This window comes from Megalobrama amblycephala, linkage group LG12, assembly GCF_018812025.1.
Source record: "Megalobrama amblycephala isolate DHTTF-2021 linkage group LG12, ASM1881202v1, whole genome shotgun sequence".
NCBI classification, from domain to species: Eukaryota; Metazoa; Chordata; class Actinopteri; order Cypriniformes; family Xenocyprididae; genus Megalobrama; species Megalobrama amblycephala.
In genome coordinates this window covers 24,216,926-24,281,054 of record NC_063055.1, presented here as the reverse complement: position 1 = coordinate 24,281,054, position 64,129 = coordinate 24,216,926, and the positions used below count along the sequence as shown (strand labels likewise).

Genomic DNA, 64,129 nt, shown 5'->3' with positions numbered 1-64,129 from the left:
TAAATATTAAATTATGTAATTTATGTAAATTATAAAGGACATGATATAATATAATATAATATAATATAATATAATATAATACCTCTTTTTGGTTCAATTTTCACATTGCATTTATTATGAAGTTATGATTAACAGCTTCTTAGCTCTTTTAGCCAACTTAGGTTCTTCCCTGCTGGCAACGCTTGATGATTTCTGCCCAGTCCTGTGCAGTTAGAGCCAAGCTGGTCTGCTGACAGGGCAAAAAGTTGCAATGTAATTACGTGGCCCTGGCGTCAGTGACATCCATCACTTTCACTGCAGCCAAGTAATGCACTGCTGACTAACCAATGGCATTTTCATGCTTTCGCTAAACATAAATCAAATCCCAACAGATAGGACTGACATTTTCCAGTCGGCTATCCTTCACTCCAATTGCTGTCAAGTTGGATATTTTATTTAGCTATAATTTCAAGTAAGCTCATTGATTCTGTATAATTGTGTTCCATCACGTATCTCCATCCTAGGGGCTTTGATGATCAGCAGTTTATACAGGCCATATCCACATTTTCATAAGCTTCTGGACTTCATAAAATGCAAGGCCACAAGATGTCATAAATGTATTTCTTTAAATATTGTTAGCTGAATTATTAATCAAAAGCAATATCAAATTAAAGCTGCAAGCAGCATTTATCGGGGTTCAAGCATTTAAGGCCTTTAAGCACATATGCGTAAAAAGATATTCCCCCGGTTTCACAGACAAGGCTTAAGCTAGTCCTAGACTAAAATGCATGTTTAAGCTGTTTTAACTGAAAGCAACTTGTACTGACATATCTTAAAATATGTCACTGCCACTGTTTTGTCTTAAGATACACACCAGCAATGTCTTTTTCTAGGGTATGTTTATAAAAACTACTTAAATATCCTAATTGAACTACGGTCTAATCCTGGTTTAGCCTAAGCCCTGTCTGTGAAACTGGGCCATTAAGTTTAATTTAGCAAGCATGTAACCACTTAAATCATTGGAGGAACAGACCATTTTCAGCCAAAACAGGCAATTTACAATTGAAAATATATGTTTTTTAAAGCATTTTAACAGTTATATGCCACCTATGGTCCGATCTCCATAAAAGCTGGCATGCTTCTTTAGAGTCATATGCTGCATATGCTCACTTTATTTTCGTGAAGTTCTGAGTTTTCGTTTAGGATTTATAGGCTTTAGAGTATATTTTGCCACGGCCATTTTGTAAATGACCCTGTTATAGCAACCCAAAAGGTAAAGTTAAACTTTTTTTTGATAATTATTGATCTAGAGAGTCCAGAGAATTGTCCTGCACTGGTTTGGTTCTGATCAGGCGAAAAACCTAGAACTAGTTCACAAAAGTAGTTTTTTTTTTTTTTTACATATTTGCAAATAATTAATGAACAATTTGATTGACAGCATTGGTTTTTGAGGCAAAGTTGTTCAGGATGAGGAGATCTATCAAATGATATGCATATTGTCTGGATCTGTGAAACACCATGTGTTTACTGAGCCATAAAACTCATTAGCGCCAACTAGTGACCGATTTCTTTCAAAATTCTTACAGACCTCTAGGACCATGAGTCGAACATGCCCACCAAGCTTCGTTCCGATTGGCCTCCGTTAACCTTGTATAATAGGTGCTCAAACTTCATGTTTTTTTGAGATACGCTAATGTCCTCATAGACTATCATGCCTCCTTGGACCAAGACACTGCATGCCAAATTTCAAGTCAATTGGACTAACGGTTGCATAGATGTTTTTTTCAAGTTATACCCCCCTAGTGTCCAATCGACACAATTTTTTTATCGTGACCAAAGATTGAGCCCCTATATATGAGTACCGCGTTAGGTGTAAATATCTCATTTCGTTCTTGAGTTATAGCCATTTTAGTAAAAGTGGCTACGCCCTCATCGTTCGTTATGGCGCCCCTTAGCGACCGTGAATCAAAATTTCAATTAATTATTGATATTCAGACTCCGGAGAATCTTTCTGCACTGGTTTGGTTCCGATTGGGTCAAAAACCTAGGACTAGTTCGCAAAAGTAGATTTTTCAAAAATCCCAAAATATATAAACCCAAAAATTTCAAGCAAATCCAAGACATGCATCTTGTCTGCCTTGAGCCAAGGATTGCAATGATATAAGACACTTGAGCCTAGTCCTAACGGTTCAGGAGTTATGAGCCATTTCGTACGTTTGACTGCTATAGCGCCTCCGTCAGGCCGATCGGGGCGAGCCTTGGTGACGTTGTAGGCGGTATGAGTACTACCAGCCCAGTCTCTAAGACATACGGTTTGGTCTGCCCGATCACTTTTAGGGGAGAATGCTGATTCTTGGAAAATTTAACAATTTCAATAGCGCTACGCGCTTGAACCCCTAAATATTTAAACATGGATGAGTGGCAGGTGTTCTAATTCTGTGTAAAACTGCAAAGCTTTGTATGAAGTTCTGTAGGCGCTGATTCAGTGTAGGCCTTCCAATGACCTCACAGCAGCAAAAGCTGAAGGATGAGACCAGATTGAACTTGACACGAGAAATTGAAGAGTCCTTATTTTTAACGACTCCCTTCGTAAGAAATGTACTGTTTGTAGTGAGTAGGGCACATGTGTCCATGATGAGATGTAATTACTCTTGTTACTGCTGGGTCAAAGAAGTTTTCAGGCTTGAGAGGACATGATGTCGAATACGTTTAACCATCTGTGCCTGACTGGCACATTTAAGACTTGTAAATAGGAAATTGTCAGTGAATGACAGTGCATATTATGTCATGGAGTGACTGTAGGCTTAAATGTCTCAAATGAATTGACAAGTGCTTAATTTGTTGTGATTTACCTGCGAGCTGCATTATATTGTCAGGAAGCAAAAATAAACGTTTCTCTCGTCAACCCCTTGCGCTGATGACTCATTTCCAATGAACTTACTTGACTTGTGTTGGTGCTCTGAAACTTGGCTGCAAGACTGACATTACTTTGGCACTGTAAATGGTGATTAATCCTCATGATTCAAATGAGAAGGTGATAATTATGGCCCGTGGACATCTGTAAAATGAACAAGTGCCTTGTGGAGAAGTGAATAAAGGAATGGAAAAAAAACTGAAATGACTTCAACAAGCTGTGCAAACCGGATGTATGGAGGACAATGGAAATTATGTTAAAATATATATTTCAAATGACTCCTCACAGCTCTTACATCATTAAACCCCCATCAAATCTAAATTATAAAAAATATATATTCTAATATTCTTTCAAAAGTTGCATAATTTAATAAATTAAAGAATCTTACTGCATGTACTGAACACTGTGAACCCTAACGCTCAAAATAATTAATTGGTTTGAGTAGGGCAAACTTACACATTAGTTCAATCAAATGAACTTTTATGAGTACTAAGGACATTCTTTTTCTTCTGAGTTCACAAAACTGAAACATTGTAAGTAATTTGAATTGTTTAGTTGTTTTCAGTTTTATGACCTTGTTTCTTTTAATTTAGTCAAACTTAAATTTAACTGAAACTAGGCTGGGATTTCTATTTCCCAGCATGCTTTTCCATGGCACTCGAAAGGAAGAGTAAATGCTAAAATTAAGTGTTATATAATGCTTTTTTTGTGCAATATTAATGTTAAGTGAGAGATTTAGAAGTGTTTAATGTTTTGTTATGCTAATTTAGAAGAGTTTCTGTGGTGTTGATGTTTTTTTTTGGACCATCATGATGACAAGTGGAGCATGAGCTTGGTTTGAGAACAGATATGTTAAATGTTTTGTAATGCCTTACTCATTATGCTAATGCTATCAAAGAATAGTGTAACTTTTTAGCAAGTTAGCATTTATTGAATTAGCCAGTTAAAGCTAGCTAAGGTTACGTTTACACGACAACGATATGCTTAAAACTGAGACATTTTTCCTTTTCAGTTTTCCGCATATAGACGACATCCTTGTCAAAACGATCCCGATTCACACGGGTTGTATTCCGTAGTTCTACATTTTTAGTTGAAAGCTGTGTCGTGTAAACAGCCCCTAAGTTTTCTCTTCTAAAAATATTTAAGTTGAGATTACATGATAATTTTAAGTTAAATATATGAACTAGATTAAGAGTAATTAAAATATATGAGAACAAAATAAAAATCTGCAAGTTCTGCTTACTTAACTTAAAATTTTTGAGTTTTGCCAACTTATCTGGGCTTACAGTGTACTAAAAATTATACAAACCATTATACCTACAAAAATGATGTCAATCAATCAATCAATCAATCAATCAATCAATCAATCAATCAATCAATCAATCAATCAATCAATCAACAAACTAGAGGATTTACTCAGATAGGCCTAGTGATTTGTGCTCCAGTGATTCCCAATAGGGATACTTGAAAATAAACAGATTTCACTTCCTTTTTAGAGAAGAAATAAACACTAAATAAATAAACAAAATATTGCATTTTTTTTTATGAATTTCCGAGGATGGCACTCATAGCTTAATATACGTGCTACTGTTTTCTATTTGTGTAATCTGTTTTCAAACCACATATCAACTGTGATTTTATTAAATTCTAACTTTAATTGTATTAATGATATTGCAATGATAAATGATATCCGGTATAAAATGAGTCAACAATATAAACACATTTCAGGTTTCAATGAAGGGGTGCTTAAGACTTATTGATGGGGCTTTTGGGGGCACGTAAGTCAAAAAAATGTTGGCAAACAATGCTGTTCTAAATTTAACTCAGCTGATGAATAACCACACAAATCCAATGAAAAAAATGTGCTAATGTAGCTGGTGACATCAAGAAGGATTTGCTTGAAGTGAAACATCCAGTAAGGTCCCTTCTCCATCATCCGGTCCAGCGTCATACAGAAAGAGATGACGAAGTCCCTGCGGAGGTGAGGGTGGGGGGAAAAGAGGGGCGAGGGGAGATAAAGAGAAAGAGAGATGGAAAAAGAAAGAGAGAGACAGAGCCAGATCTCAGACCTTATTTCAGAAGTTACCAAAGACTCCACACTCTGAAACAGAAGGAGAAGAACAGCAGAGAAGTCAAATCATCTCCTCAGGGCCATACAAAATCCTCTGGGAGCTCCGCAGGACAGAATAAAGATCAATAGGGAGAATTAGAAAGACTCAAAAAAGAAAGGTCGCGCTCTTAGTGTTTTGTGGTGTGTGTTTGTCCCGCTGCTGCTGCTATGAGCAGGGTGTTGATTCTGTCCGTGCTCCTGCTGTCCCTGAGCTGGTGCAGATGTGCCGTCATCACAGGGGTAAGTCTGACAAATAATCTCACTCCATTTACTCTTATTCATTTTTATTTCATTTAATTGTATTAGGCATTTTAGTTAATCATTCATTTCTGCAATTATACATAATAATGAATATTGGTTTTGATAATTGATTTCAATAATAGTTAAAAAAAAAAGTGACAGGTTTGCATTTCGCCAAAATGGATTGGTAACACTTTACAATGTTTCATTTGGTATGAACTATAATTTAACAATACTTCTACAGTGTTTATTAATATTAGTTAATGTTTATCTCAACATTTACTAATACATTTTTAAGATCAAAAATGCACTGAAGATTTTAATTAACCTAACTATTATTAAAGGGATAATTCACCCAAAAATGAAAATTCTGTCATCATTTACTCACCCTTGAATTGTTTCAAACTTGTATGAATTTCTCTCTTCTGCTGAACACAAAAGAAGATATTATAAAGAATATCAGTGGAGCAAACAGTTGATGAACCCCATTGACTTCCATAGTATGGAAGAAAAAAAAGTCAGTGGAAATCAATGGGGCCCATCAACTGTTTGGTTACCGACATTCTTTATAATATATTGAGGGAGCATAAATGATGACAGAATTCTCATTTTTGGGTGAACTATCCCTTTAACAAAGATTAAATGCTTTAAAAATATATTGCTAATTGTTAGTTCATGTTAGTTAATGCATCAACTAATGTTAACAAATTATACCTCATTGTAAAGTGTTACCAATGGATAATGTTTATTTATGATTTAACTTCATTGTGTTTGTTCAGGCTAATTGTTTAAAAAGCATATACTTGTTTGTCAGACATTGTGTCAGATTAAATGTATTGTATTAGAAAAAATGTTTTTGTTCAATTTGTTCATTACTGGATTTTAGATATGTTTTCCACATTTTCCTTCATAGTCATTTTTGCATTTGCTTCTCCTTTTTTTCATATTTGATCAGTTTCCATCCTTTTCCCATCCTTTACCCCATCAGTAACATCCTCCGTTATCATCCATTCATAATAAACTCATATTTAACCCTATCACCAAGCATTTTCTTTTCATGTTGAATAATAAATATGGAAAGATTCACTTTAAAAAAAAAAATGTGGGTGGGTGAAAACAGACTTACCAAGAAAGTGGCTTCCTCTATGCTGGTCAACCACAAGTTCTGAACATTCTAGGGATATTTGTAGAAAAAAACGTTCAGTGAGAAAGCCATTATTTCATTGTATTTATATGTCAAATATTTAACAACGTCAATCACACTCTTGGCATTGGAGAATTCAGCTCAACAAGTCTGAATTATCACCCATGAGCAAATACACTATAATTTGTACAAAATTTTAATCATACAAGTAAACAACAAGGCCAAAGCAAGATCTTATATGTATTGGGAATCAAGGACATCGGCTATGTGACTGATTCTGTGTTGTGTTTGTGTATCAGGCGTGTGACAGGGATGTGCAGTGTGGTGTGGGTCTGTGCTGTGCTGTGAGTCTGTGGCTCCGAGGCCTGCGTATGTGCACACCGCAGGGGCTGGAAGGAGACGAATGCCACCCATACAGCCATAAGGTATACAGATACACAAATACACTCACACACAGACTGTACATAGCCATGAGAAACCCCTCCGGAATATGAAAGCAGTGATTTTACTGGCTGACCCGAGGGAACCCAAGGTTAACAGTTATAAGAAGTGAAAGAGAAATAGAAAGAAAGAGCAAAAAAGAGAGATAGATTAGTCAGAATGGACAGGTCAAACAACTCTAAAGCGAAAAGAAACACATTCGGATTCAAGAATGCAATCTCTTTTTAATCAGCTGATCTGATTTTGAAGTAAACATGCTGCCAGAGATGACTGAGAAAGGCTTTAAAGGAATCTGCTGATAAGTGTAACAGATATCGATCGAATGTCTCACAGATCAGGGCTGTTTATCACTCTGTCGGACAGTCTCAGACTGATACAGAAGCTTTGCCTTTCAGCTGAGGCTACGAGGTGAAGAAAAGCGGATTTGGGTGGTGTTTGTGACTCAATGATGACTAATAAAACTGACAAGATCCTTAAACAGAAACCTAAGCCTTTAGAGTTTTGTAATATAATCTTGATGGGCTAACCTAACGTCTGCAAACTTTAATTAGAATGGTTATGTCTTTACACCAGTCATGGTTTAAAAAAATAAAATCCACAAAATTCTGTCTTTTTAAAAAAAAAAAATATTAATTTGAATGTAGCAATTTGTGTTTTTTTTTTAAATCATTGTATTGCTGATCAATAATAATAAATTATATGAAATAATAATACATTTAAAGGTGCCCTAGATTCAAAAATTGAATTTACCTCAGCATAGTTAAATAACAAGAGTTCAGTACATGGAAAAGACATACAGTGAGTCTCAAACTCCATTGTTTCCTCCTTCTTATATAAATCTCATTTGTTTAAAAGACCTCCGACGAACAGGCAAATCTCAACATAACACCGACTGTTACGTAACAGTCGGGGTGTACGCCCCCAATATTTGCATATGCCAGCCCATATTCAATGCATTACACAAGGGCAAAACGTCTGGATCAGTGCACAGCTGAATCATCAGACTAGGTAAGCAAGCAAGGACAACAGCGAAAAATGGCAGATGGAGCGATAATAACTGACATGATCATTAATATCATGATATTTTTAGTGATATTTGTAAATTGCCTTTCTAAATGTTTCGTTAGCATGTTGCTAATGTACTGTTAAATGTGGTTAAAGTCACCATCGTTTCTTACTGTATTCACGGAGACAAGAGCCGTCGCTATTTTCATTTTTAAACACCTGCAGTCTGTATAATTCATAAACACAACTTCAATAGTGTGTAATGTTAGCTTTAGCCACGGAGCACTATCAAACTCATTCAGAATCAAATGTAAACATCCAAATAAATACTATACTTATGCGATTAGACATGTTGCATGACGAACACTTTGTAAAGATCCATTTTGAGGGTTATTTTAGCTGTGTGAACTTTGTTTATGGTGTTTAAGGCAAGCGCGAGTTCTTGGGGCGTGGAGCACGAGATTTAAAGGGGCTGCGTACCCTGAATCGGTGCATTTATAATGATAGGCAGTTTAAAAAAATAATTAAAAAAAAAACAAAACTATGGGTATTTTGAGCTGAAACCTCACAGACACATTCAAGGGACACCTTAGACTTATATTACATCTTTTGAAAACATGTTCTTCGGCACCTTTAATGATTAATAAAATTATCTGTGTTTTGACTACCCTGCAGGTTCCTTTCCCTGGAAAGAGACAACATCACACTTGCCCCTGCCTGCCACATCTGGTCTGCACCAGGTACAGCGACAATAGATATCGCTGCACCAGCGACTTCAAAAACATAGACTTTTAACACTGGAAAGAGTGTGAGGAAATAGAGGAATGGAGAAGGGGAATACTTGAAAGCAGGATAGCACAAGAAGAAGAATAACAAGTGCCATAGCACCTTTCTGCTCATTTTTATTTTTCCCTCTCATGCACTTTGCACTACAAAAACATAGTTATCCAGCTTCCCCACAAATGCAGACATATTCACAGTGGCACAAGGTCTATGTCAGAATCACTGGTTTACCTTGGCATCCACCACACTTGATAGTTTCATCACCAGACCTTTATGTTGAGTACATGCAAACATAGACTTTTTGTAAGGAATGTGCAAAGAGGGAGTCATATTTCAGGATGAATTTATCTTCAGTATGCTGTAAATTTGTTGATGGCTTAGCTATTGTAAATAAATTATAATCAGTCTGAATTGTCTTTTTTCACTGTGTGAATGTGGGTTTGAATGTGTACCTTTTGTTGCCTTCCCCTTTAATGTTTGTGTTAACAAAGTATATAATAGAGTAACTGTTTAAATTAAACAGTTAAAACAGTTTTGAACATATAATCAAATCACTCCTGACTTTCTCTGAAATTCACATCTAATGCTTAAAGGTGCCCTAGAATTAAAAATTTTAATTTATCTTGGCATAGTTGAATAACAAGAGTTCAGTACATGGAAATGACATACAGTGAGTCTCAAACTCCATTTTTTCATCCTTCTTATATAAATCTCATTTGTTTAAAAGACCTCTGAATAACAGGTGAATCTCAACATAACACCAACTGTTACGCAACAGTCGGGATTATTAATATGTATGACCCCAATATTTGCATATGCCAGCTCATGTTAAAGCATTAGACAAGGGCAGGACGTCTGGATGAGCACAGCTGAATCATCAGACTAGGTAAGCAAGCAAAGACAATAGCAAAAAATGGCAGATGGAGCAATAATAACTGACATGATCCATGATTACATGATATTTTTAGTGATATTTGTAAAATGTCTTTCTAAATGTTTTGTTAGGATGTTGCTAATGTACTGTTAAATGTGGTTAAAGTTACCATCGTTTATTACTGTATTCGTGGAGACAAGAGAGCCGTCGCTATTTTCATTTTTAAACACTTGCAGTCTGTATAATGCATAAACACAACTTCATTCTTTATAAATCTCTCCAACAGTGTAGCATTAGCCGTTAGCCACGGAGCACTATCAAACTCATTCAGAATCAAATGTAAACATCCAAATAAATACTATACTCACATGATCCGATCCGTGCACGCAGCATGCATGACGTACATTTTGTAAAGATCCATTTGAGGGTTATATTAGCTGTGTGAATTTTGTAAATGCACTGTAATATAGTTGAGAGCTCGGGGGGGAGGGAGCGCACGATTTAAAGGGGCCGCAGCCTGAATCGGTGCATAGTTAATGATGCCCCAAAATAGGCAGTTAAAAAAATTAATTTAAAAAAATCTATGGGGTATTTTGAGCTGAAACTTCACAGACACATTCAGGGGACACCTTAGACTTATATTACATCTTTTGAAAAGACGTTCTACAGCACCTTTAAGGTGAGACTTAATAGTATCATATAAAAGATTATAAGTAAACAACAGTTTTTCATCCCTATAACAGGGAATGTTCACAGAACTTTGGCTAAAGTTCTCTCAAAGTTATGAACAAACGTTCTTCCAGTAACGTTAATAGAATGTTCTTTCAAAGTTATCTGGTTTTTAATAATGTTAGCACAAAAAGCACATCATTCATGGAACATTTTTTTTTCTCTGAATCTATTTAGTTTGTGAAATGTTTTTAATAGCTTCAGAACATTCAGAGAACATTCAAAAGTAACCTTTTTATAATTATAAAATGTTCCCTAACATTTGTATAACTAAGAAAACAGGTTTTTAAAAACATTTAAAAATCTGTGGACGATTTGAACGTTCAGGGAACATTCAGAAATAACACTTTCATTTCATTACTTATTGGGAATGTTAGCAAAACATTCTTAGAATAATATTTTAGTTATGTGGCATCTGATGCTTAAAGTCCGTTCTTCGTGATCCCATGTTTCAAACTTTAGTTAGTGTGTAATGTTGTTGTTGTTAGAGTATAAATAAAATCTGTAAAATTTTAAAGCTCAAAGTTCAATGCCAAGCGAGATATTTTATTTAACAGAAGTCGCCTACATCGAACGGCCAGTTTGGACTACATCCCTCTACTTCCTTCTTTAATGACGTCACTAAAACAGTTTTTTGACTAACCTCCGCCCACAGGAATACACAAGAGTTGCGTTTGTCGCCATGTCGTCGAAACGCTGTTATTTTCATCCCGCAGTCCAATCACCGGGTCTGATTCCGGCTCAAATTGATAGGGTAAAATTAAAGACATGTTTACAATAACACTGAGCGCGTGCATCTCCACGTTATGGTAAGAGGCGTGACCTTTCCGGGCAAGGTGCGCTAAACTGCTGTCGAATCACAACACAGGAACCGCTGGCACAATCAGAACTCGTTACGTATTTCTGAAGGAGGGACTTCATAGAACAAGGAAGTCATCAGCCCGTTTTTATGACAGTGGAAACAGCGGTATACAGATAAGTAAATTATGTGAAAAATACTGTTTTTTTACACGCGAAACATGAACACATGTTATATTGCACACTATAAACACAATCAAAGCTTCAAAAAACCACGAAAAACGGGACATTTAATAAAAAGGTTTTTCTATATGAACACTTTATTTGTCTAGTAAAGACAGCAAAACACTTGTAGAAATCGCATAAAATGCCATAAAATTCCAAATAAAATGTTCCAAATTTCAATTCAAAAATACAAAATACAACAAAAAAATTATTAAAAATAAAACAAATGATCATTATTAACATGTTAGGGTGTCAACACTCACTGAAAAATAACTGATTTAATTTTCCAAGATACTAAAATGGTAATAAAATATGACAAGATCTAGAAGTTAAACTGCGTCAGAAAAAAATCATCTTATGTCAGATAACACTTAAGCAAAACATGGTCAGGTCAAAGTGTGAATAATTTTTGGTTCCAAATTCTTTATCAATTTTACTGGTAGTCCACTGAAGAATTTTTGGGTATAATGTCACAGTTTACTTTATTTTGCTATCCTCATTTACATAAATGAACTATAGTGTCCTGCACCCACTAGTAAAAATATATCAAAAATGTCTGAATAATGTTTGGTTTGACTATATATATATATATATATATATATATATATATATATATATACACAGCACAGTACACAGCAGTCGTCTTCTATTTAGAGATGTATGAATCAGATGACTATTTGACCCTTCTTCTTCCTTTAGTTTAATTTTAAATTTCATTTTTTTAACAGTCCACATCTGTTCTGCATTATTGATGCACTCTGAGTTTCAGTTCATAAAATGTGAAGAAAAAAAAGATCTAAGATGATGAACTCTTCCTATGAACTCTGCAGTGAATGCAGAGGAATTCTCTTAACTTCTGGGACCTTCTGGCATGGATATAGGTCAACAAATTGGCTATGACAAACTATATGAAGACAAAGCAACACTGATAAAATATATCAATGTTGAATTTATCGGCATGGTTTGTGGAAAGTGGTTGTCCTGATTCATTTGAATGGCCTCGATTAAACCAGGGCCCTTGAAACAACTCAAGAAATCCTTTTCCGTACTAACATGCGAGGTCACAACATCACCACAGATGTATATGTTGCCTTGCTTTGCAATATTGTACTTATCCTTTTGACAGAAGTGACCTCTTGGACTGGATTTCAAGTACTGGATTGCAAAAAACTGGTTTTCACTGATTTCGACATCTAACTAGTTTCATAGTTGAAAGGTTCTCTATTAATGAAAAATAAAATGATTGCAGTTAAAATTATTGCATCACATATTGTTGTCCTGTGTGTTTTTGTCAAGTCAAACACCCAAAAATGTTTTCAGTTTATCATCATATCAAACAGCATTGCAATAATAATATATTTTCTCATAAAAAACAAAACAAAAACAAAAACAACAACCAAAAAAATCTAAGCAATGAAAATATCATAGAAAACAAACATCACAAATGTTTACACTGGTGCTCTCAAAATAGTGGAATATTCTACACTTTCCTCTGTTGTGAATATACATCTTGAAGAAGTATCAGTGTTTTCTGGACTGTGTATCTGCAAATTGGCATAAAGTTCAGATGGATCCTGGTGGGGCGTGAAGTCCACCATAGAGTAGATGATGCCGTTCTGCTCCTGTTGAGATGTGGAGCAGACAGGGTCTGATGATCAACCATCCATCCATTCAGGTTGATTGGGACACTTTTTGCCATTGAGATGACTAGGAAAAGGTGTCCCAATTAACCTGAATTCACATATCAAGCTGTTCTTTTTTACTGATGATGATTACAGATCAGCATACTGAGATATTATGAATAAGGAATGAAACAAGTTGTGGATGAACTCAAGGATCACCAAATGTCTATTTTACCTTATTAATTGCACATTGATGAAGTTATTATAGAAGTGTGAATACTTTAAAAATAAATCTGCAATTTTTAAATCTGCAATTTAAAAATAATCTGAATCTCTAGAATTAAATCTGCTGTATGTTAAGCTGCTTTGAAATATATTTGCTATATGGGACTAAATAAAAATAATTAGTCAATTGAGAAGATATGTACAAACTCCTTACCAGGGTGGTGTTAGCAGAATCACAAGTTCCACTTTTTTCTGTGAGTGAAAGAAAATGTTATAAATTGAACCAAATTTCAACCAATAATTGAAAATAATCATCATCCCTCCACCTACCTGTGGATTTTTTCTTCTTGGTCTTTAGACGACACACAAGCAGTGTCATTGAGATGACAGCAAACACCAGAACAGTTAAAACAGCAGCGAGAGTGTAGGATGTTCTCCAGTCATCACTGCTTAATGTGTAGTGATACACAGATTAATGACTATTAAGAGTTGGAATTGTAAGAAGACACTGTATTGCCCAAGACAATTTTCCCTTAACAGGGATAAATAAAGTATAAAGTAAGTAAGAAGTTCATGTTTGTGACAAAACTGACCTGAGTTTCTGTGCGTCGTTCTCAGAAACAATGGCTGTAGATGGAGAAGACGACCACCAGACTGCTGGCTTGTTGGTTGATTTTGCAGAGAGAGGAGTTGTGTTTACTCCATTGAGATCTTTTATGTCTATTTGTGGAAAATACAAATATTTTTTAAATAGTTTTTTTTTTTTTTTTCAAACTCTTAAGTAATCATTATAGAAATAAAACTTCCAAATGAGTATGACCAACACAGCATATATAAGACCGATCACTTGTGATTACAAAAATAATTATTAACCCTTAGTCAATGTGTGCAAAAAACATGTTTTCTCAATCCTTAATAAATGAATGCAATTTAGAAATGGTTCTTAAGTCTTACCAGAAACTGTAACTTCAACATCTTCAAAGGTGGAAGGGAATATTCTGACACCACATCTGTATTTGCCAGCATCCCTTACAGTCAGGTCTGTAATTCTTACTTCAAATTCTCCAATGTAGTTTCTGATGTATATTCTTCCTTCATACAGAGGATCAACTTGTCCTCTACTATTCACAAAGCAATTCCACTGAAAAAACTTACAGCAAACTTTTTCAAAACTATTATAATACGAATTAAAGGAATATTTTAAAATAATTTGCCCTGATAAATAAATCACATGCAGTCCTTCAGTTGGATTCGTTCCTGAAAAACATTTTTTGTACATTAATGTTAATATATTCATGATATATAATGATAATTGAACACTTGAAATGTTGTATTTTATTTGTAGTGGTATTATGAAAATTACTGTATTATTGAAATAATAAAAATGCATTTAAGTACTAAAAAGGAATTAAGGTAAATCTATAAACATTTTTAAATTTAGCTAAAATAAAATAAAATTTGCTATTAAATTTAAATTACATATAATCCTAATGATACTTTAAGTTTAATAGCAGATTTAGCTCCATAATCTTTTCAAAAGAACAGAGAAAAAACAAGAACCATTCTCACCGTTCTTCAAGAGCACAAGAAGAAAGAAAATCAGCTTCATTTTCTTCTCTAATAGTTCAAATGTTCTCTAAAGCTGGACTATCTGTGGAGAACTTTATTATTCTGTCAAACTGAGGAACAAACCATCTAAATATAAGACCATGACGAACAACTGACAGGAAAAGGAAGTGTGACCTTGTTTCTTGGTCAAAATGATGTTCTTCAAATGTGTTAATCAAGACAGTCACTCAGTAATGAAGCCAGATATTTCTTTACCACCACAAACAGTTAATTTAATATTTTGATTTCAATACAAGTGACATGTTTTCAAACACATCAGAAAATAATTTTCGACGGCTCTCTCAGCATATGAGAAACCGCATAATGCTTTAGCATTACATGTTATCTTAACAACCATATCTGCACAAAACTATCAATTTTATATCATCTAAGTTAATATATGTTGTTCTACCCATCATTAGGAGTATCGTTGTTAGATGTGTATACTATTACTGTCAAAAAATAAATGTGATTAATCTCATGATTTCCAACCAGCATTTACACTGAAACAGTAAAGTCAAATTTAGTAATTTTTTTTACTTTTTTTTCTATGACACCCCTTTAGGGTGCCTGAACCCATTTTGATTTGCACCACCTCTGATCTCCAAGTTTCGATTGTTTTCATCCCTCCATCATATTTCTTGCATTAGAGAACATTCTAGAATTGAATACTCTGTTGATTGAACATTTAAATGATCGCAACTTTATTGGGGAAATTGTTAAAGGTCATGGACATAATGTCCCTATCCACCAAGAAATTGACACAGAAATGACTTTATGTTTTGTTTGGCGTTCAACCTTGAGATTCCATAACAAGCTCTTGTGGGATTAATTGTTGAACACCATCCTGAGAATTTATATACAGGCCCAGGGCAATGGAAGACAGAAGAAGAGATGGAGACAGTTCTGTCAATCTGTGATTTCATCATCAGCCCATATGACTGAGAATTTTGAACCTATTTATTTGAACCTATTTTATAGTGATTCTTACAAACTGAAGCAGAAGTTGTACCTCAGTGATTTCATTGTGTCTGCTCTTTAAGTACTCTAGAATCTGTCCATCTGTAGGGTTGTTCTGCAGAACATATGTCACCTCCTGTGAAGCAAAGTCAGTCATATTTATAGGACATGAGTTTTAAGATGTTTAGAAATATCCCTCCTGCTGTCAGCCACGTGGTCATGAGTCAGACGAGAGAGATGCACAAACTACTTACCAGAATGGTGTCGAGAGAACTGCAAGTTCTGTATTTATCTGAGTGTACAAAGAAAAGCATGGACTATGTTCAGCCATTATATTTAAAAATCAGTGGCGTTAATGGTGTCGAGAGAACTGCAAGTTCTGTATTTATCTGAGTGTACAAAGAAAAGCATGGACTATGTTCAGCCATTATATTTAAAAATCAGTGGCGTTAATAATCAAAATTGCTGAATATTTTGGCTCCACCAACCTGTGGATTTTTTCTTCTCAGTCTTGTGAAGGAACACAAGAGTCACTGAGACGGCAGCAAACACCACAAGACTCAAAACAGCACCAAGCATGAAGGATGTTCTCCAGCTGTCAAACATGTTATGTTTGTCATGTTAAGATTCATTCAGAAATGTAAATTTACTCTCCCTCCCTCATGTCATTCCAAATCTGTATGACTTTTTCATTTGTGGGACACAAAAGAAGATATTTTGAAAAATGTCTCAATGTTTGTATTTTGGTCCATAAAGTGAAAGTCAGGAGGGTCCAATGTTGTTTGGACCCCAGCATTCTTCAAAATATCTTCTTTTGTGTTTTGAAGTCATGGAACAAAATGAAGTTGAGAAAATGATTACAGAATTTTCTTTGCATGTGTTGTGGGGGGATGGGAGGGGTGCTTCATAGGCTATATACCCAAATTTACCCAAGTTTCTCTGCATCATTCTCAGAAACAATGGCTGTAGATGGAGAAGACGGCATCCAGACTGCTGGCTTGACGGTTGATTTTGCAGAGAGAAGAGTTGTGTTTACTCCACTGAGATCTATTTGTGGAAAATACAATTATTTTTTACATTGTTATTTTAAAATTAATTAATTTATTTATTTATATTTTTCCACAAACCATTAATACTAATAGAAATACAACTTCCAAATGAGTATGATTAACACATAGCATATAAGACTGATCACTTATGATTACAAAAATAATTATTAACCCTTAGTCAGTGTGTGCAAAAAACAGTTTTTCTCAATCCTTAATAAATGAATGCAGTTTAGAAATGGTTCTTAAGTCTTACCAGAAACTGTAACTTCAACATCTTCAAAGGTGGAAGGGAATATTCTGACACCACATCTGTATATGCCAGCATCCATTACAGTCAGGTTTGTAATTCTTACTTCAAATTCTCCAATGTAGTTTCTGATGTATATTCTTCTTTCATACAGAGGATCAACTTGTCCTCTACTATTCACAAAGCAATTCCATGGAAAAAACTTACAGCAAACTTTTTCAAAACTATTATAATACGAATTAAAGGAATATTTTAAAATAATTTGCCCTGATAAATAAATCACATGGAGTCCTTCAGTAGGATTCATTCCTGAAAAACATTTTTTAATATATTCATGATATATAATGATAATATATTTTATTGCTACTTGAAATGTTGTATTTTACTTGTAGTGGTATTATGAAAATTACTGTATTATTGAAATAATACAGTAATAATAATAAATAATAATAAAATACATTTAAGTACTAAAAAGGAATTAAGGTAAATCTATAAACCTTTTTAAATTTAGCTAAAATAAAATAAAATAAAATTTGCTATTAAATTTAAATTACATATAATCCTAATGATACTTTCAGTTTAATAGCAGATTTAGCTCCATAATCGTTTAAAAAGAACAGAGAAAAAACAAGAACCATTCTCACCGTTCTTCAAGAGCACAAGAAGAAAGAAAATCAGTTTCATTTTCTTCTCTAATAGTTCAAATGTTCTCTAAAGCTGGACTGACTGTGGAGAACTTAATTCTTCTGTCAAACTGAGGAACAAACCATCTAAATATAAGACCATGACGAACAACTGACAGGAATAGGAAGTGTGTCCTTGTTTCTTGGTCAAAATGACGTTCTTCAAATGTGTTAATCAAGACAGTCACTCAGTAATGAAGCCAGATATTTCTTTACCACCACAAACAGTTAATTGAATATTACTCTGAGGCATCATCTCCAGAAGCTTTACCAATGGTGTTCAGGGTTCATTTAAGATTTACCCATATCTACAGTAATTGAATACAATAGAAAATCATGTTGACTCTACCTTTAGCCTGCAAATTCAAAAGAAACTTGGCAAATGCAATGACCGACCACAACATTACACGTTAGTTGATCAACAATATCTCTGCAGTTATATCCAGTTTTACAGCTCATGTCTCAAACAAAAGAAAAACCCAACCTTTTAATAGCCAATTGGATGGACCTTATCTTTGGTACTGGGCAGACAAAATGCAGAATAGAATGCAGTGATTTGACACATCCGAGTTCACTTGAAACTTTTTTTAACCTGACAAAGCTTGGCATTAAGATGTCTTAATAATGTACACAAAGCAAAAATAACGCACCATAAACTATTTCATATTCTATTATATTCTGTTCCCTTGTATCAAGTGCAGCAGCTCTGTACAACCTGTAGAATATGATAGCATGATGATGACACTAAGAAAAACGATACGTTCAGATAAAGAGGTTGTGATTTATTTGGTATGCATTTTAAGTTCCTTTCAGTAGCCATCTCAAAGAAAAACAAATCTTTAAAACTTAAGAAGCTAAAGATGAAACAGCACATTTTACATAAAATGAAAACAAATGATTAACCCTCCTTTATAAGCACTTTAGAAACAGCTAAGAACTGTTTCATAACAATGTTAATGTCAATCCTCCAGTCTACTATTCACACACTGTCTTTGAAGTAGCATCCACCGTATTACATCACAGCAACATGTAGAATTATATACAGGATTCTCTATACAGGCTCCTTTCGGCTTTCGTGTTTCTTTTCTTTACAAGGCAAAACACTGTAGGCACACAAAGATAAATGCTCTAAATATTTACAATGGCATAAGTTGTATAATTTGCAGAGAGGATCTAACTGTACATTCACCCTCTTTCTAATTTAAGTCTGTGGAATAACTCATCAAAGTTTGCGATGTCCACTGCAGGCATCTGTAACTGAGACGAGCCGCAGATGCTCTGTCTGTGTCGGTGCTTGTTAAATAATAGTCAAAGTGTGTGTCTTGTTTTTACTCCTCAGTAAAAGTGATGACGTCATACTGGATGCCCTGCTGTTGCAGCTGCTCCAGCTTGTTCAGGTGTGGCCTCTGTGTAAACCGCCTGAGCCTGAGCCATGGCTGCGTCTGCAACAGCTACAGACACAAACATCACTTATATCACCTCTGATTCTTCTGCACATTACGAGTGATCAAAACGTCTATGTGAAAAAGGTGAAAAGGTCATACCAGTGACAGCGGAATGGGCGGCTGCCTCCAGGTCCTCAGGGGCGACAACCTGCTGCTCGGCAGTGATGGGGACATACTGGATCTGTCCATCCTGAGACAGAGCAATCTGACAAAAAACACAGAAGACTTTTACACATGAACCAGTTTTTCTGTTTTCACTGTTAAAGCCACATACATACACTACTGTTCAAAAGTTTGTGGTCAGTTTCTTTCTTTTTTTTTTAAGAAATTAATGTGCTGTCCTTTTCAACTCTCTATTCAAAGAATCCTAAAAAAAGTATATCACTGTTTATACAAAAATATTAAGCAGCACAACTGTTTTCAACATTGATAATAATCAGAAATGAGCACCAAATCAGCATATTAGAATGATTTCTGAAGGATCATGTGACAATGAAGACTGGAGTAATGATGCTGAAAATTCAGCTTTGCTGTCACAGGAATAAATTACATTTTAAATTGAATTTAAATAAAAAAAGTTATTTTAAATTGTAATTTAAATTTATTAACTGTATTTTTTATCAAATAAATGCAGTCTTGGTGAGCATTAGAGACTTATTTTAAAAACATTGAACAGCAGCATACTTCTGATCAATGCCACTTTATTAAAATAACAGAGATTTCATATGCTGTCATTAAAAACAAAGCTGCACATGGAGGCATTTAGCATTATGAAAGAAAGAAAACAAATAAATAATTTAAAGTCTGAAGACACGAACAGCTCAAAATAGAATCTCTGAGTTATTATATTTGTTATTATATAACTAAGCTGTAATGTAAATGCATGTTTGTATTCTGCTCTGGGCTCAACCTGTTGCTCCTGCAGAAACGTCCCATCATGCTCGTACTGAATGTGAGCGATCCGCCCATCCTCCATCTGCAATTCACAATCAGAAATTTTTTTTTTGGTCATAATGATAAAATATAATGTCTAACAGACCATGAATGAAAGTGAAATTAAAATGCTTTTAAGTCAGCAGATACAGACCAGATGAGCCTGTTCGTAGCTAGAGAACTGTTGTGGACACTTGTGTAAAGAGCTCATACTAGCCTGAATGTGGTTTCCATCAGATACCACCACATATTCCCGTGGGAGAAGGTGCTGAACTCCATCCTGAGAGATGATATACTGGACCTGAGAAAATACAGGGCAGAACCAGGCACCAAAATTTACATTCAACATGAGTACTACTGAAGGTCTTGAAAACGAATTGACAACAGAACACGAATGTGTACTTTATATACAAGTTAGGGGTCGGTAAGATTTTTAAATGTCTTTGAAAGCAATGTCTTATGCTCACTCTATTTGATAAAAAAAATACATTAAAAACAGTAATAATGTGAAATATTATTACAATTTAAAATAACTGTTTTCTATTTTAATATATTTTAAAATGTAAACTTTTTCCTGTGATGGGAAAGCTGAATTTTCAGCATCATTACTCCAGTCTTCAGTGTCACATGATCCTTCAGAAATCATTCTATTCTATATGCTGATTTGATGCTCAAGAAATATTTATTATTATTATCAATGTAGAAAACAGACAAGCTTCTTAATATTTTTATATTTTAATGTTATTATTAAAATATTATATTATTATTATTTTAATATTAATATATATATAAATATAAAAAAATCTTACAAACCCCAAACTTTTGAGCAGTAGTGTAATATGACTTTTGCTGGTTGTCAGAATAAAGCCTTAGAAAATGAGTTGTACCTCAGTGACCTGATTGTCTCCAGTCATTAAGTGCTGTACCGTCTGTCCGTCTACTGTTGTGATCTGCTGAATATATGTCGCCTCCTCCTGAGAAATGTAGAATTTTGTCAAAAACGAGCTAAACGTGAAACTTGAATGTACCTGAAGCCTGATATAAGAGAATAATCAAAACTGTATTACATGCAATTTAAAATGTAATAAGCTATTCTTTGATTGATTGAGAATGAGACAGTGTGTATTAGGGGTGCAACGGTTCAAATTGCTCATAGGACTACTGTCAAATAAAAATAAAGAAAATAAGAACAAACAATCAAACTACAAGCAACATCACAAATAATTACAATAAAGCAAATTGTTTTATTGTAAAGTTTTCTGTAAAAAAAAACAGTGCTTTTCAGTTTTTTCAGGTATCTAACAGTAGTTTTCAAGTACAGACAATGGATAAATTAATCAAATATAAAATAACACTGCATATTATCTTCACTGTATAAATGAAATAAAAATGAATCATTATTGAAGTTACAAAAACTATTCAGTCAAGAGCAGTGAGTGATTTCTTTGTTATTTGTTGTTTGATTTAACATTAAAAACAGGTAGCAGGAATAGTTTTTTTTCTCTTTAAGACATGCACGACCCAGTACATACTGTTACACATGCGCTGTCTTTCTCGACTAATATACGTTCACTTAAGACATAACCGACTATGTTTGCTAGGATACTTGGATACTACTACAAAAATTGACAATTTTGACACAATTTTTGTATGAATTTGTCCGCTGAAGCGCAAGACTTGAAAGAGAACTTGCGAGAGTATTTGCGCGCTGACTGAAATAAGCGTGTGCGCGCTTCGGATGAGCGCACACAAATCTTCTCACAGCGCGTGCGAGTTCTCTTTCGCGTCTTGTTCTTGAAGGTTTAAATCAGCAAGGCTTAAATGAGTTTAGTTTAAACACAGATAGCAACGTGTGCTGTTCAGTTCTCACCTGCGCTCGCGAGCCATCAACACCCGGGTGATGACGGCGTAAATGACTGGACACTCCTAGTTAACAGTTTACAAAGAGTGACTGTTTTGTCCACGCTTTTTGATTATCGTTGTTGTAACGTTTTGCGCATCCATCGACTGAAACATACATTATCTGAACTCTGTCTGTCTGTTTTCCACGTTGCTATTTTAAACAAACCATATTAACCAATAGATGCGTCGTCATTCGAGATGGACCGCGGTGCAAAAGTGCGTACCGAACCGTAAGTGGAGAACCGTACGGTTCGATTTTTTACCGAGAACCGTTGCACCCCTAGTGTGTATGGTGTGGATTGAGCAATTGTGCAATACCTGGTCAGAAAGCGACTGATCCTGAGCCACAATGATGTGTTCCTGACCCAAAGCCTGCTGCAACCTCTCCGGACTGATGACTGTCTGACCCGCCTGCAGATCTGGAGAACATGGTAAAATATTATAGGTAAAATGAAGAACAACAGAAGCTTAAAGTGCCCCTGTAATCTTTTTTCGGATATTACCTTTTGTAACATAGCCGTTTGTGAATGTAAAAGGTCTGCAAAGTTTAAAAGATCAAAGAGCACGATAAATTGAGTTATTGTCTCTCAAACAGCTTGAAATGAGTCGTCAGTAATTCCAGTCTTACTTCCTGCATGAACCTACGTAGATTTGTTACAAATTTGCATAATGCAAGCCTATGAACTTCATTGGCTGCCTGCAAACAATGTCTACTTTGACCCGCCCTCACACACTGTAGTTGTAGCTGAGGCCTGGAAGAGTTTGGTTTGTGTTGTCGACATGTCAAGAAGACGCTGTTTTTTGGGCTGCAAATGTGCAAAAGCAAATCCACTTTGTATGCACTTCGAAAGGATTAGGACTCAGGCTCGAATTGAAAAGGTTTGTTTATAGTTTATTGCCATACCATCTACCATGACTATATTCATGGAGAGAAAAAAGTGAGAGATATAAAAAGCAAAAAAAAAAAAATATATATATATATAAAACATCAAAATAAAAAGTTAAGTAAAGAAAATATTTATAAGATGCTTTTAAGGTTTATCTTTGATAAAAATTCTAAAACTAAAACTGGTTTCACGTCATTAAAAATCTTTTTTATAAGAATCAACTGAAAAGTAAAGAGTCCTAATGGAGTTCAAGATATCATCATATCGTCCATCAAAATATGCATCTGCAATAAAGGAAAAGAGGGGCGTAAAGGAGGATCTTCACCTATTAACAAAAACGTATTGGTTAGTCTGGAGTGGCCTGTTCAACAGCAAGTGTAGATAAAATGGTCCCAGCGATTTTCAAAATGGACAACATTTTCCACCAACCACAGGATTGATTTTGTAAAACGAATTGATAAAGTAAAACTGGCGCCATCATTACTGTTAATAACATTGGGAAAACAATGAAGCCTCTGGTGTGGAAATTCAGATATTTTAATAGGCATTTTGTTTCTGACATGCACGGTAAGCGGTAAACCAATCACAACAGACTGGGCCATCTGACCAATCAGAGCAGAGCAGACTCGCACACTAAGTCTAGAGAGACCGAATCCTTGCTCAAACCATTTCAGACACAGACTCTGAGAAAAGAGGTGACACTGCAACGTATATTATGAGAACATTAAAGTGTTTTTTGACATTGTATGCATATAAACCTATTGTAGAAGACCTCCAAAACAACATTAGGAACCTTTAAAATAGCTTAATAGGGGTACAAGAAATGTCAAATAATCAGAACAGGGCTGTGTGAATCCATTATATCTATATAAACAAAATGCAGTCTCACTATGTCAGCACTTACTCTGTAGTGTGGCTAAAGCTTCTTCATCGCTGTTAACGATGATGGTCTGCTGAGAAGGGACAGAGCGGGTTTTACGGGGCGAGGGTTCCTGAGTGTGAAGCCTTTCCATGTGAAACTTTAGATGGCCGTTACGGTTAAACCTAAAAGAGAAACTCAGAGCACTGAGAGGCTGCAGAGGTCTGTGTGTATACATGTTGTTTACATTGAGTAGGAGAAGCGTTTATGGTTGTAGAACTGTATACCAATAATGCAAACAGTACAAATTCTGTGATAAATCAATTCTATTATCATTTTAACAATGGTTTCTCATTTGTTCCCTCACCTCTGGCCGCAGACCTGACAGGCGTAAGGCTTCTCGTTGGTGTGTGTCATCATGTGGCGTCTCAGGTCTTTCTTGTTTTTTGAAGCAAAACTGCAGCTGGTGCATTTATGAGGCCTCAAATATGCGTGCATGGCCATGTGAGACTAAGATTGTAAAAATAGTAGTATTTAACACAAAAAATGGTTTTGGACAGGTAAGAAAAAAAATTATAGGCACTGAATTAACACTCATACCACATGACCAACACACCTTGACTTCTGGCCAAGAAGGTGCTGTAAAGTCACAGTCTGGACACTTGAATGTTTTGGGGTCTATGTGCGCCCTCTTGTGGTTCTCCATGTCCGAGCGGCCGTGGAAAGCCTCCATGCAGATGCGACAGGAGAAGCGTTTGGTGTTGAACTGTTGAGAAGGGGGTGATGGACACAGAGAAGGGGAACCTGGAGCTTCACTGCTTAGCTGCAGGAAGAGAATTTCATCAATTTAACTTTCCACTGGAAGGAAGGAACATAACATTGGTTATTCCATCTGTGAAGTAGCAAAACCCAGTCTCACCTCTACCTGCTGCAGGACTCCATCAGTCAAGCCTGAGCTCAGGAAAAACTTCTCTTTATTCTCTTTGAGAGGTGTAGAGATGGACAAGGGCTCCGTGCTCACTTCCATGACCTGAGGCTCTGCTGAAGGTTCCTCTAAACTGCTGCCAAACACACGCACATTATCTTAAAGGTGCCCTAGAACTTTTTTTTAAAAGATGTAATATAAGTCTAAGGTGTCCCCTGAATGTGTCTGTGAAGTTTCAGCTCAAAATACCCCATAGATTTTTTTTTTATTCATTTTTTTTAACTGCCTATTTTGGGGCATAATTAGAAATGAGCCAATTCAGGGTGTGTGGCCCTTTAAATCTGGTGCTCCACGCCCCAAGAGCTCGCGCTTGCCTTAAACAACATAAAAAAAGTTCAAACAGCTAATATAACCCTCAAAATGGATCTTTACAAAGTGTTCGTCATGCAGCATGTCTAATCGCGTAAGTACAGTGTTTATTTTGATGTTTACATTGATTCTGAATGAGTTTGAGGCTATGCTCCATGGCTAACGGCTAATGCTACACTGTTGGAGAGATTTATAAAGAATGAAGTTGTGTTTATGCATTATACAGACTGCAGGTGTTTAAAAATGAAAATAGCGACGACTCTTGTCTCCGTGAATACAGTAAGAAACGATGGTAACTTTAACCACATTTAACAGTACATTAGCAACATGCTAACGAAACATTTAGAAAGACAATTTACAAATATCACTAAAAATATCATGTTATCATGAATCATATCAGTTATTATTGCTCCATCTGCCATTTTTTGCTATTGTCCTTGCTTGCTTACCTAGTCTGATGATTCAGCTGTGCACAGATCCAGACGTTACTGGCTGCCCTTGTCTAATGCCTTTCATAATGTTGGGAACATGGGCTGGCATATGCAAATATTGGGGGCGTACACCCCGACTGTTACGTACTCAGACTGTTTTTCTGAGGTCTTTTAAACAAATGAGATTTATATAAGAAGGAGGAAACAATGGAGTTTGAGACTCACTGTATGTCATTTCCATGTACTGAACTCTTGTTATTTAACTATGCAGAGGTAAATTAAATTTTTGAATCTAGGGCACCTTTAAAGGGTTTATACAACACTTATAGGCATTACAGTGGTGGTTTTCGATGCGCGGTAGTACCTGTGTGCCGTCTCGTCGGAGGCCTGCTCAACCACACTGAAATCTGCTCCCTCGTATGCACCGATGCCAATCTGCGTCACTTCCTGCGACGCATCAGTTGTCTCCTCTTGCTCCGCGGCCCCTGTAGCAGCCTCAAACGCCTCCTGAACCAGAGTGTCCCCGTTTTCTGACACATGGAAGGTGACGATCTTTTGAGGCTCACCCCCAGAGCCAGCTCCGGGCCATGCTCCCGTCTCTAAAGTCTTACCGTCGGTTTTCAGCACCGCCACCTGAGAAGAGTGAAGAGACTGATCAAGACAGATTATAGGATCTATATTTAGATACAGATATATAATAAACAAAATGTTAAATTATTTTATAGATTCATGCACATATGATATGTGATATGATTCATCAGTCATATAGTAAAATACTAATTCTAGTTTAACACTGTGATGCATATGACATTAATTCACTTACTGATACCGCTTCATCCAATAAATGGCGTATAAATTAGGCATTTATAACATTATTCTATATTCCAGTAGAAGACAGTACAGTACCTGCAGTTCTCTGGCGTTACTCATGTTTAGCAACAGATCTAGAGCATTCTGGGCTGATAGGTCTGTATTCTGGGCTGTGAAAGAAGGTACAGTTTACATTTAACACCATAAGCTAAATATATAATTTCATGAGGTGAATGATAAAATATGTGTAGATGAATTCATAATTACACACTATATTTTATATGGGTTACAACCACAAATGTAATGTACTGAGAACTTTTTTACTGACCTTGCTCATAAATGATGGTAGTGTTTCCTAGTGCATCTTGGGATACAGATGTGTTCCCTATGGACTCCATGGTTTGGAGAGTAATGGGGTTTACCGTTACCTTTAGGTGTAAAACAAATCTATATGATAAATATATGTATGTATTTGGATAAAACCAAATAAAACCTTTAACAGGAAGTTCGTAAAATATCATATCGTACAAGTTTTAAAACCTTTAAAGAGACATATAATGTAGACATATAGATGAAAATGTGTATGATTCAGTATCTTATTTGATATTACTCTTGACAGAGAGCTGGTTTCTGAGAGACGCATAGAGAGGGTAAAAGGCTATTTAATTTGCGCTCGTTTCATTCATAGAGCTTACACTCACTCACTTCACACACTCATTGTTGAGTTTTACAGACAGACAGATGCTGTGTTTTCCTTCCATACAAAAGCATCAATAATGCATATCCATGTACTCACAATTGTCCCCTGAAATCCCTGGGTTTCTTGCTGTAATTTCAGCTCCTCAATCTCCTCCATGGTGAAAACGGGCGTCTGCCGTCGACGAATTGGCTCCTCTGGGTGGGATCGACTCCACTCATCGAAGGCCTCGGGGTGGCGACACTGCACATGCAGCCGCAGGTTCTTTCTATGTCTTGTTGTGAAGTGGCACATTTCGCAGGAGAAGGGCTTTTCACCTGAGCAGGGGTTAAAGATGGACAGACATGATTGATCAGGAATCCTTCTTACCGTCAACATTTGAAACATTCATAATCTTTACGTGACTCACCAGTGTGTTTAATAGCAATGTGGGACACCAGGAAATCCTCTTTACTCGTGGAGTATTTGCACTCTTCACATTTGAAAGGTTTGTCATTGGTGTGGGACAGCTGGTGATTGAGCAGGTGCTTCTTGTCATTGCAGGTGTACTCACAAAACTCACACTTAAACCTGACAAAGAAGATGAGAAAAATAGCTACCTTTAGAGTATGTTTAATAGAGGAGTTTTTTAAGGAGAAACAGGCACCGAGTCCTGACATTTTACTTACGTGCTGTTGCCACAGTTCTGTATGTGCGTGAGAAGATGCATTTTGAAAGTGTAGCGCTTCTTGAAGGATTTCCCACACTGGAAAGCAAATTTATACTAGTGTTAGCATAGGAAATATCCAGGGCTGTGTTTCCCAAAATTATCAGAAGACAGTGTTTTCTACAATCTGCTTAGGCTTATTCATTGATTCATCAAAACTAGTTTAATTAACAAAATTCACATGACATACCTTGTCACACATGTGAGGTTTCTCCGTGCTGTGTGTCTTCATGTGCTGCGTCAGGCGTTTCTGCATGGGGTACACGCGGCAGCAGATGGGGCATGGAAACTCGGACACTTTGGGAACCTGTGAAGGATTTTCACAAGACTGCTGTCGCATGAAAAGCTACCCTCATCAAACCACTCAGAGCTAACTTAAACTGATACATCATGGCCCGGTTTCACAGACAGCCTTAGATTAAGCCAGGTTTAGGCCTTAGTTCGATTAGGACATTTAAGTAGCTTTTATAAACGCACACTAGAAAAACATTACTGATGTGCATCTTGAGACAAAACAATGGCACTGACATATTTTAAGATACGCCAGTGCAACTTGCTTTCAGTCAAAACAGCTCAAACATGCATTTTAATCTGGGACTAGGCTTAAGCCTTGTCTGTGAAACCAGGCACATGTCAATAAAAGGACAATTTTGCTTAAATGTGATTGTTTGTTGATGTTTTACATATTGATTCTTACCATATCTGTCTTCCGACTCCTAAAAGAGAAGAAACAAGAATATTTATTAATAATCTAATCAGGTTATATCAGGTGTGAGTTTTAAATTAATTCAATGTTTTATTTCCATAATCTGCACAATTTCAAAGGGACAGACACAATGCAGCTTGATAGAATTAGAATTTTAATAGTTAAATTCCTGTATCCCAAATTCCTGACTGTAAATGTGAAAATCTGCTATAATTGAATCTTGCCATTTTATAAAATTTACACTAACATATAGATGACCTCAAGAGTTTGACGAAATAAAATTCATGACGAGTGATTGATAAAAAAGGAGACATTTTTAGTTCTTACTTGCTTTTGTTGTGGACGGCTGAATGCCGGATCACATCTTTCTTGTAAACACTGGAGTAATCACATACCTCACATTTGTAAGGTTTTGTACCTTCATGATTGAACATGTGCTCCTATAGGACATCAGTTTTATAATGAGTAATGCAGAAAAATGACTAAAGATAATATATTTATTTAGACACTGAAGCACATATTATACAAATATTTACATAAAAAAATTTTAAAATGTAAAAATTATAACTAATAATTAAAGGTGCTAAAGAGGATGTTTTGTTTTATACATTTTTGCAATATTACTTGAAACTGTCTTTACTAACTGATAAAAGACTATTTATTAGGTGCACTGAAAGGAATAATATTAATATACATCATCTGTGCACGAGGTAGGGCCTTAAAAACATCAGCCAATCGTTTATGCGATCATCGCGTAAACGATTGGCCCTCTGGCTTGTCAATCACTGCCATGGCGTTCCTTGTGAGAGACGCGCGTGGCTGCGCGCTCCAGTAACTTTCCACACTCTACAGGCGCCGCATGCAATGTTTTTGTCAGGAGACAGGAGTAACAACTGCAGATTATGAGTTACCTGCGGTGAGTCCGACATAATGAATCCAAAAAACACGACACAGCGAATGTCGGTGGTAAACACTCGTGTTCCAATACTCGTGCACGAGTTTTGGGAGGCGTTCCCTCGAAATGAGCTGTGAAGGAGGGGGGTCGTTCTTACGCATGCGCTCATTTCAAAAACTCACTAACAGTCTTTGGTTTCTCAGTCGACGAAAAGATCCTCTTTAGCACCCTTATCTAAAAGTGAACAAAAAATATCATTATGGATTTGTCAGATGAAGGACTCTAGCTCTTACCTTCAGTGAGGACCACCGTTTGCAGCGGTAGCTGCACTGCAGGCACTTGAAGCGCTCAGGGTCGTTTCCCTCATGAGAATCCACATGGAATCTGAGATCCTCTTGTGATAGAAAGCGAGAGCCACAGATCCAGCAATTATGAGGCCTCAGCAGAGGCTTAAGGGATCTGTAGTATTTACTTAAAAAAGATAAATGAGATATTGACTGTCCAGAATATGTGGTTACATTGGATTATAAGTTAAGATAATTTGTGTTAAACAGACAAGTCAAATCAATCAAATGTTGTGTATTATCAAAAAGTAGTGCCGGCATTACATACTTGCGATTCATGTACTTTTTGTACTTCTTCTGAAGGAAACGTTTTGAAGGCCGGCCTCGTTTTTTGGGCAAAAATTCCAGGTCATCAGGGCTTGTGTTTGATGAGGGATCTTTGTTCTCTGAATCTGACTGGCTGACGCCTGGTTCCGCTGCCGTCCCATTGGATAATGAGGAAGTTCCATTCTCCAATCCAGAGGAACTTGCTTCTTCAGGAGCCTGAGGCTCCTCTGCATTGTTTGTTTGAGACACTGCTGGTGACTCTGTTTCATACATAGGTGAAAATAAGCGTTATCACAGACCAAAGGAAAAAGTTATTAAGTAGATTTATGACTTCATGAGTGAAAATTACTAGCTATTTTAATATTTAATTATACTTGGTGACCCAAAAAGCTAAATTAACATTGACCTGACTCAGGAAGGAATTTGCGGGGTGGCCCCACCATCCTGCGTGGACGTTTCCGTGAGGTAGAGGAAGATGATGAAGAGCAGGAAGGAGGAGTGGAGTGACTGGCAGCCAATTTGGGCCTGGCCTCTTCATCAGCTGGCTTATAATCACTGTCACCTTAATGCAATATAAAACTGCATTAAAAAAAAAGAAAATTATGAGATAGAGAATGCAAACTGCACTCCACTAACATTGATCATCAAGAGCGCCCGCATCAATGATGTCATCTTCTTCCTCTTCCGGCGGCTCCTCCTTTTTGACCGCAGCGGCCGCTCGTGCTTTGCTTTCGGCCTTTCGAGGACGCCCCCGTCCACGTTTCTTTTGGCCTTGAACACCTGCATGTGAGATAGCACATCCTTAACAAGAGAACCTAAAGAAAACTGTATGCATAAATCAAGACCTGATGGAAACTTAAAGTCAGCATGAAACTGAATTTTCCTACTCTACCTGTTGGTTTAAAGTGTTTGTCTCTCATGTGGTTGATGAGCGTATCCTTAGAGACACTTTTATATGGGCACATCTTACACCTAAACTGCTGTACGATCACCACCTCCATCATTTCCTCCAGTTCGGCCATGTCTGGGGTTCTGTGCCCGGACTCAACCACCACCCCAGACTCCACCGCTTCAGGCTCTGGGTGGGTGGAATAGGTCCCACTGCTACTTATGTATGGGCCAGGCAAGTTATCGTTGCAGTCCATTTGATCGGTGAGCTGGGACCCCATTGTGTCAGCCAGGGAATGGCGAACAGTGCCCTCGTCGGCATATAGCGAGCCCTGCGGCATGTAGGAGTGCTGGGGCTCTTCTACCACGCTTTCTTCCTGCTCCGAGGCTGAGACGTGCTCCCTATCATCCATGCTGCTGTCGATATAACGTGAATGCTGTGGCTGCTCCGCCCTCTCTGCATCGTACTCCAAAAACCCATCACTGCACTCTACGACATAGCGAGAGGAGCGAAACGAGCGTCTCTGAGGGCTACCGTTCGTTCCGCTGCACTCTGCTGCATAACGCCGAAGAGGTTCTTCCGAGTCAGCCACGTTGTAGCCGGTGACCCCAGAATGATGTGAGGTCTGGTCTGGTTCGGCTCCCGAGCATTCGATGTACCGAGCCTCCCTGGTCTGGTCTGGGTCGTCTCCTCCACTGCATTCTATGTACTGAGAGTGCTGAGGCTGGTCTGGGCGGCTGCAGCTACTGCTGCTGTCGTCGTGCTCACGGTATCCAGAGTGTCCAGGCTGGTCGGGTTCCACGCTGCCCTGCGGGTTTTCTGACAGGTCTGCCTGGTCCAGGCAAGTGGAGGTGGGTCCATCTGCAAGGGCTTCAATGGCAATGCGGTTCGACAGCGCAGAGGAAGACATCCGAGCCACCATAGGAGCTCCTACACACAGTGTACAAAGAAAATGGCTGAATATCTAAAAACTATCCCACTTCTCTTTTATCTTTTCTAACTTCTTTGATTTTTAAAGGGATAGTCCACCCAAATAAGAAAATTCTTTCATCATTTACTCACCCTCATGTCATTCCAAACCAGTATGACTTTCTTTCTTTTGAACTGTTCTGGTTCTATTGATTTGCATTGTATTTTTTGCCCGTACAATGTAAATAACTGAAACTGTTTGGTTACCAAGATTCTTCAAAATATCTTCTTTTGTTCCACAGAAGAAAGTCAGTCATACAGGTTTGGAATGACAGAAGGGCGAGTAAAGAATGTTTGGGTGGACTGTCTCTTTGAGTTCATTTGAAAAAGTTCTTTCCTGCAATGAGTGTGACAGTAATACAAGCACATTTAGGAAAAACAGCACATTAATTAACATTAAAATATAGATTTGTCATACAAATTATGCTAAGAACAAGAACAAAAGGGAATTTTACTACAAGGTTTCTAATGACAGTGCCATATGAATGGATCATTTAGCCAAACATGAAAAATCTGCCATAATCTATTCATGCTCACATTGTTTAAAAGCCATTTGATTTGCATTTTTCTCTGGAACACAGAAAAGTCATTTGGCATAGTGAATTATAATTTAAATAAAAAAAAATAGAATTCCAGAGGTTTGGGAGTGAATTAATAAAATAAATGTATTGATTTTTTTGGTAACTTTAGCTTATTTCTTAGTTTTTTTTTGTGTGTTTTTTTTTTTTAAATCATTCATCAATAATTGAATCACTAATTCATCATTAATTTCAATATTTATGTCATGTCATATGTCACCCTAGTGGGTCCCAGATCCCTAGCTGAGAATCACTGATTTTACCAAGGTTACGGATGCTTTTTTCCATACTGGGGCTATCAACCTCCAAAAAGAATAAAAAGGCACTAGAAAGGTATTGCATGACTACTTTTATGGTATGTTTTTATAGTTCCTACCTACCTTCATTATATGGAAAACAGCAGACTGGACAGCTAAATATCTTTTTTTGTGTTCCACTGAAAAAGAAATTAATTTACTTTCGATTGACATGAGGCCAGTTACGCCGCCCGGTATGGCGCAACCGGGGCCCCACCCTGGAGCCAGGCCCGGGGTTGGGGCTCGCATGCGAACGCCTGCTGGCCGGGTCTTACCCCACGGGGCCCGGCCGGGCTCAGCCCGAAGAAGCGACGTGGGGCCGACCTCCCGTGGGCCCACCACCTGCGGGAGGGACCGTAAGGGGCCGGTGCATTGTGGATTGGGCAGCAGTCGTAGGCGGGGGCCTCGGCGACCCAATCCCCAGACACGGAATCTGGTGCTAGGGACATGGAATGTCACCTCGCTGGGGGGGGAAGGAGCCTGAGCTTGTGCGGGAGTTGAGAGGTACCGACTAGAGATAGTTGGGCTCACCTCCACGCACAGTTTGGACTCTGGAACCCAACTCCTCGAGAGAGGCTGGACTCTCCACTACTCTGGAGTGAGAGGCGGCGGGCTGGTGTGGGCTTGCTCATAGCCCCCCCAGCTTAGCCGCAATGTGTTGGAGTTTACCCCGGTGAACGAGAGGGTCGCTTCCCTGCGCATTCGGGCCGGGGATAGGTCTCTCACTGTCATTTGTGCCTATGGGCCAAATGGCAGTGCAGAGTACCCGGCCTTCTTGGAGTCTCTGGGAGGGGTGCTGGAAAGTGCTCCAATTGGGGACTCCGTCGTTCTATTGGGGGACTTCAACGCTCACGTGGGCAATGACAGTGACACCTGGAGGGGCGTGATTGGGAGGAATGGCCCCCCTGATCTGAACTCGAGTGGTGTTCTGTTATTGGACTTCTGTGCTAGTCATGGTTTGTCCATAACGAACACCATGTTCAAGCATAAGGGTGTCCATCAGTGCACGTGGCACCAGGACACCCTAGGCCGGAGGTCGATGATCGACTTTGTGGTTGTTTCATCGGACCTCCGGCCGTATGTCCTGGACACTCGGGTGAAGAGAGGGGCAGAGCTGTCAACTGATCACCACCTGGTGGTGAGTTGGATCCGATGGTGAGGGAGGAGGCTGGACAGACTGAATATGCATACTTCCTTACTATAGGGTAGGTGTGTTAAAGACAGTATGTGAAAAAAGTATTATGTCCAAATTCTCAGTATTCATAAAGTAGCTGGATGACTTCCTACTTCTGGCAAGTTTCTGAAGTGCGCATCCAATAAACACTTTACTATCCCATGAGAACAAGAGAGAGGATTTGTGAATGGCAGCGAAGCGACGCAACTGATGCTGTAGGTCACGTCCGGATTACATTCATACTAAACACATTCATATTATGTAAATCATACCTTTTTAACAGTTGTGAAGTAATTACTTTTTCGAAAGAAGCACACACTCAATAATATGCGATTTCGGACGCAGCCCTAAACTTTGAACTCTTGGGATCTTTCTCACCATCATCAGGACCTTGGAGTATCAGATACTGTGTGGTCTCTGCACTGCCGTCCTCTGCGCTTGTAACTGCAATACATCCTGTAAAAATTGGCATAGAAACAGTATTTACATACCAAATAAACTTCAAAGATGATAATGTCTACCATATCAACTACCTTGAGTGTAATAAAAATGAAGAGGCAAGGTTTTCTACCATTCATAATGTCAGGCCCAATGGTGGATTCGATGATCTTATCAATAGCTGAGCCAAGATCTGAAGACGTGGAAGCAGTGGAATCAGAAACCATCATTCCTCCTTCAGAAACAGCACTGGAGTGCACCAGGACCTGGACAGACTCCGACACCAGGACCGATTGTGTCACCGTGGAGACACTGGACACACTGGTTGACTGGGCGACAGAAGAGGAGTCTGGGAGATGAACTCTTTGGACATCTGTACTGGAGCTTGTCTCTGGGATAAACACCTACAAAACACACACGAGCCCCGCCAAAAAAATTTAAAATGAAGAATTACACACTAACATGTGGAGCTACACAGATGTGTGGATTGCTTGTCTTACCACAAGTCCCTCTGAGCTCTGTCCTACGTGACAGTCTGATTCTGGGGCCGTGGCAGCAGGAGGAGCGGCTGCATCGCTGCTATCAGCAGACATGGCTTCTGAAGACTCCATGCACATGCCGCTTTCTGATGGCTCCTCCATCCCAGAATGCCCCACATCACTGCTGCTCTCCACCTCCATGTCATCAGAATCCATCTCTGCTCTGTGGGAAAGTGTCTGTCACTAGGTTATGCAGCACCAAATGTGTCCTAAATTATACATGGTAGGGCATGGATGACGTGTGGTCAAGTGCATAATGACAAGTGTAAGGAAGTATAATCATATTTTTTTTTTAAATGTAAAAATTATTTTGATGAATAAAAGTGATTTCGTGGATGTTCAGTATTTTCATTTTTATATGAAAAATATATATTTTTTTAATATTTTACATACACTACTGTTCAAAAGTTTGAGGTCAGTAAGACTTTTGCTTTTCAAAAAATTAACTTTTATTCAGCAAGGAAGGATGCATTAAACTGATCTAAAGTGAGAGTAAAGACATTTATAATGTTACAACAGCTTTCTATTTTAAATACATGCTGTTCTTTTAAACTTTCTATTCATCAAAAAATCCCCTTCAAAAAATGCACAATGGTTTCCATAAAAATATTAAGCAGCTTTATTGCATCATTGATAATAATGTTTCTTGAGCAGCAAATCAGCATATTAGAATGATTTCTGAAGGATCATGTGAAACTAAATGCTGGAGTAATGATGCTGAAAATTCAGCTTTGCCATGATCAATAACATTTTACAACATTACTGTATTTTTGCCCAATAAAATGCATTCTGTGTTTAACTTTACTGTATACATAAATTATATTTTAATTATGTAATATAGATTTTCCAAGTGTTTTCACAGTAATATGTGAGCTAAGCAATCTGTGTGGAAATAAAAAGGTATATAGAAATTACATATATTTTGTTTAATTAATCATGGTGTTCTTTTCATTCACATAAATATCGATTCAGCTGCATATTCTCTGCAGTTTTTGCACAAGAGCCGTGTTGCATTAGAATTTTCTAAATAATTCTTAAATTAAATATTCTATTCTCTTTATATTGGTTTATATTTTATTAATTGTTATTACCTAGTCTGTGTTTTAGGTCTACTGCTGTAGTCTCAAATCCCCCCAAGGGCTGAATACAGTTGTCTTGTGATAGCGCCTTTCTAGGTCACTTAAGTATCTTTAAGAAACACATTACAAGCTTACCAGCAAAACTACAAGCCAACGTGGTCTCCGCATTAAATGTACTTAAAAACCCATGATCTAAACCATTTGATTTCTCCCACACGCCAACTGATACCAAACTCTCCACACCAGAGCACCCATTTGGCTATTTGGGGCATAAAACCTGACATCTCTTGACTCAAACTTCTCAAGGACATCAAGTTCCTGGTCCTTGCTCACGTTATAATGTTGAGCACACTAACAGCTTTATAAAGAAAATGTCACTGCAATCTAGCATAACAACACTTGAGATCCCGTATTGACTATGGCTACTCATGTTCGTTTCATTCACTGTACTAAACGCGAATATGTGCTGCCCTTCCTCCTGCCTGCTCGCGCAACGCCATTTTCTCTCCCGCCGCTCCGAGTTTATTTTTTCCGCTCAGGCGATATGAAGAACCGCTCGGGGACCTCGAGGGCCTGCGTGAGCAGGGAGAGCCAGTCCGCCCGAATGTTTTTCTCTCGGCCATCATGGAAGAAGCTGTATTTGTAAACAATTTACCCCCACTATTTTGAGCTAGGAATTTTTCTTACCGTGAATGGACGTCTGTTTTGCTCTTCAAGCTCGCGAATAAGGCGAAATAAATAAATCTTTGAAAGCGAATAGTTGCTATGCTTTCTAGTCGGGCGCCATCAGCGTCTCCTCGCTTCCTGTCCTCAGAGCTGGCCGGAACTCATTTATCCGTCACGGGGAAAAGACGAGTGGGACAAACGCTTAATCGGTTTTATAATGTATCATGATTCATTTTAAAAGTTATGTTTTATCTAGAGAACACGTATATCGACTATTTTGCTTAATCTTTTAAGTGTTTTGTCAAGTAATGGTGTGAACCGAAGGACTATTGCTCTGAGAGGATGAAACTACTGAATGTCTCGCGGATTAATATGACGCGAGTTGTTTATCTTACGATTTTTATTTTTTATTTTTTTGATTACGCCAAAATAAACATTTCTTTGCTCAGATTGAATGCGAAGGCTCACATTGTATTCATGATTTAATTTGCATTCTGTTGAATCTTTGCTGTGGATATAAATGTGGCATTATACTACAGTGCATGCTATCGTCCTGCGATTAATATGCTTTTTCGATTTTGAATGTAGATTTTAATTCTACAATTAGTCTAACTCTTTCACTTATTTTAGCTTTCCCTCGTTAAGTATCAAAGACGGCACAACATTTTTACAGGAGGAACCCAATATATATTTGAATGCCAAAAGTCCCCCAGAACTGTACCAGAGAATTTTTAGTACTTTCTTCATAAGCAGTTTTACTTTCTTATACATCTTTATGAGTGATTGTATTTTTAACTGATTACTGTTGTAATAAAGTAAACACAAGTATGTGTGGTGGTTGTGTGTGATTGTGTGCATTTATGACACCCAAAAAAGGGTGTCAGATTTTCATGAATTCACCATACAAGAGAATACTGTGAAACACAGTAGTTTCTTTCTCTTAGGGTAATAGACCAAAATAGGCCAAATACTAATGAAAGAGCAGTTGCACATATTGAATGATCTTGTTTACAAATTTATTGAGTAAACATAATGCAGCAAACAAATAAAAATAACATAAATAAGTGGAAAGTGGAACATTAAATTAATAATATTAATATTATCATTTACACCAGGCAAATGATTTCACAATACACCAAAATCTGGGCTTAATAACATCTCAACATTAGCACTAAGGCTAAAAATAAACCTTTGCTTCGAAAAACATCCGAGTGGGGTCAACACAGAGAATGGATGCTTTGTTGACAACAAATGCATTCAGGCTACAATGTTCCTGTGGTGACTCCACTCGTTCATTTACAAACACAAAGTTAATTCCTCGAGTTAGACTGGCATAGCCTCATTGAAGTTTTATAGAACAAGATTATAGTTTCTCCTAATGTGCTGTTAAGAAACTCATCATGACCAAAGCAGTTATATAGTAAGCTGAAATGATAAATTGTAAGACCACGTTAAAGCTGACAGACAATGAGACAAATATGCCTAACATCCCGTTTCATGTGCCTATGATAATTTCAGTGTTAAAACTGTTCTTCTTCTATAACAGTTTGAGTCAAAATCCCCAAAACAGGACTTAAAATTTAATACATTCCGTCTGTGTCTTCCTCACTACATTTTACACAGAAGAGAAATGGTTTCCCTATTAAAAAAAGGGCTCTGTCATCAGGTTAGGATGTTGGATGTCTTCACTGTGCCGAGCGACTACACGTCTTTGCATTTCAGGAGGTCGTACTTCACATAACCGACTCGGTCAACCTGCCTTTTGGCATTCATTCTCCAGTAGAAACTCTCCCGGCAGAAGTGAAAGAATCCTGCAAAATTTTAAAAAATAGAAAGAACAAATTTAATTTGCTTGAACAGATAAATGAGAGTAGTTAATCAGACTTTTAAAAATTAATTTGTACATAATCTCCCTTACCCTTGTAGAGGAACACATCATGGGAATCGATGGGCACGCCACCAAAAACAGTGTCAGTGAATCGAGGGTATCCGCTGTCAATCAGCTGAGCCTTCACATCGAGTCTGTGACAAGAAATAAGACATAAAAGGCAAAACTGTGAAAAACTACAATTATCATTATTATCATTAAATTATAATTTCCCACCGTTAGCTCAATGCTATAAGCTTATCAATTACAGTTACACTCTTGAAGCAAAGTTACTTACCTCCAGAAGTTCTCTCCATTAAACAGAAGCACCTTGCCTTTTCCTCTCTGCACAGATCCCTCCACTCTTTCCAAGTTGGCTGGTAGGCCGAGCTTCTCGATTTTACGTGGTCCAAGCACATCATTTCCAGTATAAACCCAGAACTGTTTATCTGTGCGCATCAAATACAGAGCTATTATATATCTGAACTTCAACATATTCTGCAAATAATGGCAAAATACCTCAATCTGATAAATAAGTACCTGCAAAGAAGTAGATCTTTTTGGTGAGTTGGTCCTCAAAGGCACTGTTAATGATGGCTGGCAGGGCAGGCCACTTCCCAGAGATCAAGAAAGGGCCTTTGCGTTCTCCTTTGCTTGAGATCTTCCAGTAGTGCCTTAGATGTTAAAAAGTGAGAATTTAGAAACATGTATTTGAGAATGTGGCTTAATGAAGTGCTTTAAGTTTCCTAAGTTATGTTTGCAAGTTCATATCAGTATATATGTAGAATAACAGCTCATACCCATTCTTGAAGAAATAAAGCTCTTTCTGGATTTCAGTGATGGTATCAAATTCTTTGATCTGGCAGGCATCCTGTGACGGGACTACATCTGTTGTGGTGGAAACGGTTGTTTTCTCACTTGGGGTGGGTTTAGTTGGCCCAATCGGAGATGAAGTGGTGGTCTTTGGTTTTGGTGGAGTGGGGTCAGGGCCAGTTTTAGGTCCTGAAAAGAAAAAATGAATACAAATATTGAAATAAACCAGAATTCGAGATAAAAATTCTTGAATCTTGAATGAGAACATGCATAGTAAACTAAACAATCAGAGAACGATGGATCATTTAAGTGGATAAATACCATAGAGATACTGAATGCCTTCAATATCATCCTGATTCAAGGAGAAATCCTCTATATATTTGTACATGGGATACATCAGAGCATCTTTGACGTTGGAGTGATCCAGACCAAGTGCATGTCCAAACTCATGAGCAGCCACCAGAAACAGACTGTATCCTATGAGAGAAAAGGCATGTTAGCTAATGTCTCGCTTTCATATTTTTATAGCGTCTAAAGGAGATGAATATCACTTACCCCTATCAGGGCAAAATCCCCATTTTTTATCTTTGTCATAGTTGCCGGTTGTTCCACACCAGAGTTTTCCATCACTACGGCCTTCACTGGTGCAGGAAGTGTATGACTTTCCCAGGAAGATGAAAGGAAACTGGCATGGCTCTCCTTCTGAATTTCCACCAATCACAGCAGTATCTGTGAGGGGAAAATATATCATAAAAGATTAAATATATTAATATTAAATCTATCTTAGATAAATAGATATATGGTGTGCTTGTGAAAAATAATATCTGATTGTGAGCTGCTGAGACTTTGAGAACATATTAGTCTTTCATAATTTCTTTCATATGTATCTTAGTTTTCAGGGTTGAGTCTGAAGATATGTGAGCTGCTCACCTCTGTTAGGACAGAATCCATACTTTTTATCAGTGTCAAAGTTAGCTGTGGTAGCACACCAGCGATACCCATCAGATCGTCCATCGGTGGTGCATGATTTATATGTTACCCCCTGAAACACGAAGGGGAAAACACATGGTGCTGCATTGCTGTTCCCATCAAACGTGAAGAGAACTGTGGGAAAACAGAGACAGAATGTTAGACATGCTCATAAGAATAAAAACTTGTGCTTGTTGAAACACAGTCACATTAATTCCACATAAGGAGTCAGTTTAAATGTCTGTTTTGGAATTAAAGCCCCATAAAATCATTACTGGAACACTTACGCTCACTGGGACAGAAGCCATATTTCTTGTCCTTGTCGTAGTCAGCAGTGGTTGCGCACCAGGGGATACCATCTTCACGTCCCTCGGTGGTGCAGGAGGAGTAGGATGTTCCCTCAAACAGGAAGGGGAAGTGACACAATGCACCCTCTGCATTACCATAGCTGGTTTTAATGGCTGAAGGAGACACATCAATGTCATTGTCTACTCCACAAATTTATATATAAATTAAATATATAGGCATAAACATGACGATCCCCTTGTGAGGGATCCAAGCTTTATTTGTTTTTAAGGACTCAATACTATATGTGAGAAATATTAAGTGTGATATATAGACAATATGTTTCCAATATTAAGTAATCTGCTTTTTTTGCATAGAATCCAAAGCAAATATTTAAAAAATACCCCTGACCTGAGTTTAAAAAGCTATACATTTGAATATATAAGAACTCATTTATACTAGACTATATGAAAAATATTAAGTGTGATATTATAAAGATAATATGTTTCCAAATTTATGTAAATGTTATCCTTGTTTCAGGACACACTCTAACTGTCATTATACACTCAAAACTGTAGAGGGAGCTATTGTTCCACTATGCACCCTATATGAAACCGTATGATGAGCGTATGATGCTACATGAAATAAAACTATTTATAGGGTGAATTCAGGGCAATTGGGACACTTTTTGCCATTGAAATGACTTGGAAAAGTGTCCCAATCAACCTGAATTCACCGTATATCAAAGCTACTGCTATTCATACAATGACTCACCTGGTCCAGATCCAAGTGTCCAGTATTCATCATCATCAAAATGGGCATCTCCTTGTATTCCCTCACCTGGAGGGTAGGCGTGAGCCAGCAGCCCATCTTTTCCATCAAAAGGGTAGGGATCTCCGTGATCTGAAACAAAAACAGCAGCTCGTTCAAACCTCCTCAGAAGTCCAAGTGTTTAATCTTAATACTTTTATCCATTACAAAAGCTCAACTCACCTGCTTTCCCAAAGGAGATCATGATGTCAGCAGTGCCGTCAAAGAGACGCTTGAACGTCAGAGGGGTAACGTCACTCCAGACTTTGAAAGCTCTGGCAAAGGCGTCATCGATCAAAGAGGATTCCATGTCTGGTGAATAGTTCAAAATCCTGCAAATCAAAACAGTGCAATAGATTACATCATGTTCATCACAAGATAAAAGTGTTGTAGTCGAAGGTTTGGTGCAGATAATTTCTCACCTGTATGTAACTTCACTGTGATCCCACTTCAGGTCTCCGTCAAAAGTCTGATAGTTGCGGATGTCTGGGACCCCACAGCGAGGCTGCTTCATGGCATCAATCGTGGACTTGTCAAGCGACCCCGTCTCCTCCAGCCCGAGCTGCCGCTGGAGCTTCTTCAGAGCTTTAGAAGGGGACACGACTGCCTGCAGTCCGCTCTTCTGGAGAACATCTATGTAGCCATAACGCTTCAGGTACTCCTGGAGTCAAATATATGCATAGAAAGGTGTTCATATAGAATAATACAAATGCATTTGTACTTTTTCAAAAGCAGATATCCATATCATAGAAACCATGAACTAAGAAGTCGATATACTCACATCTGCCAGCTGTATGTCTGTCATGTTCTTGATCACATCTCCAGGGAACGTCACATACACAGATTTGAGCGGCACACACCAAGCTCTTAAAGAACAGGTTCCAAGAACCAGAAACGCCACAACTCCAAGTCTCATGTTTAGAGTTTCAAGTCAAAACTTGAAAGAAAAAAAGTAAATTTCGATGAGAAAACACTCTAGAAATTCTAGAAAAAGTCTTCCAGGGAGACGAAGTGCAAGCAGTCTTGTTCTTTCTTCTCCTTCTGTCTTTCTTGTGCCCTGAAGGCAGTATTTATGTGCACCTCAGAGATTAGTCACTGTGCACCCACCCTCCTCCAGTAGGTCACTTTAGCACTCCCACTTACCAAACACTTGCCCACTGAAAGGAGTGATTTTTTTGTCCATTCAAAAAATAAGGGATTTTCCAGCAACCTCACATTGAGCTTGAAGACACAAAAGATGACATCAAACACTGGCTTGTCTTTTATCTACTTTCTTAAAATAAATGGCCATTTACATCACATCTTTTTTTTTTTTTTTTACTAATTTTTTAAAATTTTAAAGTAATCTTTAAAAAAAAAATTTAAGTATCTTTATATAAATATAATAATAAACATAAAAAACATTGTATATATGTTTTGAGAAATAGGCTAAATGAATATGACTTTTTATGCAAAAGAGAAGTGAATAAATAAATAGTATATATATAACAATTGTTATAAGTGTATAAATGTATTAATGGAAAATACTTAAATAATATATATTTTCAGCAATTGGCCATACAACTACAAATGCACTTATGTACAAGAAAAATAAATAAACAAAAAAATAAATAGGATGTATTTTTTAGCATTTAGGTATAATGAATGAATGGATAGATAGTATATCATTTTAGAAACTGGTTATATGAGTATAAGTGTATTTCCACCAAATAAATAAATAAATATCTATTTTTAGCAATTGGATATATGAGTGTAAATGTACTTATATAGAAAAATTATTAATAAACCATTATAATATAAAGATACTAGATACAATAAATATAAATAAATTAAAAGTAATTGTATTGATATATCAGTTTTCCAAAGGGCGTTTTCATAGTTTTTTTTTTTTGTGGACCGTTACCTGTCAATAACAATGGATGGACGTAAAGTCACTCTATGTTAGTAAATTTTAGAAAACCCATAAACTGAAAAGGTGTCACATTTATTGCACAGCATTCATGAAGCTGAATGATCAACCTGATCTCACAGGAAAATGCAACTATGATACAAGGTGCAATTTCGTATGAATTTGTGTATGATGTGAACGAATATCGTGTATGTGTACAATTATCAGAAAAGTTGCCTAATGATGCTTTGCAAATGAGGATGTAAGCGTGTTCTTAAGTAATACAGAATACACAATCCTATGTTAATTTCCTAATTTTGGTCACTGATGTTGTGTTCATGTGCATTTTAGGAACATGCTGTCACGTACAATGTAAAACAACATATTTATCACTTCCTTGTCATATCAGCAAATGCATCAGTAATAAACGCTTCTCTCATGGCTAAGTATCTTGTAAATCAAGGATGTCTCTATTTTGGACATGAAAATTCATTTCCTCTCTCAGTATACGCTTGATAATGAATCAGCAGTTACAGTGGGGGAGGTGACTGTGTGTAGATTTGCTCTTTTAAGGACATTAATAAAATAGCCTGTTTATTTTATAAATAAATTGTTAAGAATAGAATACAGAAGAAGGTAGGGAAAAGTATAATAGCTAGGTATAGGTACATTCAGACTGCAAAGAGCCATAATGGGACAAATCTGAATGATTAGTAATGGCTTTTGACACAGAGACGGACTGATTCCACAGTAAAACTTAATTGTATTAGGACATTCTTGTGTCTGAGACACTTCCAACACAAATGCAACATCCTTGTTAATGATTTCATCAAAAACGAATGACGAAACTTGATTACAAATAAGCATTAATCACTGTTTCAACAACATAATGACACAAATGCTTAATTGCACATAATTGGACAACATAACAAACCAGGAATTAGCAGCATTTTAGAATTCAAATGTAAAAGCTTATTTACATCTGCCATTCATTCACACATCAGTGTCAGTGTTTTCACATGTTGTTTATTTTAGTCAGTTTCAGATTTAGTGGATGCCAAGGGCAAGGAACACTAGTTTGAGTTGTTTGTGTCATGATTTACAACCCTTCAGGACAAGTGCATCCCAGTTGAGGTTTAGTCTTGTCACTGCACTTACATGTTTGCCCCTTAGAATTTCCATCAAAAGGTTTGGAACTGTAATCCGTATGTATATGTATTTTTCTGTTTAACCTGATTTTTAAGTAAATTGCTATAGAGAGCAGGACCATAGGGCAATATATCAAACATGTTGAGAGCATTTTATCAGAAATAGTTTTGATACTTTTATGATGCATTGTAATGTCTGTCCTGTGGGTGGAGTTGTATTGGAAAATGCATTTGATATGTTTAAAGGATAATAAAGATTACAATATAATGAGGTCACTTTTATAACCAGTGTGTGTGTGTGTGTGTGTGTGTCAGGGCATTGACATGTGTACATATGTATTTGGGGTGTGTAACTAACATAATGGTGAGCAAGATATTATTAGGAAATTTGTTAGACATTTGCAAATCCTGAGACAATTTTGCAAGTTGTTTTTTACACATCCTCACATATCTATTCACAATATTAGATCTTTATTACATAATTTATTTCAAATTATTTCTGTATCACATTTACACACACCACTCGTACACACAGTTTATATATATATATATATATATATATATATATATATATATATATATATGTGTGTGTGTGTGTGTGTGTGTGTGTGCATGTTTTTGTGATTTATGAGGACACAAATTTGTATAATGACATAGGATATTACACTGGTATTATGATGTAAGTATGAAATATGAGGACATTTCATGTCCTCATATTTAAAATAGCTTTAAAAACATACTAAATGTTTTATTAAAAATGTAAAAATGCAGAATGTTTTCTGTGATGGGTAGGTTTAGGGGTAGGGGTAGTGTAGGGGGATTGAATATACAGTTTGTACGGTATAAAAACCATTACACCTATGGAATGTCCTCACTAAGATAGAAAAACAAACCTGTGTGTGTATGTGTGTTTGTGTGAAAATATTGTTTGATCATGCTGAGGTAGAGTAAGTCCACACACATGAAGACTTGTTTCATGCAAAAACTGTGCACAATTTTCTCATTAGACAACAAGGGAGTGACCCTTTAAACTTAAAGACAAAACAAGGGAAATATACTGGTGTTTATGTTTTTCAGACATACGACTTTGATGTGGAGAGTGCTGTTGTTCATTTAAAGTTTAGCCATGAAAACCCTTTTGAGGACAAGCCTTCCTACGAGGAGGGTAAATGTCAAACGTACAAAATATTTCAATACGGATTAACATGACAACCACACGCACACACACATATGTTGGATGTTGTGCTATATTTAGAAAGAAACCAAAATGCTGCTGATGTGGTCAGGTTTGGTTTTTGCCCTGTTTTTGTTACAATCCCGTTGGATGATTTCGGACTTCATGTAGTTTTTCTATAATAAAAGTTCTATAATGACATGCTGACACTCTGTTAATTTTTTATGGTAATCAAGTCCTGTAGCTATAACTATTTATAAGCTGGGTTAATTTACCTGACATCAATTTACAATAATTTATGCACAATCACATGGGCGCTACTATTTGCATCTGTCACATTTCCAGGTTTCTCAAAAACTATCCAGATTGCTTATGCGGAAACATCTGTATGTGTTTAAGTATGGCGTCAAGCGAGCAATGAAAAATGGCTCGAAGGCTGTAGAGAATGCCACAGTGTTTTTGCGATTCTTCATCCAAAAAACGCCTATTACACCCCCCAGCATCTTCTGCTTGGAACAAAATATCAACTTGCCTTGTTTGGCAATAGTAAATTTACCGTCTATTTGAGAAAACATTTCTCATGCCCTATGTGACAAGAGGAAACCACAGCAAACAGACATAGGTTTTTTCATCACAATAATGAGGATGTGAGTGTGACATCAGTGCGAATGTGACCACAGAAAAGATCTGAAAAGATCCTGTGTGATAATAGTACCGATCTGTGTACAAGCTCCTCTACGCAACTGTTTGCCTGTAGAGTTGATGCGCTGCAGTCCGCCTCTTCTTAAACTCTCAGGGTGATGCATGAAAATAATTATGTTTTAAATGTCGCAGGCAGAGATTGCTGCCTATAAAACAACCACAGCAGCATAGTCTGCCCTGCCCTGGTCCTCCAGCCAAAGCCTACACAGACACTGAACCCTCACACTTGGCTTCGTCCCACTCCAGCAGGCTGCTTTTTAGGAAAACAATACTCTAATAATATTTTATGATATGTTTGGCCCATGAGATTTGTGTTACGAAATGGCTGAACAACCGAATAAACTGTTCATAAATCATTGAGAGTAATTCCTTATTGTGTTTATCACCACTGACCACTTGTGAAATGGAGGCCATGTATTCTATAAAAAGATGCTGATACTTCAGCTTAATTGAATGGGAATACACCGAACAGCAGAGAAATATGACACTGGACTTTTGTATTATTAAGAAATTGACTAAAATATCATGATTGTACTCCCACAGGAGTAAATTTGTACATCAGCAAAATGATGTTTCCTGGGAATGTCACTCCCAAGTCATTTAGAAACTACCAGCATCGATACAGGTGTTGTTTTTACTAAATCATTGCACAATTTTGCAAAACTTAAAGAAAATGTACAGAAAGCATGTTGAAAAACCTGTTCTTAGTGTTGGGGAAGCTACTTTAGAGTTGGCATGAAATAAAAATTCACCCTATCAATTTTCTAAACGTATGTTATATATCTTACTGTGAACAATGCATCCATGCATACATTTCTTTCTTTTTTTATATGTTTTGCCCTCATAATGTTTAATCAAAATGTCATAACCGGACCTTCCAGTGAAAAAGATATACAATACTTCTCTCTGGTGATGTATGCAGGTCTTCTCCAGTCACTCAGTCCGCTTAAACCTTGTCTCTCTAAGCTCACATTCATTTGGTCAGGGTTGCCAGGTCTACACAACGAAACTAGCCCAGTGGGCAATCAAAAATATCCCAAAAGTAACCCAATGCGATTTTCTCCATTGGGGGGCCGAAATGTCTTTGCTTAATGGGGAGGTGTTCCAGGGGGTGGGAATGTTGAAATCAATCCAAGGAAACAATTTAAAAGTAGCCCAATTTGGTGGGAAAACCACGGATTTGGGAACATTGATCTGCCTCAACTTCTGAACATTGATCTGCCTCAACTTCTGATCTGCCTCAACTTCTGAACATTGATCTGTGCCCACATCTCAAAATTCAATCAACAACCAATGAATAGAACCAAGTCCCTGTTTTTGTCTTTTACATTACACTTAGATAATAAACAAAGAAAATATAAAAAATGGTGACATCTGAAATGTCTAATCACAGTCAGTTGACACGCTAATAATATTTCAATAGCAAAGAGTTAATCTGTCAAATTCCAGTTGACCAGCAGCTTGTATACAGAAAATGCCACATTTCAGACACAAAAATGGGGTTATGAGTCCTGAATGTGGTTTTCACTCTTGTAAATAAATCAAACTATGTGTAAACAGCAATACTGACAACTGTACTGTGTTGCTATGTGAACATGGCCTTTCCGTATCAGCTGAATCATTTCACCACATCATCTGCTGCAATGTTGACATACATTTATAGTTGCAGAAAACAAAGCTGTGTTAAATCAAGCAACTCTGCCGGTAAGAACAACTCTTATGCAAGATATACGGGAAGGCAAGTCCTGATTTTGCAGAGTTTGCTGGGTCAACATAGTTTGTTGATACCGGAACAACATTCCTGTCCAAAAATGTAGTCCTACCATATCCCTACACCTAAACCTAACCCTACCCATAACTTATCTCTAAAATCAATGAATAACACTGATATAGAAGCACCTAACCCTGGTTGTAAGCCTAAACTTGACATAACATGTAAACTTGTCCCTCATATCTGATTGGAATATTGTTCCAGGATCAACAAAGATGTTGCACTTGGTGAAATCATGTTCTGCATACGGGAAGAATCAAAACAGAAGACAAAAGCAAAAAAAGTAGGAATTTTATGGTCTTAACATCAAAGGTACTTGCTTTTTGCTTTGCTACTAGCGCAGCAAATGCGGACTAGATGTTTGCATAAGAGCTTGAATCATTTCCTGTGGCTACATATGTGATGACACTATAGGAGTTTAGTGGGGATTTTTTTTGGTCCTAAACACCAGAGAGGGGTAGGATATGAGCCACCACACTTTTTTTTGTCTACCAGTCAGAGGCAAACATTGGTACTTAATAGGAAGATTATGTCAATGATAAATATGGAACAACATGATTCGTATCATCTACTCCCTCAGATTAAGCATGAATCCAAGAATTCTCAAATACTCTGCCCTTGGGCAACATCCACCATCCTTCAAAGTCCCATACAATTTCAGAATGAGATGGATTGACACAGACTCTATCCCATCATCTGTCAACTACTTCCTCAAGAGAGCCGTCATCCTGCCAAATCATTGTACTTTCTCTTCCATCATGTCACTACCTACACCGGATATACCCTGCAGCACTTAAATGCATGTACATATATTTGATGTGTTTTGGAATTATGTATAAATCGTGCAGGGCCTTTGTTTTTGGGTATGTAATGTTGAGCTGTTAAATTATTCATTTATCTATTCATTTAGTTTATTTGACAGGGACAGTGCTGATTAATCAACAGAAACAAGACTGTAATCGAGCCAAAGTGAGCCCTGTAGGCTAAATATCATCTCTCATCCCTGGCCCAGTTCTTCAAAACGTAACCTAAAATCAGAATAAAACAAGTTATCACAAAAATCACATATAAAATAATGCATTAAATATCAAAACCAATACAATACAGCTACTAAAACAGCACAAAACATCATTTAGTAACACACAAACTAAATAAAAGGGATTTATTTAACTAAATAAATACACATACATATAATTTCTATTATTTATTATATCTTTTAGTGAACATGAGGTTAAAAATTAAAATCAGTCACCACTCAAATTGAGTAATACTTGCAATCAAATGTAAAGCATTATTATTTAGAGCCTAAGGTGTCATGTGAAAATAGGTTGAAAAGAAAAAGCATTCATGTCTGTGATCCATGGGATCTGTGACTCAAAGGCCTGGTGTTGATAAATCGTAGATGACTCTTCTGTCTGGCTGTAGAAGTTCTGCAAATCTTTTCATAGAGCAGGCCTCACTGCAATGATTCATTTAAATCCCCGAGAAAGAGAGTAATTAGGTGTTCAGTTGTCAGAATGATGTTGTTTCCTGAATGAATCGCGTGGGAGAGAGATATTAATTATATCAGTCTAACCTGCAGATTCTACATTAGTTGTAAACAATAAAAACAAATTAATGACGGAAACTGTTACAACAGCAAAACCAATAAATAAAAGAATAGTAATATAATTGAGGCAAAAGATCACAGGAAGTGTGAAGGTTAAATAAAATGGTGTGCAAAAAAGAGGAGAAAACAGATGTTTGCTCAGAATCAACCGATTTACTTTGTAAACTTTGCACAACATCCAGAATTTACTGTCACTCCAAAGCAACCACAAGCTGAACTCAGCAAGACCTGTAGCAAGTGGTGGTTTTACATTTCCTTTCCTCCCCTTCCAATGAAAAATCACCCAGCAGTGTCTATTCAGCTATAGACACTGTAGAAAAATATACATAAAGACACATAAGGCACAGAAAAACCACACTCAAAATAAAAAAAAGAGAATTATACGCAATGTTTAACAAAGTCAGTTTAAAGGGCAGTTAGGTTACATTCAAGTGAGAATGAAAGAAACAACAACAAAAGTGGGGTGGGGGTTAAATCTAAAAAAAGGATGGATTTTAGCAAAGACAGTCAATGAGGAGTGAGAGAAGTGCGGTTTGAGCAGAAAGGATTCTTTAAGTTGGCAGAGGAAAGCAGTTGTAAAGTGTGGTTGATCACTCGCTGCTGCAGTGAGAGGAATGGACCACAAAGCTTGATTAACCCACATATAATTAGAGCTTATTTAACATGTTGGAATACACAAGACTACGCCTCTATAACAGTTTAAATGTGTTTACTTTATTTTTTTCCTCTGTGAACAATGTCTGAAACACACATCAGAGATGTCTCCTGTGTTTTAAAGAGGTTTCAGGAAGCAAAACACCTAAAACATTCACACTCTTATTGACCTGCGTTTAGTATAATGAATGCAGCAACAAAATCCGCTTAGTATCCACAAACAAAACCATCATCACCATCATTACCAAGTTTCAACTTTATGTATAAAACAACAGTTCCTCTCAAGACAGCAGGTTGAGGAATTTCCCCCTCGACTTGAGTCAGGAGCAGCTGCTAGCACAACCAACCACATGCAGGCCCTGACATGACAAAGTTGGGTTCATTTTTGCGTGTGTTTGTATAAGGTTGGATAATTGGTTACCCTAAGGTGAGCATATTTTCTTGACCGCTAACTTGTAACTCGCTCATTCTGAAAGAATGTGGTTGTATACCAAAAATAAACACATTTGTGTGCTGACATAACACAAACACAGTGCAATTTGGCCGGAGAAAAGCAGGAAGAGGTTGTATGAAGAAGAAAGAACTATAAACAACCTTAGGTAGAGTTATAAGCCAAAACAGGTTGATTTTAGTTTTTGTACATTTAAACATGATTGCATTGTGTATTTTAAATGCAAATGGAGAGATTCATATAAAATGAATCATAAAAGCAAGCTCTTGACATACAAAAATATTAATTGATATATTATAAATAATTATAATAATTAATAAGAATTTATTTTTTTAACAATAACAATAATTTTAAATAAATCATATTTAATTTCAAGTAGGGTAAGGTTGTTATAGCTTATATTTTTGCTATAGAAAAAATAATAAATCAATTTTCAGAGAATCATCTAGGCCCAAATATCATAAAGGGCGTTTTAGCATTTCACAACTCACAAGTGTTGAGTGACAGCAGGATAACAGTCATGATCCAGGTAAATTTCTAGTTTTCCACATGCAACACAATGAACCTCCCACATCCTGGCAGCAGGCACCAGGAGTCTTTTCCTGTAAGTGTTAATCATCTTTAAAAACTAGGGAACTCCAGGACCATGTAATCCATCGAGGGTGACGTTTACATTGTTAAAAGCTGAATAATCAATTTTCAGGCTGTAACAAATCAGTTTCAACACAAAAAGTTTAAAACGTATGAAAAACAGACAGCGGCACCTAATTTAACCCAAAGGTTAAGAAATAATGAAGCAATCAGTCAGAATTGAAGTCATTATGCAGTTTTATGTCAAAGTCCTGATTTAATTAAAAATGGACAACTAAAAAAAAGGCTGTTTACACCTCTGGCCTGTCAGGATGCAAAGGTGTTTCCAAAAAACTAAATTACGCTGTCTAAAAGTCTGTTTACATTAATAAGACTATTAACCTCCATGATACCTTAATAACCTCTATTAACCTATACAACTCCTGTTATTTGCGAATTTCTGCATTGTTTTTTGTGTGGGTCAAAATGCCTCCAGACATCACTGATTGGGTGAAAATGTGTAAGTAACAAAATGTGAAGGTTCATGAATTCTTCTGATAATTAGCATATTTTTCAGAGATGTCAAAGTTGCTTTGGGGTCAGTTTGAACATTACATGAGGGTTAAGTTTTATTTATTTGTTTATTTTTAAAGAGTAATGTATGAATCTAGCTGTAGAGGGCACTGTGTATCTCTGTAAGCTCAGTGTACAAATCATTAACACACAAACTGTTGTATATGAAGTCAAGAAGACACAAACCAAAACGTATAAAACAATGACATTTATTGGAAAACATTTAGAAAATGTACAACCACACCTTTTCAGTGTATAAATAATCTGCATCTTAATAAATACAGTCTCTATTTCATATTGAAACATAACAGGAAAAAAACATGTCCATCTGATGCTTGCAAAGCTGATATGATGGAGACATGCTGGCATGCGTAAGATGACAGTGCATATAACATCAAAACGTTTTTCTAAAAACATCAGGATTAATGCATTGACATAGATGTCTGTGTATACATGTGTATGTTTCTGTAAATGTGTAGAAGAGCTTGATATAACCAACAGCTGTGACCTCAAATGTGTGGCACACTGATCACAGAAACTGTGAATGTGTTTATATAGTGTTTGCTATCATTTATTTATGTAAATAAAGGAGAACATAAATGGTTCTGAAGATTTCCTTCCAGTAAGATGATTAAAAGAAGTGCACTAGAACAATTTTTTAAACTTATGTGTGTGCTTGCGTTTAATCAATTTAATTACAAAAATTAATTTAATTTTCTCCTTTTATGCTTTATACCTCATAGCAATTTATAGATCGGCTTGATTGCTGGGCTCTCTGCTCCTCCATTTCTGTCTGCCTGAGCCTTTTAAGCCTGATTTCTCCTCCATAAATATACTGCACTGTATTATTGATCTGCACTGTGGACAGCCTGGTCCATAACATCTCTATAAACTCATAATTTTACATGATGCTTGTTTGACAATTTCAGAGGCGTAAGGGCCAAAGGGGCATCTTTATATCTTCAGCACTCATTTGAAAAACTGTAGGCCAAAATGAGTTAAAAACTACTCCTTTACTAGTAGAGAGGGTTTGGACTTTAGAGTGTATTTCCCTTCATGTTGCATTGGTAAATATGGTATATAAACCTTCTAGTTACTGACTGCAACTTTGATTCACAGCAGGACATATACCTCAAATCCAGGAGGCTGGATATTTCTGTTTCCAATGCCTTTAAAAGCACCCAAAAGTATTTTTGCAGAACATTTAGCTTTCAGCATCATTGAATCGGCTCTGATGTAGAGGTGTTTATTCGAGCTTAAGCCTGAATAATTATTGAAGCTTCAACTAGAACAGCACGCTTTTCATGCCTGCTGACCCAAGTGAGTTAGATAAGAGTGAAAAAAAATCCTTGGCACTCATGTGTGTCAGTGCTTTTTCTCTTATGCCCTACTGGAAGCCATTGAAGATTAGACTGCAGTCTTTAATTAGAAAAACATGGTCTGAAAGAAGGTTTGAATACCTTCGGTCCACTTTGTAGATGAGAACAGTGAGCACTGCATCAGTCTAATGGAAATATGAGTAAATAAAGACAAACCGCTTGCTGTAGAAAAAAAATTTAATAGGTTATAAGGAATGCTGGAGCAGTGCTTAGATAACTGTATTATATTAAAGCAATTAAAAATTTCTTGCCTGATATGCTGACATTGTGACATGAATTTATTAATGTCCTCTCATTAACTCATTACAATGTCCAGAGGCTAAAAACATCTGATAATTTTGCTTCAAACCATTTCAACAAATCATCATGCCTAAATAATTTACATAGAATTTAATGACGACTTACAAATATTTAATTGTGATCAGGTCAGCTACTCAGTCTAATTTGTATTTAATGAAAAGCAGGATGTATTGGACAAGTCTAATGACCCTGCCCTTGAAAACCCATGACTATATCAGCTTAGAATCATGTTACAGACAGTGAGTGTGTTTGGCTATTTTCAGAAAATCTATAGAATCAAATATCGCCCTTCTTGCATACAGCTTCAGACACTATAACACTGATATTATCAGTGTGGAACATAAGACAGGTTCCTTTCCATGCATTAGACAGATGTGATGGGACTTGGGACTGATTTCCACACATTCCCATTGTTCGTCAGCTATTAAACACATTATGAAAGCAATTTTGATTCAGTGTTCTGTGTTAGAATTGACCTTGCAATGAAAATCATAATATTTGGCATTTCCTTTTTAAGTATGTTGCCTGGAGGCGACGGAAATAGAAAAAATATTTACAACTGATTATTATGTCATAATATTATAAACTGACTGCTTAATGATGGAATCTAATAGAATAGCCTACTAAATTTAACCAAATGCTAAAAAAGGTAGATTCTTCAATAAAGGATAACAAAAACAAACAAATAAATAAGTAAATGTTATAAGTTAGGTAAATAATTGGGGTGGTAAATAATGGCGCAAATACCAGTAAATTGACTAGCACAAACCTTAGTAAATCACCTTGCGTGATTCATTTTAATACTCTCCTCCCATAATTTTTGCGTCTGAAAGGGAAACTCCTACAAATGCATATGCAATAAGGTCAGCCACAAAAATAACTCTGTCCATGCCTTTTCAGTGCTAAATTTTTTCACTGTGTTTCTTTAGTAAGACCTGACAGTAGTTTTTTGACGCCAAAAGAGGGTTTGCGCTGATGCAAGCTGTTAGTAAATCTGGCCCTATGTTTTAAATCAAGCTTACTTCCAAACAAATGTAAATCACACACACACACACACACACACACACACACACACACACACACACACACACACACACACACACACACACACACACACTAAGAAAAAGAATAAATATACTTTTCTAAGGGCAGATCTGCAGAGCAAAAATGTGGCATGTCTTTCACAAGGCACAGGAAAAAATGGCAGATTAAGAAAAAGATTTTTTAAAGATTTATAACAGCAGGATGTAGTAACCAAGAAAAGCTTCTAAGTGACTTAAAGTCACCCCTTCATTATTATTTCATTATTTCATTGCCATCATAAATGTATTATGTGCTTGAAAATAGGAGAAAATGAGTTACACCAAAAATAATCCACCACTTAGAAATCCTGTAGAAATTTCATCCCACACATTTCCATTCAACACTTCACTCACTGTCTTCATAACTGCTTCATCCATCATCACATTTTGTTAATACAAAGAGTATGTTCAAATAAATGAGGGCAATTATCAAACAATAGACAGTGATTATAAAATTCTCTTCAACCACAAAACACACATCCATGATGAACTGCAATGATTAAAGCTCAGGTTTGTGGAGCAGGTGCAGCAAGAGCAAAGGGACTGTTGTTCAGATGCTCTTCCGTATTCATGTTTGCTGCCTCACAAGACCACTGTTTACACTACCATGCTATAAAAACAGATTTTCCCAACAGACTCTTTGGTCTCTGACACCATAGAAATACATACAGCTCTTCCATTTTATCATGTGGTTTACTTTCAGTTTACATACTAGACCTGTTGACGAGAGCTGTGTGTCTTTTCGAAGTAAAACCCGCTGAGCCAGTTTGGTGAGCTCTCCGTCTGGGAAATGCCAGCAGATGTATTTTTAAAAGACGGATAAAGAAAACAGAAGGGACTATTACAACTCCAGGTATCCTACAAATACGCTTACAATTTCACACTTGACTTGCTTTTCCTGAAGATGACAATCCGGAAATTCGCCATTGAGTATGATGCCTTAAATGATCGCAACACCTTCAGCAATGGGGATACTTTGACAGGCAGAGTTATTGTGGAGGTGTCGAAGGAAACCAAAATCAAAGCTCTCACTGTGAAGGCAAAAGGCAAGGCTGATGTGGCATGGACTGAGACACAAGGGGAAGAGAGTGTTACGTACTGGGATAAAGAGAAGTATTTCTCACAAACTCAGTCTGTCTTACCGGAGGATCAAGCAGATGGTAATATCTGATGATAAACAGATGCTGTTATACTGTACACACTCTTCTGGGCAAAACAATCTTTGCAATTCATGCATAGTAGTATATATTGCACTACAGAGACAAAAATTGACTGGATTTTTATCATATAAAATTGTGTATATTATACATTATACATATATTCTCTAAAATATATTACATGAAATATGTTTAATATATTTACTACAGTTTATGTATACTAATGCTGTCAGTGGATTAAAAAATTAGGTAATTAATTGCACATTCTGCAAGTAATCATTATTAATCGCACCTAACATTAATATTTGTAATATATTTTTATATTTTAATACATATTTTCAGATTACATGAATTTTCAAATTACAACATAAAGACTGGATATTTAAAATATTAAATGTAATATTAAATGTAATATATATATATATATATATATATATATATATATATATATATATACAGTCCAAAAGTTTGGAACCACTAAGATTTTTTATGTTTTTAAAAGAAGTTTCGTCTGCTCACCAAGGCTACATTTATTTAATTAAAAATACAGTAAAAAACAGTAATATTGTGAAATATTATTACAATTTAAAATAACTGTGTACTATTTAAATATATTTGACAAAGTAATTTATTCCTGTGATGCAAAGCTGAATATTCAGCATCGTTACTCCAGTCTTCAGTGTCACATGATCCTGATGCTGATTTGCTGCTCAATAAACATTTATGATTATTTTCAATGTTGAAAACAGTTGTGTACTTTTTTTTTTCAGGATTCCTTGATGAATAGAAAGTTCAAAAGAACAGCATTTATCTGAAATACAAAGCTTCTGTAGCATTATACACTACCGTTCAAAAGTTTGGGGTCAGTAAGAATTTTTATTTTTATTTTTTTGAAAAGAAATGAAAGAAATGAATACTTTTATTCAGCAAGGATGCATTAAATCAATCAAAAGTGGCAGTAAAGACATTTATAATGTTACAAAAGATTAGATTTCAGATAAACACTGTTCTTTTGAACTTTCTATTCATCAAATAATCCTGAAAAAAATATTGTACACAAATATTTTGTACAATTGTACACATTAAATGTTTCTTGAGCAGCAGATCAGCATATTAGAATGATTTCTGAAGGATCATGTGACACTGAAGACTGGAGTAATGATGCTGAAAATCCAGCTTTGCATCACAGGAATAAATTACTTTGTGAAATATATTCAAATATAAAACAGTTATTTTAAATTGTAATAATATTTCACAATATTACTGTTTTTACTGTATTTTTAATTAAATAAATGTAGCCTTGGTGAGCAGACGAAACTTCTTTTAAAAACATTAAAAATCTTAGTGGTTCCAATATATATATATATATATATATATATATATATATACACACACACACACACACATACATACATATAATATATGTGTCTGTATCTTGTATCTTTTTTTTCTAGGCTCTGTTAATCTAGTGGCCGGTAGACATGTCTTCCCTTTTGCCTTTCAGCTTCCCTACCAGTAAGTCACCAGACTTACGGTTGATAGATATGACTTACAGATACACAGTATATACTTTGTATTGATTCCTGGGAGAAAATCAATCTTCCTTTGAAATAGTCTCAATTACTTTTTGCAATGTAGTCAATAATTCAATGTGCTATATCCTGTATATGCTGAAATATTGATCTATCATATGATGCAAGTTTTTCTCTCTGAAGACCGTTAGTCATTCTTGCAAAATTTCTCTACTCTCAGGGGGCTGCCATCATCTTTTAAAGGTGCTCATGGTAAAATCCATTACCGACTTCTGGGAAAGTTGAGCAGGTCTTTGCGTGCTGCAAGCAAAGCAGAAGCAAAGTTCACCTTTGTTGCCAAAGCTGATTATGATCAGTCAACACTGATGGTATGATTAATGACAACAATTTTAATGGTAAAAAACCCGAAATACAGAAAAATGTCACTCTGTAATGGTGAGGTTAACATGAACAGATTAGCTAGTAATTGTTACTTTATGGATAGTAATTACCTAACAAGCCCTAAAACTTTCATTCTCTGCAGGCATCTCAACATGGCAGTAAAGACAAGAATGTTATATTTTTTGCTTCTGGAAATATTTCAATGAATATTTTCTTGCCAAAGACAGGCTACCAGCAAGGTAACCCAGGCAATATAATTAGCATTCTGGTAAATTATTGGATCTATCAATTTGTTGATTCATTTGACAAGCTATAATGCAATATTTATTTCTCAAACAGGTGAAAGGCTAGTTGTTAATGGAGAGATTGTCAACAGCTCAACTCGAAAAATTGTGCCAAAGTACATTATCTACCAGAAGCAGAGCTTCTTTGCTGGAGGCCATAGAGCCGTTCATACCACAGAGATACTGAAGGAGAAGGGAGAGCCTTTAGTGTCCTCCACTAGACAAAATCTGACGAAAGTACTAGCCCTTCCCCTAGAAATCAGCTCCAGCATCCAGAACTGCAGAATCCTCAAAGTAGAGTATAGACTGAAGGTAGGTCCCCCATTGGCCTCTAGAAGATTTCCAAAAGGGCTTGGTTTCTTTTCAGGAGCAAAAATGATTTATGTAGTATGGTCAGGTATTTTTAGTCTCTTTTTGTGTTTTCACGGAAATAAAAGACAGTGTCATTCAAGCAGGTGTCTGAATACACAAAACACATGTTGTGACAAATAAGAAATGATCTTGAATAAATTACACAGATTCTGTCTACGTTTCTCTCTTAAAATCAACAACAATGTAACTTGCTCTTTCTGTTGCAGGTTCTTTTGGATGTATCATTCACTAAAAACCCTGTGATTAAACTCCCATTGATCGTACTGCCTCATAGGACCTCATCCAAAGCATTGGAGGCAGGATTATACCCAGACCTGGCCAACATGAATATTTTAAATTAATATAAGCAATAAGTACTACTTTAGTTTGTACATTTGTTTTACACTTACGGAATACTTGTATCAGATACTATAAAATCTAATTTATTTTCAAAAATATGAAAGCATAAAATAAATATGCAAAAATGTATTCTATAAATTTCTAATAATTTGCATTTGTTAAAGGGATGGTTGACTCAAAGTCATTAATTATTCATCCTCATATTGTTCCAAACCTGTATGACTTTCTTTCTTCTGCGGAACACAAAAAGAAGGTTTTGAAGAATGCTGGTATCCAAACCATTTCCAGACTTTCATTCCATGGACAAAACCATTTCTTAAGAAGAAAGAAGTCTTGCATGTTTGGAATGACATGAGGCTGAGTAAATAATCACACAGTTTTCATTTTGGGTGAACTATCCCTTTCAAATTAAGTGATTTTTAGCTTCTTAAAAAAAATTATTTAAAATAAAATCTCAAATTAAAATTCTACTGACAACAATATCCAATCATCCTGTCTTCATTCATAATAATATGCAGGTATGACAATGTCATTCCTTCAAGTGCTTTTCCGAACAAAGTGTACAATAATGCAAAAATAAATAAATTAAACATAAATGCATGTGGTGTCCCTGAGGCAGAACCCGATTTCACCAAGTGTAACATATTCCTCGATCAACATTTTTTTATTTGTTGATCCTGGAGCAAAATTCTAATCAACCAATCAGATTTTAGGGACAAGTTTACAGTTTATGTCAAGATTAGGTTCAAAACCAGGGTTAGGTGCTTCTTCATCAGTGTTATTTTCCTATAATTTCCTTCTGATTTTAAGGATGACATTTCGGACAGGAATATTGTTCCAGAATCAACTAAATATGTTGATTCAGGAATGCGTCTAAAGCCGCCTTTCTACTACACATGACATTTGGGCACCACTGATGGAATTTGCCCCCAAGTGGCAATCTTAATGAACTTTCATTATGATTTTGCACAGCAACATGGGTAAACTCTCGCTGTCTCGGAAATCTTTCCTGTTAAGGCGCATCTCTTGCACTAAACAGTTACATTCGAGCTAGGTAGTGTTTTGCCCACACTGACTTGCAATATTTCTTTTTGCATCTCCAGCATAGACTGTAAAAAAATATGGACGTAGTGTCCGTGACGTCACCCATAGAGTTCTGAACAGCATTTTTGAAGCGAAAATGAGGCCGCGGCCATCTTAGCTGCGCGTCACCACACGTCACTCCCGGATAACTGAAAATGGGCAAAGAGGCGGGAGGTGCTTTGAGCTGATGTGACTGGTTGCTGAAACCACGCCCGCCTAGCTCGACGTGACCATGTTAGCAAGCAAAGGAGCTATCTATCTATCTTAGATACGATCTAAAATATTAACGAAGATAAGTTTTATCATCAGAAAGTTATGAAGGTTTACTGTCAATCTGCGGTGTTTATGTTTTTTTTTTTTAAGATATAGATGCTCCAACACTAGTAGTGTTGGGTGTGCAAATAACAACATGGAAACTCAAAATGGGACTTCATACCTTTATAATGAAATAGAGATCGCGAGATGAATCCAATCTGTGGCACTTGATAATATTTAAAATATGAAAGTCCATTGCAAAACAAAAAAAACAGTACTTTTTGTTCATGAAATATTGATATATTATCCAATTTGCATCACATTTCTTCTGAATGATCTGCTCTCTGTCATGGTTCTTCAAGAAAGGATGCAATGCAGCGTTTATGTTGTAAAACTGTATGCGATCGTATCTAACAAACAAATGAGCCCGTGTCCAAAGTATATTTTTTTCAAAATAGTGCAGCAGTTTTAGTTATAATATCTAAGCAGTGCTGTCAGAGTTGTATATCCTCCTGGTATTGTCATTGTAGTAAATCTCACAAACAAAACTTTTAGCCAATGCCGCGACGATCCAACAATGTGTGTTCTCTTCCCCATGCATGCACATCTACACAGACACACATCAGTCTCGAATATTATGCAGCAAGCCATATTTTATAATTGTATAAAATAATCTAGCACAAATACGGCTGAGATGCCAAATTCAGCGGCTGGAATTAGCTGAGGTAAAGTGACGGCTCACAGACAGCAGCGGCATCTACCTGTCACTCAAGTGACCACGCCCTTAATTATGCAGAACTTTAAGGCTTAATATAATTTAAACGAATGAGTTAGAAAAAAAATCACCCCCCTCACAGTTGTCATGAAGGGCAAAATTAGCAGTATAGACCAAAACCACAATTTGAAGCAACTTGTAAACATGTTTTTTTCTGCTGTAAACTTGGCCAATTTAACATGGGACTCAATGAGATTCTGCTCTCTTTTGGAGCCTGTCCATAGCGGCCAGTCGATGAATCGCAGTTTAAGTCACTTCCGTATTGGCTTCACGAGAGACTGGGGGAGGTTGCCGCTTGATCTCCAGTAAAAGAACGCAAAAGCAAGAGCCTTTGACCTCTGAACTTTCAACATGCTGGAACGAATAAATGAATGCAAACCCTAAACAGCTATGCAGGACAAATAACCTCCAATAAAATGTATTAATAATTCTCACACCAATCTGATTGGAATACATTGGTATACGTTACATCTGGTCGGCGTGTCGTGTATGGTAGTCGCTCAAGTTCAAATTTTTTAATGCATCCAAAGCTCAAATCGAGTCCTCTCCATAGCAAATGAATGATCTCCGGTCCATTGGCTGTCGTTTGTCATGTGTAGTGGAAGGGCGGCTTAACTTGTAAAAATCAGGACATGCATCCCTGAGAGTGTAATGGTCTCTATTGCTGGCTATGTTCTCTCTGTAACCTCATTTGTTATTAGATCAGCTCAGTTAATTCAACTAAAGGGGAGAGTGTGTCATGTTCCTTTTAAAAAGCAGACATGTGAAGAGAAATGGAACATCAGAATGGCATTTACCGTGACACTCGGGTCCTCACGGTGACATAAATACAGAGGAAGACTGCCTGTCAACCTGGAGGCCACTGATCTCCCGCGGATATCTTCAACTCAGCATTTGTTCAGGCAACCTTTCTGCACCAGTATCCTACTGCTCTTTTGATGTGTGCATTAACTCACTGCTGCTCATTTCAGAGCTCAACAGACACTTTAGTGAAGAGTGAAGGATGTGGAATCAATATTACAGCTAATCTGCGACCTTTGACCCCACAGCAAAAGATGAAATATAGAATGTCTGAGCTTTGTAAATGGAGGACAGTGAATTTATATGTTCCATCTGAAGAGAACTTTGATATATTTGAGCAAAGTGAAAAAAAGTTTACACCACAATGCTTAAATCAACATTTAAAGAAACATCTGTTTCATTTAATTCTACAGCGTTAATTGGAACAAGATTTTACTTTGAAAGATTAGCAGCAATCTTTGGATGACAGCGATTGAATGAGTTTGGTATTTCACCTCCCCCTGCTGGAAATCAAACGTTGTTACTTCTCACTGACTTGACAGTTTAATAGTAGTCCTCTCTGCCGCTCGCCATGTAATTGTTGTAATTCACTTATCGAGTAGAAATCCTTAACTGCTGTGTGTGTAGCCTTGTACCATCAGTAAATAATGTCACAACATCAGACAACATTTATTGAACGTTTATTAAAAACGATTGCTTGAATCTAATTACAGGATATGTGAGGCTGATATCTTTTCTGTGAGACATATACAAATAGGCTAATTGGGGCAGTATAATTGAATCATTGCATTTGCTTAGCTAAGCTTAATCTTTAACATTAAAACTAAAGTGGTGACATTTACTGTGTGACACAATCTCCTGTTTGAATTAGTCTCAAATTAAGATATTCAATGGCTAATCTAGTTGCAGTTCCTCAGGAAAAGAGCTTTATTTTACTGATCCAAATTAACTGATATGCTGCAAAATAAATAACAACTGATTAACTGGAATATTACAAAGATAAGCGTAAAAAATGATACCATGATGAGTGTTTCTCACTAGATAACATGTGGTGATGTCATAGTTGGCCTACAGCATGTTGCGTACTTTAATGTCACAGAGATATGCTGCAGCCGGTGCTATGCTGAAATATGCACAAACAAAAACATACTGTGGTTGGTTGCTTTGTGTGGCTATAAAATGATCTCTTCTTGTTTGTCAGTTCTTGGCTAGAATAAGATGCAAGGTGGACCAGATTTTATGTGTCTGGCTGTGTGAGATTAAAGCAATAATACAAAAAGAATTGTGCACCATCTTGGCACAAGATGTAAAGGCCATCTGAACGGATGAATGGTACGCCACATGCACATGCTGTGCATCAGTTTCTCCAGGCCTGATTCTACCATCATTGAGATTCAGATTAAGTGTATTCTTTCCAGATGAGAGACTGGAGGAAGACAGATGTCTGTCAGTGTGTCTGATGTCTACAGCATCTCATTAGGTCCAGTGCTTAGCCCATGTTTGAGCAAACTATGAGCAGACAGCTGTCATGGTTTGCTGTTACTAATGAGACAGGTGAAGCTGATTTAAAGTCAGTGAACAGACTCGGACCGAAGGGGACTCATCATAAATTTCTATGGCCCATATGGCAAAAAAGCTCAAATTAATAAATATGATGATGATTATTATTATTATCATACATTATTATATATTTATATATATATATATATGTAAGCAGTAAGGTACGAGAGGCTGTGTTGTAAGGCCGTTGCTCGGCACAACGTCGTGAGGGTTATTCACGATACAGCAATAGCCTCGAGTACTTTATTGCTTTTATAAAACTGTTACCTCACAATACAAATATTAAAGCCAAAAATATGTATCAATGCAACTTTCATGAAGTAAAATCACTAAAAGACTTCCTTCCGCCGGGAAAAATAGTCCCTGACCGTGAACAGCAACAGAAGTTATATTATTACACCATTATTAGATGGTGACAAAGACGGTTTTATGAGTGTGTCAGTCAGTAGCGAAGACTTTTACATTGAAAAGACTGAATTGTTGTGAACACGGAACAAGACGCAACTGACAAATGCTTTGACTAGTGCTGTCAGTCATGGGAAAACCCCTTAACTGTTAAAAGGACAAGATAATTTATTGGACATTTAAACAGATTTTTTATTATGAATATAGGACTGACCTGAAGGAAAATGTTGGAAAAGTTTTAAAGGATGATTGCTGCTTCTATGATTGGTATCATGAGCAGGGAATTGCGATGAACTGCAGATGTTTGGTTATTACTATATTGCATGTGAGATTTGAACAAGCTGCTCATGAAAATTAGATGAATGACACTAATAAGAAAGGCAGATCTGAACTAATGTGATGAAAATCAATGATATGGATGGGTGGCAGTGTGAATTGGGAAAACATAACACAGCAATTAAACACCTCATTCTTCTTCTAAATAAAAAAGGATATTGGATAAACAACAGTAACCGCTAGAGATGTTAGCAGTCCCTATTTATTTCTCCCATTTCACTTCCACAATAATTAATTGCATGTGGAAGTTTGGTGTCAGACACAAGACAGGCTGGGAATAAAATATTCTCTGTAGGAAGGATTCTTCCATATTTGCTACAGGGCCAGGATTGATATTTTACAACTTTATGTTCAAATATGTGTG

The 64,129-nt window shown here is 36.7% G+C and overlaps 4 protein-coding genes across 4 annotated transcripts; 2 read left to right on the top strand and 2 right to left on the bottom strand.

Annotated features, from left to right (window-relative positions):
- The first annotated feature begins 4,306 nt into the window (after positions 1-4,306).
- Positions 4,307-9,069, top strand: prok1 (prokineticin 1). The gene is made up of 3 exons (XM_048210354.1): positions 4,307-5,243; positions 6,687-6,812; positions 8,509-9,069. Exons 1-3 carry the CDS (start codon positions 5,172-5,174, stop codon positions 8,626-8,628), a joined length of 318 nt encoding a protein of 105 aa, XP_048066311.1. The 5' UTR covers positions 4,307-5,171; the 3' UTR covers positions 8,629-9,069.
- A 4,350-nt stretch (positions 9,070-13,419) lies between these two features.
- On the bottom strand, positions 13,420-37,286 carry LOC125279810 (zinc finger protein 335-like). Its single transcript, XM_048209848.1, is given in 36 exon segments — positions 13,420-13,535; positions 13,683-13,809; positions 14,044-14,346; positions 14,659-15,793; positions 15,912-16,046; positions 16,146-16,252; positions 16,587-16,704; positions 17,598-19,024; positions 19,026-19,087; positions 19,181-19,286; positions 19,992-20,057; positions 20,232-20,315; positions 20,902-20,988; positions 22,235-22,335; positions 23,708-23,847; positions 24,030-24,172; positions 24,279-24,485; positions 24,582-24,723; positions 25,752-26,020; positions 26,294-26,367; positions 26,526-26,625; positions 26,994-27,211; positions 27,304-27,464; positions 27,563-27,639; positions 27,791-27,928; positions 28,298-28,316; positions 28,634-28,746; positions 29,495-29,672; positions 29,814-30,072; positions 30,219-30,374; positions 30,449-30,592; positions 30,705-31,631; positions 34,097-34,174; positions 34,290-34,560; positions 34,657-34,858; positions 36,462-37,286. Coding segments are annotated over 28 exon segments (4,575 nt in total). The 5' UTR covers positions 34,852-34,858; positions 36,462-37,286; the 3' UTR covers positions 13,420-13,535; positions 13,683-13,809; positions 14,044-14,346; positions 14,659-15,793; positions 15,912-16,046; positions 16,146-16,252; positions 16,587-16,704; positions 17,598-18,964.
- A 153-nt stretch (positions 37,287-37,439) lies between these two features.
- Positions 37,440-42,247, bottom strand: mmp9 (matrix metallopeptidase 9). Its single transcript, XM_048209847.1, has 13 exons — positions 41,966-42,247; positions 41,607-41,845; positions 41,368-41,516; positions 41,149-41,277; positions 40,377-40,550; positions 40,051-40,224; positions 39,676-39,849; positions 39,442-39,597; positions 39,108-39,309; positions 38,848-38,981; positions 38,606-38,756; positions 38,359-38,462; positions 37,440-38,251 (listed from the first exon to the last, which is right to left on the bottom strand). Exons 1-13 carry the CDS (start codon positions 42,098-42,100, stop codon positions 38,142-38,144), a joined length of 2,031 nt encoding a protein of 676 aa, XP_048065804.1. The 5' UTR covers positions 42,101-42,247; the 3' UTR covers positions 37,440-38,141.
- Positions 42,248-55,215: 12,968 nt separating this feature from the next.
- Positions 55,216-59,027, top strand: zgc:110353 (uncharacterized protein LOC550482 homolog). The gene is made up of 6 exons (XM_048211283.1): positions 55,216-55,645; positions 57,097-57,157; positions 57,395-57,542; positions 57,698-57,794; positions 57,895-58,151; positions 58,418-59,027. Exons 1-6 carry the CDS (start codon positions 55,390-55,392, stop codon positions 58,550-58,552), a joined length of 954 nt encoding a protein of 317 aa, XP_048067240.1. The 5' UTR covers positions 55,216-55,389; the 3' UTR covers positions 58,553-59,027.
- The last annotated feature ends 5,102 nt before the right edge of the window (positions 59,028-64,129 follow it).

Bases quoted from the DNA above. Each gene is read 5' to 3' on its own strand.
- prok1 (XM_048210354.1), top strand. From the start codon at position 5,172: ATGAGCAGGGTGTTGATTCTGTCCGTGCTCCTGCTGTCCCTGAGCTGG. The intron at 5,244-6,686 runs GTAAGTCTGACA...TTTGTGTATCAG, and splicing joins GATGTGCCGTCATCACAGGG to GCGTGTGACAGGGATGTGCA. The intron at 6,813-8,508 runs GTATACAGATAC...ACTACCCTGCAG, and splicing joins GCCACCCATACAGCCATAAG to GTTCCTTTCCCTGGAAAGAG.
- mmp9 (XM_048209847.1), bottom strand. From the start codon at position 42,100: ATGAGACTTGGAGTTGTGGCGTTTCTGGTTCTTGGAACCTGTTCTTTA. The intron at 40,225-40,376 runs GTAAGTGTTCCA...GTTTTCCCACAG, and splicing joins TGGCTTCTGTCCCAGTGAGC to TTCTCTTCACGTTTGATGGG. The intron at 38,982-39,107 runs GTATGAGCTGTT...TTAACATCTAAG, and splicing joins CTTTATTTCTTCAAGAATGG to GCACTACTGGAAGATCTCAA.
- zgc:110353 (XM_048211283.1), top strand. From the start codon at position 55,390: ATGACAATCCGGAAATTCGCCATTGAGTATGATGCCTTAAATGATCGC. The intron at 55,646-57,096 runs GTAATATCTGAT...TTTTTTTTCTAG, and splicing joins ACCGGAGGATCAAGCAGATG to GCTCTGTTAATCTAGTGGCC. The intron at 57,543-57,697 runs GTATGATTAATG...CATTCTCTGCAG, and splicing joins ATGATCAGTCAACACTGATG to GCATCTCAACATGGCAGTAA.